We start from the raw sequence: 72,089 nt of genomic DNA on the forward strand, positions 1-72,089 counted from the left end.
CCGTGAATGTCCCACTGCATGCTGCTAAATTTCAATGTAAAAAATTAACCTAACCTTCATTTAAAACCTATCTCGACCTCACCTAAACCTCTAGCGTCTACCCCATTTTTTTTTTTTTTTTAACATAGTTCCCTGCCACTGAAATCTCAGGAAATTAGGTGGCAGGGCCTGCCAGAGTAAATAATTGTAATACTGGTATACCTGGTCTGCCTCCACGGGGCCAAGTGTGGGCAACGGTGGGCCTCAGTAGGGGTCCAGCGGCTAAATGACCAGATGAACAACGGTACACGACAGTACACAGGTACAAAATCCATACACTTTTAAATTTCTGGCCTCAACAGTGTTCTGTTTCACATGACAATGTATACTACGCTGAGATGGGGGAAAACCCCTGGTGCCGTTTGACACGAATACACTTTACACTTTACTTTACACTTTACACTTGTTCTGCTCTCACATACACACCTATTGTGTATTTTCTTATTAATAAAATAAAAAAAAATAAAAAAATAAATAAAAAGTACGTTTTGACGGCTTGCGATTTAATTCTGTTGAAAATATCGAATCTAGTCATGATTCAATCCTTTGTGTAACGGTTGTGTTTAATTAATGCCAATCTTTCCGGAGTTTGTTGGTCGTGACCTAGACTAATCATCATCCTTGTAATCTGGACCTTGTAAAAACGCCATATAATCTGGACCAGCTTTGCTGGGCCAGATTATATGGCGTTTTTCATCAGAGGCACCTCTTCCTCGGGGGACATGGAAGCCAGCGGTCAAGGGAACCTTTATTTTCACTGAGAAACTTTTCTCTAAGATGCAAGAGAAGGTTTTTCTTGAAATCGTAGATAATAGTTTGAGTGTTTTGTGAAGTCATCAATCCTGGGCTAGAAGAAATTAGCTGGCCATTCAGGCTGGAAAGGAAGCGCCAGGAGGGACAAGTGCCATTCAAGTGGTGTTTTTTCTCTGCATCAGTCTGGAAATGCACCAGATGTGGAGTCCTCGTAGGGTAGCACAGTTGGTAGAATCAGCGTCTTTCCCACACTGGGTGGAAAAGGCATGAGCTCGAATCCCGTCAAATACGAGAGGAATTTTTATGTGACTCTCTCACAAAGTGGATGAGTTAGTCGATTTCAGATGAGGGCAGCATGGTTTTTCTCCCGAAAATTCGTGTTTTTCGTCCAGCAAACATCAAATCGACCATAAAACACACCCAATTTATAGACATAAAATATAAGCACATTAGAAAATTAGGCGCCGCATAACCTATGTTGCTCATGTTCCTAAAACCCTACACAACCAAGCCAGCTGTGGACGTTTCGAGGCAGGAAGAGATGCTGTGGTTAGAGTTTTAACATCGTGAAGATCAGATGAAATTTTAGGCGAGTATAGTGTTGAACTAGGGATACTTATAGCAAAATTTTCCTGAACTGTATTAAAGAGGCGCACTATTATCAACACCATTTGTGGGTAAGGATTGCACTTGCAATTTTGAGAACATTGTAAATGATAATAAACACAATACTGCTGTTAATGGGTTATTGTCTTCGTTGTCCGGTGTATTCTTATTAGGGGTCGCGGTGCTCCCTTTTCATTTTTTCCAGAAGAACGGTATCTTGAAGCTAATGCTAATTTTGAATTATTTTGGGGAGGACGGTGATTATAACCACTGTGCTACCCTTGAAGACTGTGCAGGAAAGATAGGAATGATGATATCAGACCTCTTAATTAATTCTATGTTTGAGAAACTGGAAAATATTCTTCTGGGTCACTTCGTGTTTCTTTTTTGAAAATTGTGTTTTACTAAATTTATTATTATTTTTTTTGTACAAAGCTTTTTTTTTGGGCGGAGTGTATTTTTATCAGCCGGTTCGTTTTAGCTGTCAAAAGAAATTTATTTTATTGAAATAGGATATATTAGATGAAGTGCAAGGGTCTTTTCCTATGTCATTGAGGATATGTTAAAGGTTCAGGGGGAACTGTTATTGGGGCAAAGTAGGAGAGAAGTGGACATGCAATTGGTTATTAGTATGAATCAATGTCATATTTGAACATTCTTGAAGGTTCAAATGAGCGGTTGCTACAATCCAAAGGGCTAGGAATGATCACCCATGATATGAGCACGTCTCATCATCTGATCACCATCAGATAAATGAAAGGATGGGATTGAAGCAATATACAACAGGTTAGAGATGATGACGTAACACTCTTTAATAATTATAAAGATTGTATTACGTTGTATGAGAAGACTAGCGATGATGAATAACAAGAAAATAAAAAACTTAAACTGTTTATTTTCTTATAGTAATGTTCCGAGTGTTGTTAATAAATTGGTTGAATTTGTGCTCTGTTAAATCGTACCTTGACTCACAACAATTTCCGAAAGAGAGCTACTCAGTGAAGTAGGAAGTTTGTTTGTTATTTGGTTTTTAGGAGCATTAGCAACTAAGGCCATATTGCTCGGGGAATATGCGGTGGTCATTCCCTGACCTTTCCGCATCCTCCGTATTTGGTGGTGACGGGCTCGAACCCCGGTCTAATCAAGAAGCGTGTCCTACGCACTGCTGCTCCTTCCCATCTGGCTACGGAGGCGCCTGAAGTAGGAAGTGCCACAGGAAGCTGGTCCATATTGATTCAATTGCTTCCCACAATTGTTGCAAAATGGATGGTTGCTTATCTCTACTTCGAAGAGCTCTTTCACCTCATTCCATAATTCCTCATTGCTCAATCCAGTTGAGATCTGGTGAGTGGAGAGGCCACCACAATAGGTTGAATTCATTTTGATGTTCCTGGCACCAGTTCTGTACAATTCTAGCCTTGTGACATGGTGCATTGTCCTATTGGGGAAAACCCATTTGAAGATGTGCACACTACAGCCATAAAAGGATGCGCCTAGTCGGAAAGAATTTACAGATGACTTGAGACATTTAATTGTTGCTCCACTAGTATCAAGGTGGCCAGTGTGTACCGTGGAATTGCCACCGTTGACATTTGGCAGAAAACTGGTCCTCCCCATCAGCCTAAAGTACAGGAACTGGGATTCGTCGGATTAGGCAACGTTTTTCTAGTCTTTTGCTGTCCACTGTTGGTGTTGACCGTACTGTAACCTTATTTTCTCGTTTTTTTTTGCTGATAGGAATGGAAGCCGGTTCGGTTGTCGGTTGCGATACTGCATCCTTGACAAGGTGTGACAAGTTGTGAGGTCTGAAATGCATCTTTCTTTTGTCATTGTTGTAATGATTGTTATTTGACCGACTATCTCTTCTGTTACCATGCACAAGTTTGTAAGCATCCGTTGGCCTTTCGCATCAACGAGATATTTTCGATCACATGTTCACTGTTCGCTCACTGTTTGTTGGACCACTAACCGAATAGACTTGAGGCAGTCATGCGTGATAACCCCAGCGAAGTAACAGTTTTTGAGACTCTGATAACGGCGCTTCTAGAATCGACTACCATTCAAACTCGTTAAATCTGTAGTATTGGCCGTTCTCTAACAAAATTGCACACATACGTCATCCCTACATATTTTTCCTCCTACTTTACATTGTACAGTACAAACAAGTGATGCTGTCACTGAAGGAGTGCCTCATTTCTTGAAAAGGACGGGTGTATTGACTTGTGTAAACTCTGAGTGACTAGACGAAATGACCACTCCGTGTGTACTCAAGGTGTGTAGAGTTCATTGTGCATTGCCTGAGAGGAAAAATTTTTCCTTTCTCCACAAGTACATTCGAGTTTTCAAAGTTCCGCAGGTGCGCTAATCTTTGGTTGTGTCATCGAATGCTCTGTCGATTTGGCCACTGCTTCCTCGATTGCTTAGCGAGGAAGCAGTGGCCAAATTTCTCATATCATCCTTTGAGAAAATAGCCCTTCCATTGATTGTTCTGGCTCTCTTTGACCATGATATTTTGCACACATTTTAAATGTGAACAGATGTTTTCTGTAAGTATTTGTTACTTCTCGCCGAAGGCAACCAAACAATGTTTTGTAGCAGGAAAAGAGGGAATAAAACTGAATTAAAAAATGGCGCATTTGAAGGTGGAAGAATATCCAAATATCCTCGTAGTATGAAATTTCCGTGAAAACTGCTTCGGCTGAAGGAACATTTACAAGAAAAGGTAATTCCGATGTTGAAAAATACGAGGTTAAATAGGGATTCATTAACATGACAGGCAGAAAGGTTCACTTCCATCAATGAGACATTTGGGATTGATGGATGAAGCTAATGAAAATGCGTAGGTGATGGCTGGGATGGAAGCAGGAGACGTTGTTCTGATGTATCCAGGAGACCTTAGGAGAGGAAACGTAATGAAGTGTTGCACTGAATAACTTAAACGACGCTGTATTTATAGCATCCTAAATGATTCTGCAAATACGGTCATCATCTAATCCAATTAATTAGGAGAAGCTAAACGTCAGTAAGCTCTGTATAGCCTGGTAATAGCAGGAAAGTGAAACACCGAATTTACAATTCTCCGGAGAGAATCTTTAAGTTAGTAAACTTCTGTTTTTAGTTGGATTAATGGATTTTTTTGCACTCTTTAAATCGATTCCATCTGCTCTACTCAGTGTAATACTTCAGTTTGATCTCATTAGGCAGGACAGGATCACATTAAGGATTCGCTGCAAAGGGCTTGTAGCTGTTCTTTGTTTTCTTTCTGTGCGATGGGTGCGTCAGGTTCTCTGTTTATCCACCGAACAAAGGGCGCTTTCATGGCGATCTCTGACATGGAAAGTTGCTGACCCTTATAGTATTTTAGGACTATGGATGAGTCAGAGTCGACGGGAAGAAACTAGAGGCAAGTTGGTAGACAAATTGAATGTAGGGAGATGGAGGATGGTTGACTACACGTTTTTATAGATTCAAATGGAAATACTGTAGTTTTTAGCATCAGTTTTAAACGTGTTCATAAAAGTTGCTCTGTTCTTATTTATTTATTTTTTTTGCAATTTCGCAAATTTCAAACACGGCTAAATAGAGTTATTATTATTATCTTTATTTCTCCTAGAAGGCATCCGGTTACAGCTATTGGCCAGGGGATGAAACTGCATATTTTCTTATGCTACAGAGTATAATAATTTTAAAATACACATAATACTCGTCTGATTTATACAATACGTGTAAAACTTGATATCTGGAGTATACAATGCTTGAAATACTTATCTGCTTAAGGCTTATCACTTAATTAATTCAAACGGTTAACAACTTAATACTGCTACATTTTAAGCATAACTTCTGAGTTGATCCACAGTAGTGGGAGATTCATCTTATTTACAAAACCACAAATATTTAAAGCAGGACAGCGTACAACGTGTAATCTGCAACGAAACTTCAGGTTTCACAATGATACAATAAAAAAAAAACAACATAAAAACATGAAAGTTCATTTTTCTGTTTCTAGCAGTCTGTTTCTTCTGTGGGAGTAGAGTGTGGTAGATTGGACATACGGTATCTTGACATCTGTTTCCTGCTGTGGTTGAGATTCCTAAAGCTCGCCGGCTCGTGTCTGGAAGACAAGGACGTTGTATACGTTTCCTTACATCTGTATCTGCAGGTAGCAGTTTTCAAGAACTTATTTTCTATATGGTTTGCTTGTGCGCAGTTTTTCAGGATTGATATTTAGAGGTTGTTCAATAATTGTATGGTGTACGCTGGAAAGAATCTTTCCAGACTGTCCAACTGTGTAAATGCCACCCGAGTTGCGGTTCCTTATCTGTAATTCGTCTTTGTTTTTCTACTGGAGTTATTATCCACTCTCGGGTTTTCGATGAATCCATCCATCCCGTTAAGGGCTGAGAAAACGTCGTCACATTTCTTGTGGTGATTATTTGTCTCCTGGGTTGTAACCTCTAGACTGGAGTACAGTGGCGGACAAAAAAACTGCGTCACTTGTGAATTTTGCAAATAATGTGTTTTGCGCTGCATTGTGGGTTGCAGAAATGTTCGAAATGCATTTGTTGGATGGAATATATATATATATATATATACCTCTGTGAATACCTCTCCACCTGATAGCACTAATTGCCATAAATATCTTCCCAAAGGGTAAAATGAGTAATTAATGGAAATATGAGAAAGCATGCAAATGGAAATCATGACAGCCAAACATACATTTTATTGCATTTACGTGTACAAAGTGAAATTCCAAGTTAACATAATGGTATTATGTACTGTAAATAAGCAAAATAAGTCCTCATTATTTGTTGCTCCTCCTCGAGTTGCAATTACAGCCTTGCAACGATCTGGCATAGAGTTGTTCAACAGTTGCAAGTGTTGAATTGTAAATATATGATTTGTATAATGTATGTACACAATCATTAATGTGTAAATACTGTATTAAATATAAAATGTGTATATAATATTTGGAGACGAGACTACGGGTCTCGATGATCCACTGCCCACCCTTACAATGCAGCTGAATCTTACTTGTTGGCTTCTTCTGAGCAATTTTAGAAGACATTATGTACCAGCAATTTTCAACAGGGTTCAAATGTGGACTGTTTCCGGGCCAGTCCAACATTGTAATGCCAGCATTTCTGAGGTATGACTGAACCTTAGGGGAGAAAAACGAGGGAATACATTGGTGTAAGTATGTTTTAAGCCTTGTGAGACAACAAGACAAATTCATCATTAAAACTGAATAGCATAAAACTTACATACAATTTTGCTGTGTGGCAAGGTGCTGAGTCCTGTTGAAAAATGCAGTTTTGGACGTCGGTATGGTGATCCCTAATAACGGGCGGGTTTCAGGCACTCCTCCAAGATAGTAGTGTAGGTTTCTGCACTCACCGTTCCGTTAATAAACTTAATTCGCCCCACCCCTTTGCTTGTTATGCATCCCCAGACCATCTGACCGGCGGGTGGGGAACTTCACAGTCGGTGTTATGCAGTAAGGATGATATGTCTCCAATTTTCGTCTTCTGACATATCGCTTCCCATCCGACCCATGCAGGTTGAATTTCGATTCGTCAGAAAAGATGACGGTGTCCCATTGCTCTTTTGTCCATGAAAGATGCGTTTTAGCCCACGCATGTCGCTTCTTCCTCATTTGTTGGGTCAATAAAGGCTTCCAGGTCAATCCAGGTCTTCTCTTCACATCACCGGTTTCACGCTTTAATTTCAGCACTCGGAATGAATACTGGTGGCAGTCTATTTTATCAGCGATAGCCAGCGTAGAAAACCCTTCCTGGGACAGAGCAACAACTACACTATTTTTTCTTGGTGTCAACTGAACATATGAGCCATGCTTACACCTCCGCAAAGCAGGATACTAATGAGCGTGTATACCCTTCTACGTATTTATAGAAACGGCTGATGCAATACCTTACTGTCTGATTTAATAGAAGCGTTATCTGACGCAACACGTTTGCTTTGCGACAAACAAAAAGACTGTAATCAAACAATATCTTATACGTTTCACTACAAATGTTACTTTTTTTTAAGGTGATGCAGTTTTTTTGTCTGCCACTGTATAATATAGCTCTTGAGATGGTAAAAGGCTTAGTAGAAATTTCGTTTAGCCTTCTCAAGAGCCGATATTCAAGACCAAGGAAAGCCTTAATACTAAATGTGCAGCAGGGCGGAAAGGATTTTGCAAAGTTTCAGTAGCCCGCAATTTGTTGCTCCCCTTAGGGAATGAACGACCTTAAAAGCAAAAGACCACCCAAGTCCGGCTTACAAACAATGGAAAAACTGGATTAGAATGGAAAAATGGAGTAACTGAACAAATATGTAGTTTATGCCAAAAAGTAAACAAGCACACTATCAAATGCCCAGGATGTAAGGCAGTTATTGGGAGATGTTGTTCCTCAGTTGACAAATCTAGACTGAACCGAAGTAGAAAGAAGAAATTTCTTTATTTATTGTGTAAAGCCAAGAGAGAGAGAGAATGGGGGAGTGAACCAGGAAAAAAGACGTCTAACGAAGAGCCTGGGGAAGGCGAGTCTGGCGATGACATCGGCAGCGATCGCGAGCCTACGGACTTTTCTCAGGGACTTTTGCTCTGGAATACCCGGAGAGCTAAATAAGTTGGAGTCTTAACTTTTGTTTCTGAATATTATACGAAGTAAATTAACGAAAGTTCAGCGTATTTAATGAAAGGATGCCACCATAATGGTGGCACCTTTCATTACAACTCATATTGTAAATATCTTCATTTTGTATTATATCTTTATCTCTCATATTGTGGAGTTAATTTCAAAACTGGGTTCTTAGCTGTTGTATACCATCAGGGTACTTATCCATCCACCCATCGATGAAGTACCAAATAGCCCTAAAACGGCCGTCTGGATGGTGATGTCCACTCTGGATACGCAACCATTGCATTCTGCTTATTCGAATTATAACCGGATAGGAAACGTGGGTTTAATATGAGAATCCTTGTGGTTAGCAGAGTTGGTAGAATCGCCGTACTCCCCACACCGGGTGGAAAAAACCTGAGTTCGAACCCCATCGATGACTGAAGAATTTTTATGGGCCTTTTTCAGAACGTGGCTGAGGTAGTCAGTCTCAAGCGAGGGTAGCATGGTTTTTCTCCCGGAAACCCGAGTTTTTCGTCCAGCAAACAGAAAATCGGCCACAGAACACATGTAATTTACAGACAGTATACACGGAGCAACGTGGTCTTAGTTGCCGATGCTCCCAAAACCCAGCAACAACAACTGCATATAGACATGATGCATTTGCACTGACTTATTTGTCTGTAATTTTACCACAGTCTGAGGCTTTTGTTCTGAATTTTTATTAAGTTCTTCAGATAAATAAAATGGTATGATGAATAAAAAATCATCCTCGCTTAAATATTTAATTATTTTCGATTTTGAATCTTTTCGGATATTGCGATCAGGAAAAGTTAGACTGCGCTAAACTGAATATTATGAAAAGTGAACTCAAGTGAAGACATTAAGAAATTTTGATAAGTTGCGTTAAAGGAGCAGCGGTGGAGCTTTGAGGAGAGGTTCGATATTCTCAGGTCAGCTGCGTCTTTGAAGCTAACATTTAGTCATGAATATTAACTTCAGTATTAGTTAATAGCACACTTTAAAAGGTTGTTGGTGAGCAAACTATCAGCGATGACAAATGTGTGTCATCTAACAGAAAATGGCTTTTCTGTTAGGATTGCCAAGTTGGAAAATGATGAAGATGGCAATTAGATTTGATGGAGCGCACTGAGGAGATTTTGAGAGCATGCATCCATGAGAAGACAGCATGGGTTAAAAGGTCTTTGACAAGGAAAATCAGAACAGACGAACCACCTTTAAAATAGAAGTCAGATGAGTGGTGATTGAGTGAAAAAGAGTGCATTGATTCATATTTATTAAGTGGAGTTGAGACGTTTATAGTTGGAAATGGGATTCCTTAAGGTTAGAAACGAGTCAACCTGTAGGCTTGTTTGTGAAGAGAATTGGAGAAAATTCTAACTCTAGTCGATTTTGAACTTTGGCATGGCCAACTGCCTCGCCCTTGCGTGCACTGTTTCAGACGGAATTCAATGAAGTGGTAAGAAACCAGAGATCCGTCATACTTCTGTGCCCTCTACAATATTATATATTATGCTTAATCAACAGCAACTGTATGAAATCTGCTTGTTCATTAATACCTTATTACTTTTGTTAAGATAATATATACGAACGTACATCAAATATAATAAAACAACACGACTCCGACCAACGGCCCGAGCTTCAAAACTCTCGACACGCAAAAACTTCTAAAGAAACCTCAAAGACTGCTTCATTATGGTAACAAGGTTATATAATCTTGTCCCCCCTCTCAACTTGAAGAAAACGTTGTTGAGGTGTGGGAAAAAAACATTAGGATTACTTTCTGATATTCTTTTCAGCAGCGTATGAATTAAGAACGGATGTCGCTGTGATTGCAAAGTGGCGAAGTAATAAAGGACAAAGTCTGCAGATGCGCAGTTCTCTTCATCATTAAGTCTTCATTTCCGACGAGCTCTAAAGTTGAGCAAAAAGGTGGAAAGTTGCGTTGATGAACCCAGTTGTGACAAAAGAAGGTCACTGCGCATGACTAATAGAAAAGTGGCAGACGAATACGCACAATTAACACCCAGTCTTCTTCCGTCCATGGGACCCGTTCCAGTAATTAGGGCAACGACCATCTTCGAGTAAAGAGGGCAACAAGGCAGCGCCGCGTAGTGCTTGGAGTGCCATTAAAATTGCATCGGGCACCGATTATGTGTTTTGTTGTGTCTGAGATTTCCTTTTTAAAACGCCTAAGTTCTGCGTGCGTCTGGCACACACCTCGATGTCATTTTCCCGAAATATATACATCAAAGTTCAAAATCGATAGCAAATTTCAAACTATTTCTTAACAAAAAAGTACAAAAAAGATCGATCGCCGGTTCTCCAATTTCATGACATCTCCATTGCGTCCGTAATACTGGGATCAATGCTATTGAATTGCACGCTGTTTTAAGAAGTCAGCACATTTCTCTGGAAAAATAATCGTAAATTTAGCTATTTATAAAAGTAGATATTGATCGAAGCGGCAACCTTTCTTCGCGCATCGAGAAGCAAACCGTTTCTCGGACAGATTGGTGTCGTTGCGAGTAGAAAAGCATTTCTTCAACCTCAGGAGTTGGCCCGAACAATGACGCACTCGGTCCCACAATTAACAAACTGCAGAGAAGCAGAGCGTGTTCAGTTATTTCCACAGGAATGGACTGCCCCCGCGAAGAATTGGGAATGTAATAACACGCGCATGAATATGTTGCCGGAATTGGTTTGTTAAATGTCGCAGAAACAAGAAAAGGAAACAAAAAGCGAAGAAAAGCTGTCAGATTGTCTCTTCTTGTGAATTCGCCGCTTTCAAATGGAAATTAAATTGATTTCTTTGTCTGGCGTTACCTGTCAAGCATTTGTTGACTGCATAATACCTGCGGGTCTATTGAGATGTTTCTCTGACGCTGTAACTTACCCTGGTTTGATCGCAGCGTGAAATTCTCTCATGACAAACCCCACGAAATGTACTACTGCACCAAGCACATTGAGGGACGGTGCTGCTATATAATACGCCTGTATTTCAGTTTGCATTAAGGACACTAAGTCATCACGAGGAGTCAGTTTTTGTGTCTAAAAACTCGTGTCTAAGGTCTGATCAAAAAGTTCAAAGTCTTTCTTTTCTAAAAAGACTTTGAACTCTCTTTCAAAAGTAGTTCCCCCCCCCCCCGGTGATATGCTGCAAGTGTCCCAACGTTCCTGCCATTTCTGAAATTATTGCTGGAAGTCTTCAGGTGTGGACTGGAATGCTATCGAATCTTCCTCTTTTAAGCTTCACTTTAACCTCGGGGAAGAAAAAAAATCATTTTGGGGAAAGGTGAGGTAAACATGGAGGGGAGTGCTACGAGAATTATTTTGAGCCAAAAATTCTTGAATGGAGAGAGAAGTTGTGCAGGAGCATTGTTATGGCGAAGAAACCATCCACCATTTTCAATCAACTGGTGGTGTTTTCCTCCAACTTTTTCTCAATCGAATCAGGTGCTCGTGGTAGCGCATTTGGTGTAATTACAGTCCTCCCCACACTAAGTGGAAAAGACCCGAGTTCGAATCCCGTCATTGACGCCGGGAAATTTTACGGGTGGGTATTTTTCACAACGTGGTTCAGTTAGTGTGTTCTATTACGTTGCATGCGCTGTTTGCTGATCAAAGTAGCCAAAAAATTCTAAGTAGAACTAATGGAGTGTACTCTCCACTTCTTTCACTGTGCTCCATTTCTATTTTAAGAGGACAAATCGAACAACAAAATCTGGAAATGAAACAACCCAATTAGAATGCCACAGTTTCCTCTATATGGTGTGCCTTTAATTCGAAATAACACCAAGTTACTGGAGCGGTGGAAGAGATTAGACATGGTGATCCACTTTTCGTTTTTGGAGGACAGGCAAGAATTGTGGAAAGTATTGATATATTTTCATATCTTATATTTGTAGTTTTGTTGATGAAGTCGTCATTATTTTTACACAAATAATGAAAGGATAAACAAGAAGTTCTTTTCGTACCTGAATGAAAAAACAGAAAAGAGAATGACTCAAACGACCCCTTTACTCTGGATCGAACTGGAAAAATCATAGAAAACCCAGACGAGTTCAATATGCACTTTGTAACGATCTTTACAGTTGAGAGACGAATAGAACCACAAGGCATTAGTGACAAGGAGTTAGACTGATGTAAATTAAGTGAGATATATCCTTCTTGGAGAAGTTTTTATCGCGAAAATAAGTAAATAAATAATCTTTATTCCACCACGGAAAGTTTCCAGGGATTAACAAAGTAAATGGATATCTTATACACTAACTGGTAGAGGAAGAAAAAATATCACATAAGAAAAACAACGACAAAATGATATATCCTCTGAAGACAGGAGGGTACCATAATGAATTTGAGCACAGTAGAAGACTTAATAGTCCTACGGAGCACTGTCGCAGATGCAGGTAATTAAGCTGGAGATTATGATGGGCTGTCCAAGTATTAAGTGGTTCAGTCCCCACAGTTATGATGACGAGTCATCACTGAAGCTTTTCATGAGGAGTACATGGCACCTATAAGTTGCGTTGCAGGCAAAAAGGTGGAGGTCGGCATCGAGTTCTTGGATTCGGCGAATCAACTGATTTGGTAGAATTGGAATACACAGTTAAAGTTGGCTTTGATCTTAGACATTCGGGGGGGGGGTAAACCCATGAACATATGTCCTATATATATATATTGGGCTTCAGTATCGTGCTTGTGACTATTTTAGTAGTTAATACAAGTCTCCTGTCTTCAACAAGATTTGGAAATCTCCTCAGCCCTAGTTCTTGTGCCGTTGCTGTTCATTGTGCAAGGAGAAGATATAATTTTTGGGCGATCCATTTTACCACCACTATTCCCTGGCAAAAATGCGCTTCACGTCAGTATGGGCACTCCAAGTCTAGATTTCAGCTCCATACACGATTCCATCATAGAGGAAAGTAAAGAGGATAGTAGGCCGCCGTAGCCTAGTGGTCAGGCGCGCGGGTGCATAAGTACACGTGCCTTGAGTGACCGGGGTTCAAGCCCGTGACTACTGAATACGGTGCTGTTTCTTGTATTCTGTCTATTTTGTGAACTCCTCTGACCGTTTGGTCGTCCCGGAGTATAAACAGATTATTTATTTATTTATTTATTAAAGCTGAGTGAAGGCAAAGCACTAGGATTGATGGTATACATTCTGTTATACTGTAAAAGGCTGCATGTGAGTGTATCATTACTTTCAGAATATGACGTTATTATTAGCCTTCGGGGAATCTTCCTGGACTGGAGAAACGGTAACGCCTCTCAAGTCCACAAAGTAGGAGCTAAAGACGTGATGGGTAGCTTTAGACCAGTGAGTTTGACTTCTCTGTTGAGCAAGATCATGGAGTCTCTGATTAAGGATACAATTCAATTGACCATTTCAACAGGAATGATATTCTTAAAGGATCACAGCATGAGTTTGTGCAGGAGAAGTGTGGTCTAGCAAACGTAGTTAATTATTATGATGACGTCAGTCATAAAACAATGAATGCAAGAAACTCCACCAGCTATACTGACCAACCTCAGGGTTGGTCAGTATAGCTAGTAGAGTTTCTCAGGGATCAGTGTTGGACCACTTCTGTTCCTTATCTTCCTTAACGACAGTCGAAAGACCACGCGACCATATAAGCGGGAGTGCAGGAAAATTGTCAGAGTTTGCTGATGATTTAAAGGTAGGACAAGAACAAGGCAAATGACTTCGAAATGACTTAGATCAGCTGCACAAATGATCGTAAAATTTGGCAACTGAATTTAATGCGTCTTAATATAAGGTTCTGCCTGTAGGGAACAGAATCCTGGAGTTACCTATACGCTAGGGAAGAGGAGTTAAAAGTGATTTAGGATTGAAAAGAGTTGGGAGTAATGGTACAACCAGATGTGAAATTTAGCGTGCAGTGGTTTCATTTGTTGGTTTTGTATTAAACATTAATCATTAGGAATTTAAAAAATATACTGTACACAAGAAAATAGCAATACAAGATGGGCATAGCTGTATGACATATGAAATCTTTTAAATGCAGGATTTCTATCTCTGACTGCACAATGACAACACTCCAGACCATGATAGCTAACCCCATACTGGCGTTGGATTACACAATCTGACTCAGCCACACTGAGTGGGAAACAGACCTCGGCCTAGTTGGCTCTCTACCAGAGAACCACTCGCTAACCCTTAGAGGGTAGGATATCAATCCCTCCGGGGACCCACCATTAGGTGGACTTGCTGACCCCTTTCCGGAGTGGGATTGACTCACTCTCCATCACTACAATTTGTATTCTTTCATTACTGTCATCACTTAGTTTTCTAGGAAATGCCTTCTCCCATTCCCAACTTACTGTCCTCTTATCCCTTCCCCCACCCGAACTTCTCCCACTATCGCCAGATCCTTTCACTTACTGCTTGGAGCCCACCAGCTACCCTGGGACCCCAGTAAAGAGTCATCGATAGTTGAACCTGGCGTGCCTCCACGCGGCTAGGGATGTGGGGGGGGAGTCAAGGGGCGCTAGACCTGGTGTCTGGTGCACCCTGGCTGCTATACGCCTGTTGGGTTTGGCCAACAGCAGAACATGTTCTATTGTTGGCCGGAACTAACCGCTTGGGTTATGCTCAGTACTGAGGACTCAGCAGAGAATGGGGGAACCTTGGAGCCCGCAGAAATGATACTAGACATCTGAATCTACACAATGACAACAAAACTGATGCATTTCAATACATAAGCTTCAAGCTTTCGTGTTACAGTTGAACAGTGCTAAAATTAAACGAAAAATGCAACAACACTGGAAGAGATTAAAAATCTGGACTTTCTAGTTTAAAATGATTGCTTCCTTCTTTTGACATGCTCTTACAACAAGAGAAATGGAACAGGTTTCCTTCACTCAATTGTTTAGCAGAGTCTGAGCTGGTAAAGAGTCCGCTGCAATGAATACGTATGGTCCACCCATCGCGAAATAAGGTGTATCCACTGAAGGACCGTTGCATCTAGTTGTGCCCAGTATAGTAGAAAGGTCACTTATCAGAGTAACTTATAGCGGAAAGTTGATAAGCACTGAATTGTAATGAACTGGTTGTGAAAAACTGCATTTGAATGTAAATTGGTGTGAATGCTGCTAATTTGTTGCGAGTTAGCAAGAAGAGGAAATCAGTGAAACATTTTTAAGGGATAACCAGTGAGCTGAAGAAAGAGCAACGTGGATGTAGACTATCAACAATGTAGACTGCCGACTACTGATTTATAGGACATTCTCTAAACTAAATCAAGAATGTTGTATTCAGGGGGTCACACCTGAAAACAGGCATAATCGATGTCCATATGAAAGGTTATTATGAAGGTGCGAACTCTAAAGCTTGGCAACTTGACATCTTACGCAGGACCTGATTGAGGTATTTAAGTCTTGGCACGGTGCAAGGCTTAAAGAACCTGAATTATGGATCAATGGAAGTCGGTCCTCTGGAGCTGGAAGAGTCAGTACGCGCTTCCGTTGTTTCTTGGACGTGTTCAAGTACGGATGATGCTTGGAGAACGTTCAGTATATGATTGTTGTTCTAGCTGCGAAATGGGATTACCATAAGAACCGATATTTCTCATGGTAGGGCTACATGCACTGGTCGCAATGCATGGAACTATGAATTATTGTGTCCTACGCAGATGTTTTAGGTAATTAAGTGTGCTGTGCATTGTGGCAATTTATGGAATTGACCCTTACATCTTCCAACAAGAAACGCTCCATGTCACGAAACTAGGAAGAGTTGAAGAGAATAACACTGCTTTTGCCAGCGCAGAATGGATGAAATGGAACACAGAAATTAGGCTACAATGACTATCTTCGTTATCAGAGTTCGCAAATGCTTCCAATGTGGTGGACTGAATACAGTCCATCTTTATACCAGAAATTAGTATAAATTATTTCACGACATACTGAAGGCCATTACAGTGAAATATGAGGAAATCGCTCTTAATTTCTTTGAATAAATACGCTTGTTTTTCATAACTAAATGCGTCCAATATCTTTTGGTAGGAGCGTGTAGCTGTAGTCCTAAGCAGCAAAAAAAATTCACAGAAAAGTTTTCTAAATCAGGAGAAGAGCGCAGTTTGAAGGTTGAAGCTTCGTTCGGTTCTCGCGTGCTTTATGAATGTCGGTGCTTTATGCGTAACGTAAACGTGTGAGAAGAGAATTCGATGAGAGCAAAACCTTTGAAAGCACCAGTGGATCACCGGGGCTGCAGTGCGTAGTCCATAAATATATAACTAAGCGGGGTATTCTGATGGAGTTTGCGTTTATCTCTGGGCAAGAAAAAATTCCAGCACGAAATTATTCATGGTTCTTCTAATGATACGACATTGCAAAATGCAGTTCGAGATTAATTGCCATGGAACTTGACGCGAGACGTGCATAAAAAGAGTAAACATATCGCGAAGGAAGATTGAGTTGATAGAGACAAAAGAAAACGTCCTCATAATTACGGACTGATGACGTATTTCCTTTTTGCAGCGCACCACATCCGCCAGGTAGACGGCGATCGCATCTTTTCGTCCCACCGAAATAATGAGATCCGCTTCTTGCTTACATTAACGAATGCTGACTACGCGCAGTCGGACGTTTAAATCTCAAACGACGTTACCAATTGCAGAAGCAAGGAAGAGCACAAATGGATGCGTAATGCAGAAACCACGAAGATGATTGAGCGGCGGTTGTCCGAGTTATGAAGTTCCAAGAATACGATCGCATTATATCTCGTTCCTTTTGGATGACAGAACACGGTGGATAATTACGAATGGCTTAATGGCACATCTTTTCGGGGGGAGGGACATTACTTCGTTTTTTCTTTTTTGCACTCGCTGCGCTAGGACAACGTTCTTTCTTTCAGCAGAAGCGATGAAAACATATCAAAAATGCACGCACTGTTTAGAAATCGAAGTACCAAAATGTATTCATTCCAACGATTTTCAGCTTCTGTTGAAGCAAGAAAAAAATCTCACATAATTCATACGAAGAATCATGCATACTACTTTCGACACAAAATTTTAATGCAAAATTTTAAGAATGGTATTTCTTATTGTCAGACTGACTGGCAACCAGTTCTTATTTTGTGGATCACACTATATTTCAACTGCTTTGATTTGTAAAGTGTACTCCTTTCCAAAATTTCGGCAATGCGCCTACCTTGTAACGTATTTTCCATTTTCCATTGAACGGATACATATTCAGGAAATTGCGCGGATGTCATATACCTCATCCAAATTAGCGTGTCCCGAAACCATGACATCTACGTCTGACTTTGCCTATCCAGCAACCGGGCTTAACCTGGTTTAGTGAACCCATCAGTTGCGGCAGGTTTGTGAATGTGGTAAGACCATCTATAACGAACCATTTGCCCGAATGTTTGCGCTGGGGAACCACTAGAAGGTTTGAGGTCGATCAATCTCAAAGATGTAAACACATTAATTGACGTGGATCATACGGTTCGCTACAGACATTGCCGAAATTTTCAGAAGTTATAGTGTTAGCGGAAGAACTAGTAGAGACAGACTTACGTTATAAATAAAGACAGATGTCTTCGATTGTTGGCACGAACACACAGAATTACTCTATTTCTTCGGACCTCTTTTCTATCTCCAGAAATGGAAATGTTTGCGTCTGTCTGTACCATACGAAGAGGTGCCGAAAGGCACCTTTTCGTGTAATAGGCCTGGATTCGAGTCTCATCAAGACGGGAAGAATTTTTATGGGTTTTGGTTTCGTGGCTAAATTAGTCGTGTTCGTGGCGGGGTTACAAGGCCCTCAGACATTGGCTTTACTTCCAGTAAACCAGCCAACCATTGAACGTGCAGTTTACAGGCACAACGAACTGACGTTGTTGTTTTGGTGCAAAAATACAAGTGTTCCTTCTATGGAAGAAGACAAATGGCATGTGTTCCCCTCGCCCAAAATCACGAGAAAGAATGTGCATTGGAGTAGCGTGTTGCATTGATCCCGGGTCAATAGTACCGTGTTGGTGAACTAAACTTACATTCTTATTAGGAGGAAGCCACACTCTCTACTTTTTTCGATAAAATCTTCAAAAGGACACCTGTTGGGGTGGGAACAGGGTGCTGGCTTCTTTTATGCTTTTAGGTTCATGTACTGACCAGCACGTACCTTCAGAATTATTATTATTGTTATTATTATCATCTGTTTATTAACAGAAGGCACTATGATTGTACTGAACAACAACGATGGCATCCTGGAACCCTTTGTGAGACTATATGGAGGTGTAGTGGAGGGGGGGGGGGTAATTTTATTATAGTGCGACAATGCTAGACCATGTCACGTCGAATTGGTTGATCGGCAGTATATCGGCTGAGTATGGCATGGTCAGTGAGATCTTGTGATGACCACAATCCCATACAGCATTTTTGGGATACATTTGAGAGGGATTTGCTATCCTCATAAGTCCCTTTAAGAGCTTAGAATGCTCTGTAGGTCAATGGCCATAGTTTCCACGGGAACTTCTTCATGGCCTCGTCATTATTGTGAGTTTGTCAGATTGCTGCCTTGGAGAGACCAAACTTCCTTATTAAGCATTATTTGCAATCCAGCTACGGCTTACATTCTTTTATCAGCATGTCGTCCTACATAGTTCTTTTTATTATTATTATTATTATTTTTTTATTATATTATGGTTACCTGTAATTCAATACATAACCCGTATATGTATCTGTAAATTGCGTGTGTTCTCAGGTCGATTTGCCTGTTTTGCTGGACGAAAAAACCCCAGTTACTGGGGAGAAAAACCTTGCTATCTACGCCTGAAACCGACTAACTCAGCCACGGAGTGAAAAAAGCCCATTAAAGTTCCTTGCGTCATCGACGGAATTCGAACCCAGGCCTTTTCCACCCGGTGTGTGGAGTACGGTGACGATACCACTGTGCTACCCGCGCAGACCCTTCATAGGTAGAGTGTAGAGTGTGTTTAGTGTCAAATGGCACCAAGGGTTTCCCCCATCTCCGCGTGCTATACATTGTGGGTGTGAAACAGAACACTGTCAATGCCAGAGGTTTAAAAGTGTATGGATTTTGTACATGTGTAGTGTCGTGTACCGTTGTTCCTCTGGTCATTTAGCCGCTGGGCCCCTAATGGGACCCAACGTTGTCCACACTCTGCCTCGTGGAGGCAGACCAGGTACACCACTATTATAGTTATTTACTCTGGCAGGTCCTGCCACCTAATTTCCTTAGATTTCAGTGGCTAGGACCTTAAAAAAAAAAAAAAACCGTTATAGTTATGGGTCAGCCAAAAAGAAGTACTATTTATGCAAATAAATGTTAAGTTTTTGGGTGTAGGGCTCAAGCAATTTAACAATGGTTCAGACACTAGTAATTATAATTAAAAGAGAGAGAGAGAGAGAGAGAGAGAGAGAGAGAGAGAGAGAGAGAGAGAGAGAGAGAGAGGGGTGGGGAGACTGAAGGCTGGGGAGAAAAGACAGAAATATGGGGTCCATAGAGAAGATGACCCCCAAATCAGTGGAGCAGGCCCATGCCCCACCAGAGGGAAGAGAGGGCGTTGAGTCCAAGGATGGTTAGTTTAGTCGTGGTGCCTGTTCTTGATCCCTGGAGATAGCAATAAGTGTCCTCCTTCGGGTGAACAGTCCCTGGGCGAATTTTGTAAACTCCTTATACTCCTTTTGCGAGTCCAACAGGTTTGATTCCCTGTCGCGAGGGAAGTAAGTCAGCTTTGTCATCAGGAGGCAGCGGAGATCCTCATAGTTTTCACAGTTGTACATTATGTGAGACCATGTCTCCACTTCCCTACAGACACAGCGGGGATCGTTTACTAATTTAAAACTGTTTAGTTTGGCATTCAAGGCCCCATGACCTGTTAAAAGATACGTAGTGTACAGTCCAGGGTGAAACCATGATGGTGCTTTCGGGTATAATCTTCCGACATCAGGCAGAAATTTCCTCGTTATTTCCCCTTTTGTGGATTCTGACCACCTAACCTGCCAGACCTGCTGCAGGTGGGTGGCGAGTTTTGTTTTCTCTCTTTTCAGGTTTCCTGTAGGGTCAATGGAGTGGCCCAGGAAGGTGCAGGGAAGCCCTTTTGCGAGATGCTGCACCATGGCACAACGCACCACCTCGAGGTCAAGGGGGCAGTGAACCCGCCAGAACCTGCAGAGCATGTGTATTCACAGTGCAGCAGGCCCGTGTAATAGAGAGGATTATTGTCCGTTGGATGGAATCGAGTGTCCTTCTGTTAACTGCAGTAGTTGCTTTCTGGAACCAGATGGGTGACCCGTAAGTTATGGCTGGTATAAATGTCGTTTTATAATACAGTCCCAAGGTGTGCCTCTTGAGTCCCCAATCCCTTTTAGCTATTCTTGAGACGAGGGCAGAATATCTCCTGATTTTCTCTCGGATATGTTTCAAGTGTGAGTTGAAAGATTGGTTCCTGTCCAGTATGATTCCTAGATATTTCATCTCACTGAGTCGTTTGATAGTTGTATTTTCTACTTTAATTTACGGTGGTCTACGGAGATTTAATGTTCCTTTCAGTAGCATTGAGTAGGTTTTTCCCGGTGAGATCTTAAGAAAATGGACCTTCATCCAGTCTTGTAGAATTTGAATTGCTCGATTTGCCTGGGTTTCCAGTTGAAGTCGATTGTCTGCGGCAACAGTCAGTATCAGGTCATCTGCAAATGCCTGTGAGTGGACCTCCCCCAGGTCGAAGGACAGAAACTCATCCAATACCATACTCCAGAGGAGCGGTCCCAGTACCGAGCCCTGGGGCAGCCCCTGTAAACAGGCCTGGTCAGTTTCTTGTACGGAGTCACTATTTGCATTTTTCTCTTGGATAAATATGACTTCATTATTTTGTAAAGGTTGATGGGTGTTTTTGCCTTCCGCAGTCTGGCCAGGACGCTCGGCCACCAGATGGTGTCGAACGCCCCAGCAAAATCGACCGAAATAACCAAGAAGTACTTCCTATCACAGGCAGCAGCCAAACTTAGGAGGCTGTTGAGAGCATCCACTGTTGAGGTTCCGGGTTTGAACCCAAACTGTGTGGGCATCACGAGATTTGCAGCTTCATAGTGGTGCAGGAGTCGCTTGTGAAGCATCTTTTCAAGGAGTTTACTAGCAACTGGGAGCAGGGAAATTGGCCGGTATGATTCGGGTTGTTCGGGTGGCTTCATTGGATTTTTTAGAATTAATTTGATGTTGGGCATTTTCCAGTTTAGTCAATTTTCATATTACCGCGAATTATCATTAATGAGATAAAGTTTTGTTGTCTGTACCAATCTATATCACTCGCTGAAGAACTAATCGGAATAATTCTACGAGATCCCATGATATGTTCCGTTTTGTGAATTAAATTTTTGAATCCAGTGTATGTCGTTTCATTGCAGGTTAAAAATTGTCCTCTTTTCCGTTAAAGTTATATTTAGTTTGAAATAAAATCCAAGGAATTCATGACAGTTTCCTTTATAGAATAGAGCACAGAATCAGTATTAATAAAAAAATAACACTAATTTAAGTTTTCGGTATCAATTTATTTTTTGTTAGAACTGTAACAACCCAGAAATTATCATAATCGAATTTGCATCTTGCTGTAGACGTGAACTCAGCTAGGATGGTGTGATGCTGATTTATATGTAACTAGTTGACTTATATACTCGTATAATTCCCTTATGTTGCATAAAAAACGTTACATAGAATTAGCTTCATCAGAATGAGTGATGCTCGTGGCTTGGAAACAGGAAAAGCCACGCACTCGAAGCTTAATTTTATGCTTTTTTTTTTTTTTTTTTTTTGGCCCCGGGTGCCAAGCGTTCCGTGGCGAGCTATCTAAAGAGCTTTTGCCATTATATATTCTGTTTATTTCTGAATACTGTTTTCCTCATTTTATATTTCAGTAGCTCTTTCGTTCTACAAGAAGTAGGCAAAGGCCCAGAAAGGAAAGAAACCTTTCTGTTTCTTTTTTCTTTATTACTAATACAGCTAATAGCCGCTTGGTCACCTCGTGGGACTGCTCCTGCCTCCCCGTGGCGGGGCCGGTAACCTGGGAGGTAAAGACAAACCCCCAAGGCCAAAAGGAGCCAACATGGATATAAGTAACTATCCATCTTTAGAGCCCTCGAGCTCAAGATCAGAAATTCTTGACATCGACCATGACTCCAGTCGTCCGAAGCGACTACGGACGGAAAATCAGAATAAAGACGTGCCAGCATTTCTTATAATGCACTCATTATCCACGCAACCTGTTGGCAAACTATCGCCTTTTCTTATACAGAAACGTTTAGAGTCGGTTTGTGGATCTCCTAAAATGGTTAAACGTCTCCAATCTGAAGAACTTCCAATTGAAACTTCTAAGACAACTCATTCAGAGAAGCTGTTAAAATTAACATCATTTAACAGTATTCCAGTGTCAGTTACGCCCCGCAACACTCTGAACACCTCTAGAGGCGTTATCAGCGAATGGGACTTGCTATCCGTGTCCGAAGAAGAGATAATACAAGACCTCAGGGAACAAAAAGTGACTCATGCGCGGAGAATAATGACCAAAAAAGATGGCAACCTACTACCAACCAGGTCCATCATTTTGACATTTAGTTCTCCGACTCTTCCATCTTCTGTTAAAGCTGGTTATTTAAACTGCAAGATTCGGCCCTACATCCCAAATCCTATTCGCTGCTTTAAGTGCCAGAAGTATGGCCATTCTCAGACGGCATGCCGAGGCAACGCTGTGTGGCCTATTTGCGGCTCTAAGGAGCATTCCCAAGGAGACTGTACAGCTTCCACTCCTACTTGCCCTAACTGTAAAGGAAGCCATCCTGCATTTTCTAAAGCATGTGACCTTTGGAAAACAGGCAAACAAATCCAGAAATACAAAGTGGAGCATAAAGTCACATACCCTGAAGCAAGGAAGCAAATCTGTTAACCATGCCTAGCCGATCATACGCTTTGGTCGCTAAAAACAGCCGATCAACTGCAATTCAAACAGATGTCTCCAAAGAACCAAACATTTCCTTTGCCTCCTGGGCCAAAACTATGCTAACGTGCAATAAAAAATCTGCAGTTAATGAAACCACCAATACGCCAATCAGTGTCCCAACTGATGCCATCTCAACCTCGCCCGAAACAAAATATGTTAGTGTTGAAAACCAGAAGAATGTGAAACCACGCTACAGCAACATGGAAATGGAGGCTCAGTCAGAGGACGAAGACACAATACTAGAATTACATGCCAATGATACCATGGACACAGGACGCCCAACCTTTCCCAGAAATGAAAAATCAAAACAAAACAGACAGAAACCTCAGAAAAAACAGTCAGATCAATCTACCTCAAATAAATCCAATCAATGGACAATTTCCTACAATGGAACTGCAGAGGATTATGTAGTAATATAGATGACCTGAATAATTTACTCATACAAACTAACACAGTAGGAGTATGCTTACAAGAAACATTTTTATCACCAAAAGTTTCACTCAAATTCAAAAACTATACTCTGTTTAGGCGAGACAGGGATTGTGACTCTTCTCCTCGTGGAGGGGTAGGTATTCTTGTCGAAACTACCATACCATCAAGACATCTCCAACTATAAACCTCCCTAGAAGTTGTAGCAGTTCGGATGGCAATGGGAATATCGTTAATCCTTGCATCTGTTTATATACCACTTAATTATCCTTGTTCCCAGACTCAACTCGACAACCTTTTAACACAACTTCCACCTCCTGTCTGTTTACTCGGTGATTTCAACGGTCACCATCCATTGTGGGGATCTTCCACTATGGATAGGAGAGGCCAATTAATTGAAACATTCCTAGATAACCATAATCTGACTGTATTAAACACTGGCTCTCCAACTCATCTGCCATAGACTTATCCATCTGTTCAGCATCTCTTTTTCCAAGCATGGAATGGTTGGTGTTGAATGGTCCTTTCCATAGTGACCACTTTCCCATCATCAGCTCAATTCAAACACAGGTCATATCATGCCCTAAAGCCCGTACATCTTGGAATTTCCACAAAGCAGACTGGAAAAACTACTCTACTTGTGTCCTACTCAACAAACAGTATGTACAGCAACAACATATTGATGACGTAACCAAACACATTACCAGCCATATATTATCGGCAGCCGAAATTTCCATTCCAAAACCCGATCAGCGCAAACGGGTACACCAAAACCAGTGGTGGAATGAAGATTGCTCAAAAGCTAAAAGAGAAAAAAAAACCGTGTTTGGAACCAGTTTCGCAAATTTCCAACTACCACCAACCTAATTGTTTTCAAAAAACTCAGAGTCAGAGCTAGACAAATTAAGAAAAAAGCAAAACATGACTCCTGGATTAATTTTGTCTCAACTATTAACAAAAATACAGACACTCGGATAATCTGGAAAAAATTACAAGCACTTAATGGCAAATTTCTACCGTTATAGTCTCCAATAATAGAATGGAATGGGCAGGACTTATCCGCTCCTAATGATATTGCAAATGCTTTAGCAGAATCTTTCTATAATATTTCTGCCTCCTCCTCTTATGTGACCACCTTTCAACGCATTAAAACCAATGAAGAACGTATTAAATTGAATTTTTCAACTAGTCGCTCACTTCCGTATAACCAACCGTTTACCCTAGCTGAGCTGGAAGAATCCCTGAGAAAATCTCCATCTAGAGCAGCTGGACCAGACGGCATTCACTACAGTATACTCAAGCACCTATGTAAACCTGACCTATACATACTACTGCTCTTTTACAACCGGATCCTTTCAGAAAATACATATCCTCTCTCTTGGCGTCATTCCTATATTTGCGCTATACCAAAACCCGGCAAAGATCCTTCTCAAATTCAGAATTATAGACCGATATCGTTGACAAGCTGTTTGGGCAAAATATTTGAGAGGATGGTGCATAAGAGGCTCACCTGGATTCTAGACTCCCAAAATCTACTCTCTGATCATCAGTATGGCTTCCGTAAAAACAGGTCCACCCTAGATTTATTTGTAAAAATTGAATCCGACATTCGTAACGCATTCGTCAAGAGGCAACATCTAGTGATGGTCAACCAGGATATTCATAAAGCATTTGACACTACATGGCGTCATGGTATCATGAAAGATATTCATCGGTTAGGACTGAGAGGCTACCTCTCTTTAATAATTCAGAACTTTCTAAAATTACGCACATTTCAAGTCCGATATCGAAACATGCTGTCAGCATCTCACATTCAAGAAGAGGGTGCACTCCAGGGTTCGATATTGAGTCCAACCTTATTTGCTATCAGGGTCAACAATATATTGGAAGACCTTCCAAAAACGATTGAAGTATACATGTATGCTGACCACCTCACCATATCCTGCCAATCGCAAAATATGAATACCATCGAAAGACAGCTTCATAAAATTCAATCCTGGACTTTACGCAATGGATACCAACTCGCTGAACAGAAATCTACCACCACCCATTTCTGCAAACTCCGGTCACTTCATCCTGATCCAGAGCTAACGATAAATAACGTGCCAGTTCGTCTGGTTCACACCGTTCGTTTCCTTGGCCTGATGCTAGATCGGAAACTGAACTTTCAAGCACACGTGGCCTATCTTCGAACCATCTGCTTGAAGAAATTGGAAATCCTCCGGTGTGTGTCATCCATGTCATGGGGCTCTGATCGACATACTCTCATCCATCTTTATAGAGCTCTCATCAGGTCTCGCTTGGACTATGGTTCTCCAGTGTATGACTCCGCTAGAAAAAGTAGTTTAGAGCGATTAAACACCATCCAGCACAGTGCTCTGAGAATCGCTTTAGGAGCTTTCAGAACCTCCCCGGTTCATACATCGAAGCCCATGAACCTCCCTTACATCTTTGCAGAAAAACATTACTTCTGATGTATGCCACAAAAATCCGCAGTCTTCCCTCTCACCCTACTTGGAGATGTCTGTACAATACCGAATGGAAGACATTTTACAACAGTAAACCAAATGAAAACCGACCTACTCCCCTTAGATTTAAAGAACTGGCTCAATCATGGAATATAGAAATCAGCAATATATTTCAGGACATGACACCACCAGATCCACCCTGGACAAATATCTGTGCAATATATGATGGCTATTTTCAACGGTGGGGAAAGAACACCCTGTCTCCTTCCAATATCACGCAGTTACATGCAACTTATTCTCTTTCTCATTCACAGGACTGTGAAATCTATACAGATAGATCAAAAACTGAGACCCAAGTAGGTGCTGCGGTAATATTCCCATCATTCACCACTTCTGTTTCATTACCAGTAGAATGCAGTATCTTCACTGCTGAGCTTTATGCTATAAACTTAGCTCTGGATCACATTATTGAACTTCTAATTCCGTCTGCTTTAATAGACACCGACTCGTTCAGTGCTGTCTCTGCCATAAGCAGTAATATCAACTCCTCTCATCCTGTAATAAAAGAAATACATTCTAAATTATTGGTCATAATTTGTTTTCGCAATAAGCTTTAACACCTTATTGGGAAAAACCTTCTTTAAAAAATCTTTTTTAATCTTTGTTTTAGTATGGGGTACTAAAATTAAAATGCATATTAGCACTGATATGGACTTCCACCATATCAGTGCTAACCAATTTCCATCCAGAAAACCTTTCCTTTCCTGGTGTAGTCAAATGATGGCTATAAGTCTAACCTAATAGGGATTTGTGATCGAATAGTAGATGTGTTCTTTAATGTTTTTTGCTCCTCTTATTTTTAAAGTCTCAGAAACTTGGTGTGGGCTAGATAAGATGCTCTTTAACTTGGAAATGCGATTGAAGCTGTTCAAGCTCTATTATCAATGTTTTTTTCTTATCACAATGTCTTTGTCTCTTGTAATCAGAATATTATTATTCAATCTTTTTTGTTTAATTTCGCCGAATAGTTGAATATTCATTTTTTGATTAATGATGTGTCCAGATTTTCGGAAAATGCATTCACCCCGGAATATTCACTCAGTCAATCTCTATTCTACTTCGCTAATGCGCTTTGGTGGAAGTTTTTTTTTCTCGGTTGGATCACATAATCTTAAAACGAGCCTTCTTTTGAGATATCGTGGTGGAAAATGAGGTGGGGGGTTGATAATGAGCTGATTAATATATACCCTGGCATCGTTTTCAGATAAGAGCTCTTAATTGTTATTATGGTCCTCTTGGATAGGTGGTCTCCTCTGAACTTCATCATTTACATCAGCTCTTTTGGCTACATTAATGCAACTTCGGAGCTTTAAAGTTTTTAATTTTTAAAATTGAAGTATTTGCGATTAAAATTCGTAAATATTTAACCATGGCTTTACGTGCATCAGGAGAAAGTGCCTAAAAACAAGACTAAAAAGTCAATCTCATTTCGTCAATCTCTTGTAGATATCACTGTCGTATTTGTTCTCAAAACGGGTGTACCCTTACATTTTAAGCTACATGAAACTGGATAATGTAAAAACATTCTGCTGCTGTGAAGTTCAACTTTAAAAACGGATTCTTTCACTGCAAAAGTAAAGCGTCATGTTAGGGCCACCCCAGAACTAACTACTAACTCATATACATAAGAAGCGCGTGTTCAGGAAGTGAGTAGAAAAAAGGGTTGCTGTTACCAAGAAAGCTCTTCAGAAGAAAGGCTAAAGTTCTGCAAATTGCACCGTTTGGAGACTTCCAGACCTGTATGCAGTACGCAAGGTATTGCCTGACCATTGCCTTATTCAATGGAATAATCATCTCCTTATCCCTGCTAGCAAAATTCCTATGTATCATTGACAATACCCCAAGATCCACTCTTGCAGCCCGTCTGCATTTCTTAGAAAACTTCATATCTGACTGCACAATTACCCCCAGATATTTTTCATTCTCCACTGTCCTGAGTGTAGTACCACACAGTTGGTATGTTACTCTGGGGTTATTGCTACCCGTATGCAGCACTTTGCATTTGTCAATGTTAAACTTCAGTTGCCACCTCTCAGCCCATCTCCCCAACTTTTACAGATCCTGTTGTAGTACCTTGCCGTCCTTACTGTCATTAACAACCCTGCCTACCTTCGTCTCGTCTGCAAACTTGGACATTAAGCCTGATATACCTTCATCGATATCATTGATGAATACACAAAACAACAATGGGCCCAACACGGACGTCTGGGGGACACCACTAATGACATTTGTCCACAAAGAGCAGTGTCCATTGATTACCACTCTCTGTCTTCTACCACTCAACCATCCCTTTATCCATAGCAGCAACTTACCCTTAATGCCATAGTACAGTAGTCTTCCATTTGCAACAGTATCAAAAGCCTTTCTAGAGATCCAAATATATGAAATCGAAATTATTGTTTGCATCCAGTTCTTTTGTGACCACATCGTACTATCCAATCAAATTGGACAGACAAGACTTCCCTTAACAAATCCATGCTGTGTCTGAATTATTTTTATTTTATTTTTCTTGTAGTTTATTATTATTATTTGTTTTATGGGATAGACTGTGTTGGAATTATATTAGGTAAGACAACTTAATAAGAATCAAATGTAAAACCCTGGTAATCCTGGCGCACTGTGGCCATAGTTGCCGATGCGCCTAATAAATCCCCAAACAAACAAACCTGGTAATCCTGCTGAGAAGAGTACATTGTACATCCCAATAAAGATTACATAATTGCGAGTAACCCCCCCCCTCCAAACAGTTTGTATTTGTTGTGGCATGGACTCAACGAAGTGTCGAAAGCGCCCCACAAATACTCTCAATTGCATGATCAGTTGACTGGAGAGAGACCACCACCATAGACTGAATTCACTCTCATGTTCCTGAACCAGTTCTGTACAGTTCAGATTGTGTAACATGGAGAATAATCCTCTTGGGAGAACCCATTTAATGGAGTCCCACAGGGTTCGGTGTTGGGTCCTCTGTTCTTTTGTATATTTATCAATGATATTGACAAAGGTATATCAGGCTTAGTGTCGAAGTTTGCAGATGATACAAAGGTTGGCAGGGTTGTTAATGACAGTAATGGCAGTGTGCTACTGCAACAGGATCTAGATAATTTGGGCAGATGGGCTAAGAAGTGGCAACTGAAGTTTAACCTTGACAAATGCAAAGTACTGCATTTGTAGAAGTAACCCCAGAGAAACGTACCAACTGTGTGGTACTACACTTAAGGTTGTAGAAAACGAAAAAGACCTGGGAGTAATTGTGCAGTCAGATATGAAGTTTTCTGAGAAATGCAGACAGGCTGCCATGGCAGGTCATGGGGTTTTGTCAATGATATATAGGAATTGTGCTAGCAGGGAAAAGGAGGTGATTGTCCCTCTGTATAAGGCAATGGTCAGGCCACGCCTTGAGTACTGCGTACAGGTGTGGAGGCTTCATTTAAGGAAGGATGTAGATTTGCTTGAGCGTGTACAGAGAAGGGCAACAAGATTGGTGAGGGGAATGAAGGGATCCTCTAACCAAGAAAGGATTAAGTTCCGCAAATTGCAGTGGCTGGAGACGAGGCACCTGCGCGGTGATCTGATTGAGGTGTATAAGGCCTTGAATGGGTTGAGCACGCTGAATTCTGATGGGATCCTTCCACTTGTTCAGATTACGAACCTAATGGAGCTAAATTCAAATTAAGAAAACAGAGATGTAGAATAAATGTGCGGAAATTTGCCTTTAGCCAGCGAGTGGTTAATTGCTGGAACAAACTTCCATCTGTCGTTGTGGAAGTTTATAGGTTAAATAAATTTAAGGAGGAACTGGACAGGCATTTGGAGGGAATGATGTGATTTTTTTTTTTTTTGGCTGATTCTGCATAAGCTCATACACTTGCTTTTGTTGCATCACATGCCACCACTACTACTACTACATGGTCTCTCGATGGACATAAATACTGCTTTCGTATTAAGCAATATTTGTGCCCAACGTGATGTATGGAGCCAGTCTGTGGTTCAGGAAAACCAACATCCATGTCTTTCACTGACATGTTGAGCAAATGCAACGATAGATTCTTTTCATGACTTGGGACCTAATGAACCACTTCAACAGCGGCCCTGCAAGTCCTAACTGGGAGGGTTCCGCTTGATCTTCAGTCTGTGTAGCACGGTCTTCTGCAAGCCACATCGTTATCGTATTTGGATTGCTACTACTGCCAATTGCGAACGCAAACGCATTTTGAATGCTCTTGTGAAAGTGTGGTAACCCCGATACACCAACTCCGCCAAATGCTAAGTCACCACGAATTTAATTCCTGACGTCACCTTTCTCAACAAATCCACATTAAAATGTTTTCAAATGAACTTGGGAATTCACTAAACTTCTCACTGGATACGGCCATATCAAAGCAAAGCTGCACAGTCTAGGTGCACACTCCAGGTCGAGCCTGACACTAGGTGTGTCTGCGGCGAAGAGGAGGCCTGGCAGCATCTACTATACTCCTGCACTGTATACCTCCACCGTAGAACCAGGCTAATGACAGAACTGAATCTCTCAGATCTGCAACCCGTCCAGCAATTAATAAGCATTCCTGACTCATTCAGAGCGGTTTCAACCTTGCTATCTCTGTCTTCAAATCCAGACATCTTTTGCTATCCAGATCACTTCAGGATGTACTCCCACAGAAACCAGGATCCTGCTTAACCTAAGGGATTCTTCAGACACCTCAACGCGACGCTACCGGACTGGGCTCCTCATCTTCCGGTACTCACAACAAATTTGACCGACTGACATCTATGGTTCGGTCGTTACATTCGCATCGTAGTACATCTTTTCATGAAAGCCTTTCCTCATCTGTGGACTTATTTCTGCAGGACCATCCTATCTTTTCCGGCGACACATCTTTCATGCCTCGGGATCACTTCACGAAGGTCCTTTCCCGTGAAGCTGCTCCATCAACGTCCCCTTTTTTAGGCTCCGCTACCATCTTCCCAAACTCCAGCCTACAGTGGAACTCTGTACGCACTGGGTGTGTCCTGAAGCGGAACTGTGCCATGCACATGCGATGCAGCCATTTTCATTGCGATCGTCACTCACGAATTTGTACTGTCTCTCACTTTCCACTCCACCCCACTCCGCTTACTCTTCTTTTGGGCCCCCAGTCTTCTGTCGGCCTCAAAACTCTCCTTTTCTTTTGGGTAGTCATTTCTTACCTTTCTTCCAGTGATCCTTGTCTCTATTGTGGCTCTGCGGGGTGTGGGGTCGTACTGCAAAGTCGCTACTGTCTAAGCCTGGCTCTCCGCGCCTATGGTTGGATACTGGAAGTTCCAATCCATGGTGAGAGGGTTTTTCAGTAACTAAGTGGAGACTGCATTCACAACACAAATACTATTCGCGGTTTTTATGGGCAACTACTTACAAGAATACAAATACAGTAAAATACAATCCGTGGCATCCAAATGTTGCTGTATTCATTTGCAGCAAAGGACCTAATGTGCGCCACGAAAACACTCTCCACACCACGCACATTGCATCGCTACCACTAGCTTGTCTTATTGTCAGGATGTGACTCATCAGCCTGCCTTGCTGGCAGGATGTGTCCATGGACTCCCGATGTTTTACGCCATATTTTTGGTCCTCCAGCAGCGTTAAACAGCAGCGATGGTGGTTCTTCAGACTGAGCAGAATGTTTCAATCCAGTGTTGATGTTCCTGAGCTCACTGTAATCGTACCGTCTTGGTGTTTTCTGATTGGATTAGACCCGGTTCGGTCGTCGGCTGCAATACTCCATCCGTGACTAGGTACACGGCGTTGAGCATTCAAAAATACATCCGCTGTAGCGGGTTATTAAATTACTGACTGTACCGTTCTGTTATCCTGCACGGCTTTTCTGTGGTCTGTTATCTTGATGATAGAGTCCTCTTTTGGCCACTCGAAAACCTACCACTCGGCGGACGTACCACTGCGTCTCCAGTGCTTCGAGACGCAGTGGTACGTGAAAATCCTAGCAGAGTTGCAGTTTACTAATTACTGTACTGATATTGGCCTTCGATGGACCAATGGTGCCGACTACCGTACCACGCTCAAAGTCACTTAAATCTTTCCTATGCCCATTCTCTCACCGAATCGTATACAAAAATACATATTTTCCAGCTTGCTTTATATCTCTTGATATGAACATATAATAATGGTGTTACCGAAGGAGCACTCCATTTCATGAAATCGGTAGGTGTACCTAATAAAGTGAACACCCAGTGCAACAAACTTCACTCTGTAGGATTTCATACACCTATTTGGATTTCTTCAATGTCTAGTCGACTAATTTTGTGATCCTCTAGAGTTTTTTGGAGAGTTTTACAGAGTTTTAATTGGAGATCGATACACTTCTTACAATGTAGGAGTCTACCGATCTTCAATTAAAACGGTGCAGTACTAGAAGAATTTGAGTCACTGAAGGAACGGGCTCGCCCTAGAGACAAATGTAACTGGGAGCTTGTCAGGGACTCAAGTATTTCTGATACTGCTCTGGTTGAAAAAATTGTTTTATTCGGAGACTGTTGTCAGGGGAGCGGGTGACATTTTTTGTAATTGAGATAGGTGGATCAGAACCATGGTGTGGTTGCAGGGGAAAATTGAGAGACTTTAAGGAAGTGTAAAGTGTGCATTATTATTAAAAACAAGATCAAACAAGTTTAAATAACTTAAAGGAGTGTGTCAGGGTAGCAAATTATAGAAGAATACTTAGGCATGACTGTGTCTTCAGTAATGTCAGGAGCGTTGTCGATAAAATTATTCGTTTTTCAAACTCCTGGTTAGGACATCTAATGCTGACATAATAGCACTAACAGAAACGTGGCTACCCGGAAATTGGGCATAACGAGTTCCATTATGGCTGGTATAATGTATTTAGTAAGGATAGGGAACATGGAAGGGGTGACTGGGTTATGTTTCTTTTCAAAAGCAGCCTGAACACGAAAAGACCTTTTGCTGAGTCTGAAGTTACGTTTGCCACAGAGAGTTGTGGTATGAGTTGGAAGGAAAAATTAACCGAGAGCAACGTGCAGACCAGAAGATTGCAAAGAGCATGACGAGTCTCTACACGCTGGTGGAACGGGCGAGCAAGTGCCAATGTCTTACGGGTGACTGCAATCTGTACTTAATTTATTGGAAAAAGTGAGAGGGAAAGTCTCGACGGGGGAACAACATTTTTTGAGTCATCTGGATGATTGTTATTTGTATCAGCATGTGAGAGAAGGTGTTAGGGGAAAAGTTTCGTATGTTCTCGAAGTTTCAAATAAATGGAAGATGACACGATCGCGCACTCCCCTTCTAAGATGAGGCGATCTTAGTCTGTGGGAGGTTTCCACTGGACGTCGGACGAAGCTTTGATTAAACGCAGTCGCTTTGTTCCACGCGATATTTCCGAGACATCGTGCATGTCGACTTCGGACTCGAATGGTCACTCGTTACTTTGGCTCGTGAGAGAAATGGTCGGATGAACGGGTCTGTGTTCGAGGATGCGTAGCTGTGGAGGGGGGGGGAGAGCTGTTATGTTATTTAGTTTTTAGGAGCATTAGCAACTTAAGGCCATATTGCTCCGGGATATGCGGTGGTCATTCCCTGACCTTTCCGCATCCTCCGTATTTGGTGGTGACGGGCTCGAACCCCGGTCTAATCAAGAAGCATGTGCTACGCACTGCTGCTCCTTCCCACCTGGCTACGGAGGCGCCGGGGAGAGCTGAACGACACGCGTGCCACTCCCTCTCTCGTTTCCTCCGTTTTTCTCATTGTCATTCACCACGAGACCTCGAGCTGCCATTTATCACTACTTCTACCGCGTAGCCATGTGGCCGACATATCAGTGGCCTGCATCTTCGCCCGGATCGATTAAGCGCGAGGTTGTTCACCTCCCTCCACTGTATGTAGCGGGAAGGGTTCCGTGGAGAGTGTGTACGGATTCCCTTAAATGGAGTGCAGCATTGCTCTCGAGTGGGACGGAGTGTATACAGCGTTCAATTAGCTACGGCAGTAAACAACAGTAAATCACGGCCAATAACTCCGACTTGAGGCTTGGCCGTCGTGGCTTCGGCCCAGTGGTCCACCCCTTGTTACGCTCCGATAACATATTTATCGAAGTGTGTGTGTGTGTACTTTAAGGGACAGAGAAGACTCGGGCAATTATAACTACGAACTACGATACGAAGCAGCGAGGAACGTTTACACGACATATGTACTCTGTCTCTCTCTCTCTCCCCCCCCCTTCCTCCATCTCTCTGTCTGCAAGCATTGCTGAGTCGGTTTGTTGGCCTGTGGGGATCGCTGCTTCAGTAACCTCCGTGTCACTGATATTTGTACCACAGACTCGCTATTCTTTACACTCCAATCAGATTCTAATCAAACTCATAAACAAATGTGATCCGCTTTGACGTCAGCTTTAGGCTTCAGCAGATTCGATCTGCTTTAGAGAGCGTGGAATGCTGGCATCGAAGCTGACACGGATTTAGCCTTCAGTCAGACTGGTGCTTTCTACAAGAGTTGAGTGTGTATGTGGGGGAGGGCAATCTCTACATTAAAATTTGCAAGAGTTTAGCTACCCATCCACGTGCGTGTGGTTTCTGTTTATTCGAAGCTATTTCCAGTTAGCCCAACCAGACACACCTGAAAGATGATTTTTCATCCAACGTTTCAATATGTTCTGAATTAGTTGCGCCTTAAGCGACAAAGCATTTCAGGCTATAAAGCGTCAATATTTTGAATCCATATTCTTCGGTCAGTTTTCTGGACAAAAAACCTGAATTTACTTAAAACTCCATACGATCCTTACATCTATACCTTGCAACTTTGCCTGCCACCTACTAACAGCACACACTGTGAAAAAAGCCAAAAAGATTTCTAGGGTCATCGACTGCATTTGAACTGAGGCTTTTTCGATGCAGTGGAAGGTGATTATAACCACTTGGCTATAAGCGAAGGGCACTTTAAAATGTTAGCCTCCACTTGCTCTTTTGATTGCACGAAAAGGGAAGATTTTCACTCTTGGACAGTCCAAGCAAGAACATCGGATTTAATTGGATTGTCGTTTTTTTTTTTTCTTCAGACGCCTTAGCATATGTACGAGGGCTGTTCAATTAAGAAAGATCGTAATGTTTTTTTTTTTGGACGTACCAATCATCCATATTTTGATGGTCTTTTTCAAAGTAATCCCAATTTGATGAAATGCACTTACTCCAACGTTTCTGACTATTTTCCAAAACGTGGTAGAAGCAATTTTTTGACATGCGTTTGAAAATCGCCTTCGATGTCTTTACAACTTCTTCTGACGGTTGCAAACGTTTTCCTCGCTGCTCCTTCTTTAAATTTGGAAATAAAAAAAAAAATAGCAGGGAGCAATGTCAGGGCTACATTGCTGGCTAAGTACACGACGAAACTGAACAGGCATTAAATTGACCGACTGGCAAGATCACAGCGTGCACATTTAACCAAAGCACTGGATATTATGAGTGGCATTTGAAAAGTTCGTGGCCTGAATATGAAGGACTATTTGAGAAGTCCAGAAACATCTTACTTTTCAACATTGGAATCAATACACTTTTTGCCAACGATGCTGCAATGCTTTGATTCCTACTTCGAAGAACGTTCCCCTTGGGCCTCAAGGAATGTATCCATTGCAGCAATGACGTAAGTGTCGGCGCGGAAATGGATGCCAGCCTGGTATTTTGTGAAATTAGGAAATAGGTGAAAGTTCGATGATGCTAGATCTGGTGTCTGTGAGGGATGATTCAAGGTTTGAAAACCTCATTCATGCAGTGCAGCCATGGAAGTGGTGGACTGTGAGCAGATGCGCTGTCCTGGGTGAACAAGACTACTTTGTTGAGTTTTACTCGGCATTTGTCTTCATGTTTTCATGAAAACGCTTCACAAGGTTTGTGTAATAATCCACTAGCAATACTCCATCAGCATCCCAAAAAATCGATGCCTTCGCTGCCAGCAGAAGGAAGCCATTCGGCTTTCTTTGGAGGGGACGAAGAGCTGTGTTCCACTGTTCATACTACTTCTTTGTCTCTCGCTGAGAGTGATGGACCCACGCGTCATCCGTGGTCATCAACCTTTCAAGGAAATTTGCTAATTCTGCTTGAAAACGATGTAAGTGTTCATTTGGCTTGACAACTGTTGTGTGTTTTTGATCTGCTGTTAAAATCTCTGGGACCCATCGTGTGCTGACACTTTTTTCATAGTGAAAACGTCTGTTTATGCTGTACAGGCATTCACATGTAGTAACAGAAGTAGGGTTTTAGGATCATTAGCAACTAAAGCCATATTGCTCCTTATATACTGTCTATATACTGCGTGTGTTTTGTAGTGGATTTTCTGTTTTCTTGGCGAAAAATTCGTTTTTCTCGAAGGAAAAAAAACATGTTACTCTCGCTGAAGGCCGACTAACTCAGCTACATTGTGAAAAAGGGCCATAAAAATTCCTCCCGTCACCAACGGGACTCAAACTCGGGTCTTTTCCATCTGGTGTGGACAGGGCGGTGATTCTACCAACTACGCTACCCACGAGGGCCACATTCAGTTAAGATACCCAAGATGGTAGCAACGTGCCGAACTATCACTGGTCGATCACTCATCACCAGATCATGCGTACTGTGAACAACTTCTGGAGTGATGGATGTTGTAGGTGTTCCACAGTGGGCGTCATTTTCCAGTCTCTCCCTCTCTCGTTTAAAATTCTGCTTCCCACTTCTTAACCGTGGAACAGTCCTTTGAAGTCCTTTGTGAAGACCGATTTTGTCCATCTCTCCTCATTCACACAACTCTATTCACTTGAAGACCTGTAATTAAAAAAAAGACGTTATTGAAACTGAATGAAACTTGGTGAGTGGGTCTATTTTTGAAGCGTTACCACGCAGAACTTTTTAACGCTGTAGTACTACTCTTTTACACTCAGGCCACGAAGTTTTCAAACGACCCTCGTATGTTTGTTGCCTCGTGCAGAATGGAAGAATCAATGTGCAAAGTGGTGAATGCAATTAAACGAAATATTCTTGGTTAGAGCATAAAATTCGTTGCTTTTTTTGCTCTTTTTTTGTTATAAATCACGAATTGTTACTACTGTATTCGCTAACGCCCCTGAAATGTGAAGCACAGTGTACATGAACGAACTTGTTTATTTTTCTGTGTCAATTCAGTTTTTCAATTCGATTTTTATTTTTAAACACCCGCGTAGAAATTGTTCGCTAAGACTTATAAAAACAGGTTTTTATATTCTGGAGGTAGGTTGTTTGTATTATTAATAATGTAAAAAACAAATACGAAACTCTATGTATGCTAAAATTACTCGCTCGTTTCAATTTTAAAATGCTAATAAAGTGAACTCAGAGCCGATAAGCTAATTTTTATTCCAATGCTGATTTATTGCCGTGTTTTTACTTCTTGTAATTCAGTTTTGTAATTTACCATAAGAATTATCTGTGGCAAAGGAAACCTCATTTGCACGAGGATATAGGGCAACGTTTGGAATCGCGTTTGAGCAGCTGCGGCAAGGATGTCTTAGAAGAAAAGAGTACAGAAAAATAATCGAAAAAAAAAAATTTTAAAAAGTAAGAACTACACGAGAAGGTAAGGTGACGAGCTGCGATGCCAAGAAACGAAACACGAAGAACCTGTGGAGTGAAAGAAGTCTCGCAAAAGTGGATGTTATGAAAGTCTTAAAGAAGGAATTGGTTTCGAAAGCAAAGGAGTTGTGATCGAGAACTGGCTTCATTTTGTTTATTCCATTCAAAGAATCTCCAGTGAAGTGACAGAATGCCTCTACAAAACACAGACACAGTGCCCTTGCAGTATTTTAGTATTTTATACTCCGACCTGATTTAAAGGTCACTTTACTGGTTTGCCCTGGACCAGAACTTGTCTGGAGACAACTGGATGGAGGGAAGCAGTTTTAAATCTGTTGGGCATCTCGAAGGAAATCTTTCTTGGCTTTTCCATTCATTGAGTTTGTTGCTTTAAAACTGTAGTCTTGTTTTGACGCGGACACCTCGGTTTTCGTGTTATCAGTAAACAAACTGATCATGCAGCATGCGCAATTTGAAACAACCATACCGTATGCTGCTCTTGGGTTCTGTTACTTCTAAGTCGCTCTTCTGGTGCGCAGGTAAATACAATTCATCTGATGTTATAAGGAATTAGGGCACTTCAGCCGGCTTCGAGTGAGAAGTAAGAGTTCAAAACCAGTGTCAGTAGTTTGCTGGATGTCAGCCCCGATGTTCCACATTACGATTCGCCATGCACTGATTTGTGAATGTGTCCACTTTTGGTGTGAAGATATTTTAAGTCTGTGTTATCATTATGTTCCTAAGAAAATTGTCTTTACTTGAAGCGGATATAACCGCCGTCCTCCAACACCGTATGAAAAATGCCAGAGTTTGAATCCCGTCAATAGCGAGGAATTTTTATGGGATTTTTCAACCGTGGCCGAGTTAGTCGGTCTCAGGCAAGGATTCGAGACTAACAAACCGATCCTTAGTTGCTTCCAAGGAAATCGTGAACATTTAGGTCTTTAGCTATTAAAATGATTTATTTTAGTTACAAATCTAATAAGATCGTAGAGATTTTTAACCATCTATAAAAAGTGACTGACACGTAGACGTGTATAGTATCTTATGTAGGACGGCACCTGCACGTCAGTTCATCTCCGCCTTTGTACACTGTGATGATTACAGAAAGCACTATAACAGGCCAGAAATGTGTGTAATATTATGTTCGTACAGTGTATGTATGTTTATTTGTTTCTAGTTGTTTTTAAAAGGTTCTGTCGAAGATCTGGGTATTGATGGAAGTGGTATAAAATATGTTCCCAGTCTTCTGTGGCATCACAAGAACAGAGAGGTGATTCAGTAAGGTCGAAATTTGCAAGTAAGGGAGCCATGACCAGAGAGTAAGTAGAGAGTGTACAGACCAGGATGAAACCATTTCTGAGTGGACTCTAATGTGGCAAAGGTGACGTTAGGGATGAACTTTAAAGTAACAAGACCCTTAGAGGTAGCGGACCATCTATATTGCCAGCTCTGCATCAAAATATTCCAACAGCGTCTTTTCTCTGCCTTGGGATCTGCAGTGACATCGATGGTAATGCCAAGAAAGGTGACAGGGACAGCGTGCTTATGTAGAAGCACAGGCCTCGGTACATAAGACAGAGATCGAGGGGCAGACAGCCGTTAAGGACCTGCAAAGCAGGAGTAGACACAGTCCTACAGGCCCTGCACGTTGCTAAAACCATTTTACGTTCAATGCTATGAAGTTTAGTCTGGACTGAAACCTTCTTAACATGCCAGAACCTGGCGGCCGCACCATAGGAACAAATTGGTAGAAACACAGCTTTGTAAAATAACCGTAGAGAGCGAAAATTAATACCCCAAGATTGTTTAGAGAGACGCACAAGTGAGAAGGTAAGTTTTTGACTTTCTCTGAGAGATCTTCGAAGTGTTTAGTAAACGTAAGTTTACTATCAATGATCAGACCAAGAAATTTTAGAGAAGAAATCATGGAAAGTGATTTGTTTTGAAGTTTTACAACAGGTGGCTGTGAAATATTAAGCGAACCCTGAACCAGCATCATTTTAGTTTTCGTGGAGGATATGGATAATTTATTTATAGAGGACCATTGAGAGAGATCTGACATGATTAAGTTGGCAGTACTTTCAAGAGAGGCACGGGAATTGCTCTGGATCAGCACGGTGAGATCGTCCTGCATAAGCCAGTTTGGAAGTATAAGGAATAGTTTTAAGGAGCCATTCGTCAAGAACGATGTTCCAGACGAATGGTCCAAGAAAAGAGCCCTGGGGGCAGCCCCTAGTGATACAACGGGAGACGGAGTTAGAAATAACAGAAACTGTATGATTTTCAAAATAACTTCACATAGTTTATGGCCGCCATTCAGTGTAGCCACGTGTTCTGGAGCTCCTGAATGTTGAGTTATTTTAATGTGTTTAAAGTGTTTTCTTCCACCAGAAAAGTGTTCCAGCTCAAAGAACTTCACAAGAGGATTACTTGGGTGAGAAAATTTTGTTATTACGAGGGTTATCTTGTCTGTACTCTCTCGTCATCTACCTAATCCCTTTAGGCTTAGCATTCTACTAATGCTTTGCTGTAGTCACACACGCATTGCTGACAGTTAGGCCTAGTGGATATTGCTGGGAATACGTCCATAAAGTTTTGAATTGGAGCAAGTGCGTGCGCGTATAGTGTGTGGCAGCCTGCGAATGACCTCCGTTTTTCCGCCCTGGTAGGGTAACTACTAAAATCATTACTGTCGCTTTCCGTCATACTGCAATGCCGTCCAGGAACACCAAAAATCAACTGAAGACGACTACTGTCGTTTGCAGACGCTGCAACAAAGAAGTCAGTGAAGCGGTCTCGTGTAAATTATGTTTCGCCTTGCTTTGCGAATCATGTTCGGGCCTAAAATCCGTACATAAATTAAATGCCCCGCGTCGCAAGAATTTCACGTGCGTTCCTTGCAAGAACAACCAGCCGAAAAAATTTAGGTCCTGCGAGCAGTTTACCAGTTGCACAGATAATCAAGTTGGTGAAGCGATCGCAGTTCCATTAGCAGATGATAATGATACATCACCCACTTCCAGCACCTCAGCTGCTGATACATTTCATCCAACTGACTGCTTCCCAGATATAAGGGCCGGATCCATGGAACGGCTTATTTCCCATTGTGATATCACTAACGCCGCAACCTGTTCGGTTGACCCTGATGATGAAGACTCTAGCTTCTCTAACTTAACAGACGCAAAGGATAGGTCCCACCATCGCAGTGTCGCCACTGTAGAAACTCAAACAGAAGACTTCGCCAATATCCCGCATGCACAGCCAACAATGCATGCAGATCCCCAAAGAAGGAACTCCCCACCTTCTATCATGTTTACTAATGTGTCTACACAAACTGATTTTTCGCTTGCTGAATCTTTGTTTCCTAGCCACTCCACGTGCCTCTTCAAGAACCGTAAATCACTTGAAATTATTATAACATCAATACTTGAAGATATCAAACATCGGATGCTCTGCACTACTAATAACTACGTTTCCTCCATAGCTGATAACTTTTCTCAAGATCCACGTTTGTGTACATGTAATGATGGTGGTCCAGCTATTAAATGCGCTACGACTCAGACCTGCGCTACTAATCAGGATTACAATAACTTATCCTACAGCACTAATGTACTGAATTCAGGCCAAACACTAAATTGCCCCGAGATCCAGATAGCCGAAGAACTTCCTTGCCAGGAAAACCAGACCAGAAATCCTGCCAATCCTACGGAAGAATCAGCTAATCCGATAATCCACTTAGTGTCCCACTCCACAGATCACAGAAGCCATCTACTACATTGCAATGGAAACCCAATCCTGAAACTATCGTCGAGCCTTACTCGTACTCAAGTCGAGTGTATCAACCTACAATGCCGAAGAAACGTGAAATCCACAATTGCGGCCCCCCACTGCTAACATTACAACCATCCTGGGCGAAAGTTGTAGCTGCACCTCCTCCTACACTTGTGGCTCAGAGTTACTGCAGTAAGCCTCGCCACCCTGAAGAGGGTAAAATGGAACCCCAAGTGTACTAAAGAGAAGGCAATCATTTAAAATGGGCACCTCGCCACCACCAGGCTGAATCCACCAACTGTCCGTCTTCGACGAAGTCTATTCGTTTCCCGACTGGCCCCAAATACAACTCCAGATGATATCGAGTCATATCTAATGCATGAGCTGCACTTTACTGTGTCCGTCACACTTCTTAAGAAAACACCCCTGCATACATCGTTCAAAGTTGAGTGCGATGCACAGAATTTCAGCTCCATATCAGCGACTGCTCTCTGGCCGTCTGGATCACTACTCAGGCCATACTATGAACCCAAATCCAATATCACCCCACGCCTAGTCATGGCTAATGCGCTATCCCACCAAGACTGCTCCCAAGCGTGACGGTTTGATAGACATTCCTATTCTCAGAAGCCCCAAATCCAGGAATCAGGGTCACACGATGATGAGCCCTATACATACCCCGATGACAATACCTCTGATCAATCTCTGCAATACCACAGCTACAATGAAATCCACCCTCAGCTTATACCAACTATTGTAACCAACCGTGCTAAAAAGCCAACAAAGAAAATAAATAATGTCCTCGAATCAGCACTCGTGAAGGTCTCGTGTCACCTTACACTCAAGATTTTTTATCAAAATGTTCGTAGTATTCGGAATAAGCTCGAGACACTTGAGCAGATGCTTCTGTCCCAAATGGCTGATGTCATTTGCATGTCTGAAACTTGGCTGGAACCACAACAAGAATCAATTGCCTCCGCCCAAGCTGCTGGTTACAAATCTTTCTTCACCTCCCGCTCTCATACCTGTGGTGGCGGCGTTGCTGTTATCATAAATGCCAGTAGACTTGAGTTTGTACGTGTAGTCTCCAGCAAATCCAATCTATTCGAAGCATTGATAGTAACGGTCAAGATCAACTCTTGCTTATTAGATCCCGGTGCAATATATACACCCCCAACCCCCGATGCTCAGACAATCAATGATATTGCATCCTGGCTAATAAATACGCTTCATACATCTGCTGTCCACCTCATCTGTGGAGATTTTAACTTACCACCAAATCTCCAACATCTTCATGAGTCACTTATGGCTAAGATTGCACCTAGTGGCCTCAGGATCATAAATGAAGGCCCAACTAGAGGTCTTCATCGCCTGGATCTCATATTATCGTCTGGTTCCTGTAGCGTCGACATTAAACCCGAAACTCACTTTGAATCCGATCATGAACCCATCGTAGTCCTATTGCAGCTCCCAACGCCAAACATTAATGTCTCCCACTATGTCAAAAGGAAGATCATCATCTCTCCCACCTTCCTATAACCGAACAGATGCCTTTATGCAACAAGATTAATTCCCTGGGAAGTTCTCGAATCAGGAGATCCGGAACTGGCTCTAAACATATTAACTAGATGGTTGCACACTGTTACTATGTTCTCAGCAGCTAAACAGGTCAGTATCTCCGCTACAACTAATGCTTGGTGGTCTTCGGAGCTAAATTACAGTTTCAAGCGCAAACAGTCCCTCCATAAACAATGGAAACAGTCTGGTATAGCATATGACCGAACTCGGTACTCCAAAGCTAGAGCATTGTTTAACAGACTGAAATCGCAAGCCATTAAAGAATATACTGACAAGACCTTATCCAAAGGCAAAGTGCCATATACCCGTAACTCTGAACCAGATTCCAATTTCAATCCAGTTGAATGGATCAACTATGTAGCCAGATTCCAAGACAACATCACACAACCATATGATTACCAACCAGACCCCATTTCTAGTCCACATGATGAGCTGTTTTCCATTCAAATCGATCGACAGCAGCTTCGTCAAGCCATCACTCACTCATCGTAAGCTCTGCTATACCTCACTTATACCTCACTCATCGTAAGCTCTGCTATACCCGATCCATCAATGCTGGTGTGCCGCAAGGTGGCGTTTTATCGGGGTTACTTTTTACCGCCCTCCTTATTCCGTTTGTGTGTAACAGAGATGATGTCATTACCTACGCCGACGATATAAAGTTCTTAACGGAAAAAGCACCATCAGCCGACAGGGGAGTGATCACATCGGAAATCCGTAATAAGATCACAGCTTTCTCTAGCCAACTCAACTATTTCGGTCTCAAACTGAACCCCCAAAAATCCGTTATTATGATTTTTTCTCTGAAGAAGTGTCCCACATCCATACAACCCTCACTGCAGGGTGCAGTTATTCCAAGTGTTACTAAACACAAAGATCTCGGTGTAACCTTCGACCCAAACCTTAGGTTCAACTGTCACATTGAATGTGTTCTACGCAAGATCAACCGAATGCGCTGGATTGCCCGTCAACATCTTCTTCATAACACAGACGCAAGAACCACAATCAGATATCTGGAAACCATTGTGTATCCTACCTTTCTGTATGCCTCTGAAATATGGGCATCCGCAGTACCTTCTCTCATGAAGCCCATCTTCGCCAGTGAATACTGGATATTGAAGTGGGCAACCCACAAACATCGACTCCCCCCTCAGCAGAGGACCACCAGCATGGCCGACCAACTCCAAATCCCACGGCTGCCTCAAATAATCAGCATGAGGAGAACTGTGACCACAGTCAAAATGCTGGTTGGCAGAATCAACTCCCCTGACTTCTGGGATATATGCCAGTGGCATGTTCCACTTCCGTCCTTACGAGCCACCCCTCTTCTTCAGCTACAACGGAACAGGCTGAAGATCAGTGACAGATTCCTACCTGGACAAGTACTTCCTACAGTACAAGCCCTGCTAATGATCGGAGTTGACCTGTAGAAATTCGCTTCTGATCGCAATTACAGGCGCTCGTCGGCCGAACTTGTTCCCCTTTTGTTTGGCCCCTGATGTCGACTCATACTGATATCTCCACCTACTATCTCCTATGAGGCGCATAACGGCACGTCGCAGGCAAATCGACGAACTGTCTCACAAGAAAATGCAATACCGAACATCAATTTGGCACTGTGAAATATTCTGACTTGTGTGAATATGCTTAAATATGTGCTTTGTACATATGAACGTGCACATACCTTGGTGCACTGTCTGCCTCACAACTATGTACATACTCATATCTATTGAATGGTTAATGCTACGTTTTTAATTGTTATGTAATCTTTTATACTGCACAAATTTTTATACTGTACATATTTTTATATTACCCTATATCATTGTCACACCCCTGGCCTCCTGGCTGTGGCGGGCACATTATTGCATCTGTATCTTTACTGTACAATAAAGATTTTCTTCATACTTTACGATTCTGTTTACTGTGAAACTGCTTCAGCATTTGTATTATCATTACTTCTTGTAGATCTTTTACTTTTTTGAAACCTATTATGCAAATTGGATTTTCTTATTTTACGTGTCCTTGAATCGGGAATAAAAGGGCCATAAATTGAATTGGTTCTGATATTTGTTGGGATCTTTTCCTACTAATTTGATTGTTTTCATGAGTTTCGCTGCATCTGTCAGTTACTACTAAGAAATTGTTCTTTAAACTATTTTCTTGCATTTCGATATTTATTGTAATCCGAATTACATTTTTTATATTAAGTAATTTAAAAAATTACTTTAATTTCTTTCCTTTTATTTTTAAAGCTAATGTAGGTAGAATGTTTCTTTTCTTAAAGTTCTTTGTACATATTTAATGCATGCACTTATCTATAAGTTTCGTGTGTAATCCATACACATTTTGAACACCTTCCTAGATTATAAGTATTGTGCCCTCTTCTGAAGCTCTCGTGGGTAGCACAGTCGGTAGGATCGCCGTCCTCTCCACACCCGCTTCGAAAAAATCAGAGTTCAAATCCCATCGATGACGTAAGAAATCTTTATGGGCTTTTTCACAACGTGGATTGAGTTAGTCGGTCGCAGACGAGGGTAGTATGGTTTTTTCTCTGGTCACCCAGGTTTTTCGTCCAGCAAACGGAAAATGAACCACAGAACAGACGCATTTTACAGACAGTGTACACAGAACAATATGGCCTTAGTCACTGATACTCCTAAAAGCCTACAACAACAACCTCTTCTGAATGTGTCTCCATACCCAGGGATGCTATTTAAGAGCTACGGGAATCTTTATTTTATGGTTGCACTATGGACGGGATGTTAAAGAACAGCGATGATTTATTTCGAGAACAATCTGTTTTGTTATCAAACCGTCCTCGTGCTCTTCTTGTGCATTCTAAAAGTTCTAAAATGTATACGAACAGTCAGAAAATATTATGTATTCCATAAGGTAAAATGATCATTTCATTTCACTCCGGAAATTTCAGCTACACCCTTGTTGGGATTCCAGAATTTTATTATAATTTTTAAATTTAATTTAAAGGACTGTGAAGTTGTTGGAATTCTGCTTGGTAGCTTATAGTGAAATTACTGGAATTCTCTCTTCTGTTTTGTCCACTGTCCAATGCCCTCGTGTGTAGCACAGTTGGTTCGAGAACCATCCTCCCTACCCTGAATGGAAAAGACCCGAGTTCGAGTCCCGTCGATGGCGTCATGAATTTTTATGGACCGTTTTCACACCGTCAAGAGTAGCATGGGTTTTTCGTTCAGCAAACAGAAAGTCGCCTTCAGAATGTACGCAATTCACAGACAATATATAAGGAGCAATATAGCCTTAGTCGCCAATGTTCCTAAAACCCTACTACAACAACTATTTAGTTGTTGTTTTATCTGAACAATAAAAATACTGTTAATATTTTCAAAAAAACAAAAAGAATTTTGGAAATACAAAAATAAAAAAACATGAAGTCTGCACCTTATTAGAACATTTTTTTTTTTTGTCATTAGTGGTGATGAATGATGCAAGAAAGCAAGCTTATACAGCATCAGAAAAAAAATAAAATAAATAAAATAAAAAAAACAAATAAAAAAATAAATAATAACCCATATTACCTGTACATTCCTTGTAATAGTTTGTCTGGTTGTTCCTTGGATTTATTCAACTATTGACTTCAACAACACTAGATGGAAGTTTGTTCAAACACTCAACTATTCCATGAGCATTGAGATTACTCAATCCATTGAAAGGCCGAAATGCCTCAATCAGGGCTCCTCGCAGGCGCCTTGACTGCAGAATGACTTTATTTCTGCTATTTGCACTATTATTCTTAAATTCGCAGAATTAAGGATTAACGGTAGCAGCAGGCAGAGGCGAAATTCATTGTTGCATTGCTTCTATTGAAATGAGCAACAGCCTAGAGATCAAGTTGCTAGGGATTTCAAGAGCTGCTGGGAGTCATCATGGAAAAAATAAATACATGGGTTGTGTGTGTGTGTGTGTGTGTGAGAGAGAGAGAGAGAGAGAGAGAGAGAGAGAGAGAGAGAGAGAATCTTTAATGCCCTTCATTGCCATAAAGCCAGGGGTTTACAGCCTTCCGAAACGGGAAAAATCGAACAATTGTTTACAATAAAAAGGTACAAACGAAAACATATTTTAATACAAAGGAGAGAATTCCTCACGACAGTGAAGCCTGATTGAGCTGGTTTAACATCGAGATAAGAGCACCAGCTCAATCAGACAGGAACAGATGCGAGGTACACATCAGTCATTGCTGATGTGTCCCTTGCAACGAAGTGCCTGGATTTGCTTGAGCATCTGCTGATGGAGGAACCTGTCCGAGAGATGGAGTCGTGTTGAATGCGAGTAGAGCTCGGGATTGGCACTAAGGGCAACAGGGGCAATGCTCCAGTAACACATATCCCAGAATGAAGGTGTTGCAATTATGCCTGGTATCATCTTGACTGTTGCTTGGAGGCGTTGGTCGTCGATTAAGGTGGGAAGCCGTGGAATCCCGAGAGAGTCGGCAAGTTGCGTGGTGCGAATCAGAGCTGGAAGATGGTTCTTCCTGTTGGCCCACTTTAGGAGCCACAATTCTGCGGCAAACAGTGGTTTGAGGAGAGAGGAAAGAAAGCATAGTATGTTCCCTGTGATCTGGAAGTGGCATTCCAGGAGAGTGGGAAGTTGGTTTTCTTGGACGGCATCAAATGCAGCCTTAATGTCTAAGTAAGTAACAGCTAGTTCTTGCCTTTTGACAAATGCTGACAAGATAGTATTCGTGGTCGCTACCAGATTGGTGATCGTTTGGAAAGGAGTAGTGAATTTGGGCTGGATTACTGGGCAAGATCTGATTAGTGAGGACGGGGAGCAAGGCTTTCTCCAGGATCTTCAGCAGGCTGGAAGAGTTGGAAATGGGTCGGTAGTATTTAGGTTGCGATGGCGACTGAACTTTAGCTAAAGGTTTGATGAGATAGTTTTTCTACTGCTGTGGGAAAGTCTGGTTCGAGAGTAACTGGTTGAATACAATTAAAAGTGGCTGAATAATGTACGGACTTAGGCATTTGAGTATGAATTGGGGAACTCCATGATCACCGGTGGTTGACGAGGCAGGTAGAGAATTGATGGCTACGATCAGCTGTTGTTTTGTGATCTGAATGATATTCAACACTTATCCAAAAATTATGCCGGAAGTAGAATTTTCTGCATAGAGTCAAACTTGTTCCTAAGACTACACACATTCTGATAAAATATGGTGCAAGCTAGTACTCTAGGTACTTTGATGTGGATGGGTGATTTCTTACATGGCATTACCCGATTCAGCAGGGTGTCTAGGATTCACAAGCACAGGGATCAGCATATTAGTGTTCTGTGTCTGTGGTTCGGGTTTCGGTGACGAGATCTGGAATTTCTATGAATCAGGGTAGGGTACGATTGGTGGAAGTCTTTTCCATTACTTCTATATCGCTGTCGATTTTGAATAGTGTTTCAAAATCTGCAGCAGCTACATCGATCTTAATGGAGGCGTAGTTGGGATATTTCGTGGATAGCATGGTGACTCTACCATTCATTTTGAATGCAGCAAGAAGGGTTTCCACATCATCAGCTGTGGTACCAGGGGACAGCCTACTAATGAATACATTATGCGTCCGCTTGTCCATCGTTCCAGTGTTCGCAATTTGCATCTGGTGAAGTGCAGATTTGTTTCAATAACTTTAAGATTGGAACTCAATTCCATAAGAGTTGGATTACGGGTCAGTGTTCTTTGTTCCTTGGCTTGCAATCATTGCAGACGTTGTAGTCTCTATGGGTCTTTACATTAGATACAATCGTAGCCCCCGTGTAATAGTTTCCTCTCACGTTGTTTGAGTTGGAGCCACAATTGCGAAGTACTTCAGCAGCCAAAGCATTATCCGGTTTCGAGAGCGAAGACCCCATATCTGAGTTTTGTGATCGCGAATAGGTGCAATTTGACAGGTTCTGCTCCTGATGACTTCTTTGGATCTTCTTGGAGGCAGTATTTCATGAGTATCTGTTGGCATCTGCTGTGATTTCAGTATATACAGGTCTAGGGCACACAAATTCAGACCCACATATTGTAAGAATGGGGGATGGAGAGGGGTCATGTGGTAATAAAGATGGGGTGGTTTTGGTACGAGCTCTCGGTTTCGCATCTCGGTTTCGCATGAAAGTGTCCGTCAGAAGGATGCTGCTCATGATGGTTAGTTTGAACAGCAAGATCACAAACAGATTGCTTCAGGTCATCAAAGTTTTTCCCCAACACCGCCAATGTTTTGTGTATTCATTCATTGTGTTCTCATAGTCGCTTGTTTTCAAGCAGGAGGTCTGCGAGGACGTTATGAATTGGGGATAGCTTCATACATAGAGGTGTCTCGATATTTGTGAGGAGCGAGGCAAAGAGCGGACTGTGTTCAAGTGATGCTCGATTAACTATTGCGGAAATCTCTGTTGAAAAGATGTTATCCTGTTGGCAGCTACTAGATTTTTGAATGATGAGTTCGGAAAGGCAGTTTGGTTCTGCCAGTAATGAGTCTGGGGTCAATTCCTCATGTGAGTCTGGCGATCTCAGTTTTTCCGTGTCTACCTCAGGTTCGGGTTGAGTCCTGTGCTCAGGTGAATCCGAAATTTGGTTAACGTCGTTGTTAAAAGTTTCACCAGTTATTCCGAGTGAATGCATATAATTTTCTCCCCTACAGGGAGGGGGGACACCGCCATACTTTCCGTCGCTGCTTCCGGAGCCTCTTTAGATCCAAAGCGAGATATTCGCTTCCGTATGACTTGAGACAGGAAGTACATTTTATAGATACGTCCGGAACAATTCCACAAATTACACAGCTTTCATTATTTGGGTGATCTGACTTTAAAGGCAATTTCAGATTTTAGGCACAGATAAAAGGATTACGAGTGGGCTGGAAAAGAGTTTACAACAATGGATATCCTCTTGTTCAGCGTCAATTTAGGAATACACCAATATCAAAATCGTCATATCAACCTAAGCATAATTCTGTTAATTTAACTGATTAACCGGAGCTGCAAAGACACAAGGCCGTACAACAGAAGAGCAGAGCGTACCTCCTGTAAGGGTAATTAAGAGTAGGAACAGGTGCATGTATACTTGCATTTACACAATGCTAGGAGAATAGTTAATGAATATGAAGTGCTGGTCAAGACATCAAAAGCGAATAGTGTTGGGCTATCAGAGACATGGTGTCACAAAGATATAAGCAGTGCAGATTTGGAATTTAGAGAGTACAATGTGTACAGAAAGGATATTAAGGTGGGAGTATGCTCTTGGTTAAGAAACATAAAATCTAAGAAAGGGTATCCAGTTGACATTGGTGGACAGAGCAATGTAGTCCTGTTTTGTGTGAAATAAGCACTGGGAAAGGAAAAATGAGAGTAGGTGTGTGTAGGCCTAATGACTCTGATCAGTATAATGAACAATTCTGTGGAGAAATAGTGGGCCAGAAAACCAGAATGTCTTGTAATGGGAGATTTTAACTTTCTAGATATTGACTGGAATTTGTGGATTGGTCACTCGCACGCTAGCGAGACGAGATTTTTCTGGATTTATTGGAGGATTGTTTTCAACAGAAACATGTCCGAGGTACAACCAGGGGATTAATACTCTTGATCTGATTATCAGAAGTGATTATTCATGCATTAAGAATTTGCCGATAAAGGAACCACTAGGTGAGAGTGATCACAGTGTACTAATTTGGGATTTGCTTAAAGATGAAACTATCATCAAGGGTTTTTGCTTTGGTGAGGGGGGCTTTTAATTTCCATACTGTGGGATCAACTGATGTTACCAACGGTGAATTCTAAATGGGAAGCCTTCGAGGATTTAATCTCGGAGACTACTAGGCGTTTCATACCAACTAAGAAGCATTCTTCAAGGTTCAACCCTAAATGGATGTCAGATGAATTAATGAGGCTTGTGGAAGAGAAGGAAAAATGCATGGGATGCATATAAATTATCAGGCTACACAGAAGCGTACGGCAGATATAAGCGTACGGTAGCTAGTCTATAAGGAAGTCACAGAAGAGCTTTGGCAGGTAAAGGCAGATTACGAGAAATATTTGCCAAAGGAAGCGAACAGTTTTTTACTTATGTAAAATGTAGAATGACGGAGATGAATCAGATTGGTCCACTTATCAGAGATGGTTCGACTATTGATGATCCTGCTCAAGTAGCTGATAAACTGAATGATTAATTTAGCATCTACATTCACACACGAGTAGTTACTCAAGGAGGGGAATGACGGAAGTTTATCAAACTCTAACAAGGAACTAATGATTGTGTAATAACTGAGAGCAAAGTAGAGCAGAAATTGTTGAAATTAAGCATAGAAAAGGTACCTGCGGTGGGATGTTGTTGTTATTTGGTTTTTAGAAGCATTAACAGCTAAGGCCATATTGCTCCGGGCATATGCGGTGGTCAATCCCTCACCTTTCCCTGCGGTGGACGAAGTCTATCCTGTTATACAGAAGGAGCAGCGAGGGAAGTTAGCAAAACGTTAGCCATAATTATGAGAGCATCCTTAGATTCAGGGGAGGTCCCACAAGGAAGTGGTAATAAATGGACACTGCTCTAAGTGGACTAATGTTATTAGTGGGGTCCCCCAGGTTTCGGTGCAGGGCCCATTGTTGTTTTGTTAAATTATCAGTGATATCGGTGGAGGTATATCAGGCTTAATATCAAAGTTTGCAGATTATACAATGGTTGGTACGGTTGTTAATGACAGCAGTGGCAGTGCGCTACTACAACAAGACTTAGAAAAGTTGGATAGATAGACTGAGAAGTGGTAACTGAAGTTTAACATTGACAAATGCAAAATACTGCATATGGGTAGCAGTGACCCAAGAGAAACGTTCCAACTGTGTAGAACTATATTCAGGGAGGTGAAGAATGAAAAAGACCTGAGAGTAATTGTGCACTCAGATATGAAGTTCCGTGAGCAATTGAGGGGTAGTCAGTTGGACTGCCACAGCAGGTTATGGAGTTTTGTCCATGAGAAATAGGAATTTTGCTAGTAGAGACAAGGAGGTGACTATCCCTTTGTATAAGGAATGGTGAAACCACACCTTGACAAATGCATAATGGTCCGGAAGCCTCATTTTAGGAAGAATGTAGAGTTGCTAGAACGAGTACAGGGAAGGGAAACAAGATTGGCGAGAGGAACAGAGGGGTGTGCTTACGAAGAAAGGCTTAAGTTCTGCAAGTTGCAGCATCTGGAGACTAGGCATCTGAGAGGTCTTGTGAGCGAGGTGTATAAGGCCTTGAATGGTTTGAGTAGGCACAATGCTGACGTGATACTTCCGCTGGCCGAGAATAAGAATCTGAGAGAGAAAAATTTAAATTGAGGAAAGGCAGTTGTAGAATATCTGTGCGGAAATTTTCTTTAGCCAGCGGGTATTGATTGCGGGAACAGACTTACATCTGTTGTTGTGGAAGTTGATAGTTTATATAAATTTAAAGCTGAACTAGATAAGAAATTGGAGTGACCGGATGGGAGAAATGGGAAGGGTTTTTTTTTTTTTTTTCCCTCTTTGGCTGGTGCTGTTTACGCTTACTTTCTGGCATCATATGCTCAAACGAATGAAATGCTAATGCGCTCTAAATGGGAGAGAAAAGGATGAAGAACGAGAAAAAAGAAAAGGAAATCGATCCTGACGGCAGAAATGTTTAAGAATCTGTCTAGAAGGACCATAAAGAGAATATACCGCATAATTAAACATTTCATATAAAGGTTACATGAGAGAATAAAACTCACACACGCATGTGTATTAAAACCATAAATTCCGTCGTTCTCTGGCCGGTTTGCTTGTTTTGTAATGGAATACCATTAAATCGTTAGTCAACTGGCCTATAGATGCACATGCAGAGAGCAAAGGGACAATAGAAAGAGAGAGAGAGAGAAAGATCCACGATCTCCTTCTCGTTTACATTTTGTGCAAAAATTGTTTAAAGGTACAACTCGTGGCTTTTAGCCTGAAATAAAGGTATGCAACCGTAACAGGCCCCTCAGCGTGTTATAGCGGCTACTCCCTTTTGAAAATGTTTAGGCTTAGTTCCTGTTGCGAAACTATTGACCGCATTGAATGGTGAAGAAATAGGCGCTTTATAGATGTATCCTAAACAGCACTTTAAAAAAATAATAAATTACCTTGAACCGATGGAAGCATGTTCCCGTGTGCATCTAGTGTCCAGGTGAGCTCTTCACCACTTTAGGATATACATATAAAGCGTGTAATGGATTCACTATGTCCATCCGAATTAACAATCAAAAATAAGGGGTGACAATACAACCCACACTTGCAATGTGACGCAACAACAAGAACAAACAAGCAACACAGAATATTTGAAGCTGCACACATCCGAACAGGAAACATCCAATTTAAACACTGTGACGTCACGCTCTCACATTTCTATATAATCGGTGACTTTCTCACAATATCTGAGAAATATCCATTTGTAAAATCGGTGATGAAGTTTCAAAGGTATTTCTCGTGGGTTCGCAACCTTTCTTTTAGACTAATAGGCAATCTATTTTTTAGATTAATGGCGCTATTGACAATATCTAAATTATTGTGGAGAATATTCGAATATTTCGAATAGAGAAAGCAAACCTGGAACCGGATTTGCTTGATTTAAATAATCACCACAAAAAGGTGCAACCACTGAGTCGGGCCATTCTCTGGGCATAGGGTGGTCCGCCTCATAGGACCTTCTTTACGGTGATGTGGGAAGTGTCGGTTTGCCACCGTGTTCGGTGGTGACGGGAGGGCAAAACCCCTGACCTCTCAGATGAGGGGGGGTTTTCCGTGCTGATGATTCGGTGATGAAACTCAGCACGGTGGGCGGTTTTTCGGTGCTGTTGATTCGGTGATGAAACTCAGCACGGTGGGCGGGTTTTCCGTGCTGATGATTCGGTGATGAAACTCAGCACGGTGGGGGGCCATCTTTGTGGCCATCACTCGCTGCATCCGGTATTACTAGAATCTAGTTTGTAGATGTAGACTTAAATTCACACGGGAATATTCCCATCGGTTAAAAATAATTTAGAATTTTTTAATATTACTCTTTAAGCGTGGTGGGGTAAATTGGTGGGGTAAAAAGCGTGTATTGTCTTCGTGTCCGTCCGAGTTAATAACTCTGTTTGTAGTGGATGGATTTTTATAACATTTTGTTTTATGAAAATCCATCCATTTTGGACCGTAACAAATCATTTTTTTTTTTTTTATGTGAACCCCCAAACACGAGAGGTAATAGAACTTCTTAGTACCGTGCTTGGGTTGGAGGTTGAGAAGGCGAAAGAAGATATTTGTTGACATTGGACTTGACCTTCTGTAGACTGTAATTTTCAGGAAATACGAATGAAGGAAGGTTGTTCCAGAAAACGGCAGTTGAATGAATAAACGAGGAAGATGAAAAGTTGGTTCTGTGAGTTTGAAGTTGGACAGTAAATGGATGTTGGCTGGTCGGCGGCACGTGTTCGGACTGTTTTGAAAGAGAGGGCCGGAATTATAGAAGCCAATTCAGAAGAACAGTGCCCATGGAAGTATCTGTAGAAGAGGCATGCAGCAGAAACACTACATCTATGAGAAAGCGAGTGGAGAGACTCTGTTAGAGATGAATCCTTAATTAACCTAACTGCACTCTTCTGAATGGAATCAAGAAGCCAGAGAGAAGTTTTGGGGACTTCATCCCAGATGTGAGAACAATATTCCATGGCAGGGCGGATTTGCGATTTATACAGAGTGAGCAGCTGTTTGGAAAAAAGTAACGCCGAGAGCGAAAGAGAAAACCAAGTTTTTCAGATGCAGAGGAAGCAATATTTGGAATGTGCTTCCTCTGCATCTGCCAATTACGTTATGCAACATTCTTCTCTTGAACAGCCTTAGCACATTTATTGGAAAACCAAGGTTTAGATAAAGGACGAGATTTTAAAGTTGAGTGTGGGATAAAGGATTCCATTCCTGCAAGAATAATTTCACTGACACGATCTGAGCAAATGTTGACATCCAAAGTTTTGAAACAGTAATCCGACCAAGGAATAGAAGAAAAATCTCGCAGATCATCCCATTTTGCATTCTTGTAATACCAAACAACACGAGGTTGGGAATAGCCATGAGATAAAGGTTCCATTGGAGAAGAGACAATCACCAAGTTGTGATCTGAAGTGCCTAAAGGACCTCTCACTTCAACCTTGTACTTAGAAGGGTTGTTTGTGAGAAAAAGATCAATCAAGCGTATTGGCTGTATGATTAGGATTGTCCGGTATTCTTGTAGGTAAATGAACAATCTGTGCCAGGTTATCTCGACCAGCTGGGTCAGTGTGACTAGAAAACGGACGCAAGCTGGAAATCTACCAGAGAAGATCAAAGTGAGGAGATTCCAAATTTCCAAGACTCTGAATATCAGAACGGACATATGCACAAGTACCACCTTTGAGGCGAAAGGAATCATACAGCGAATAATTTGGACATCTCAGAGGAGCAGTAGTCGAATCAACCGATAACTGAGATTCTGTCAGAAAAAGTACATGGGGTTTGGCAGACTAAGTGAAATGGACATCGTTGAGATTAGAATTGAGACCACGTATATTTGTGAAATGAATTAGGAAGTGCTTGGGAGGTTGAGATCTTTTCGCAGATAAGCTTGCTCTATTAGTTTGACAGTTCATGGTGTATTCAATAGTAAGAAAAAGTTGGTGAGACATGCTGTATGAAGTAATGAAATTTTTGGACGAAATACCCAGATCCTTGACATAACGTGGCCTCGACAATGCTCCCCGCATAACACTACTCGGACTCCCTCCAGTCACTATTTGGCAGAGTGGAGGTAGCAAGATTATACACTAGCTGATCCGGAAGCCTCCTAGAGAGTCACCAATAGGTTCGGTCCGGTGTAGTAACTAACTAGCGACCGGCCTGCGAACAATTTTAGAGCTGTACCCTCGAAATGTAAGAAATATTGGATCTCGCCACAATGTTTGTCCTAAACTGAAAAGTCATCGATCATACTGCATGTTGGAGGAGATAGGTTAGAGTTGACCGGAATTTAGCTCTAGAGACTAAACATGGGTTCCACCACTTCAAGCTTCCAATAAGCAAAGTGGTGGTATTGCACCGGTTGATGAGAGTCATGTACCATCTAGTACTGCCTGGTAACACAGAGGGGCAGTGTTCCTACATGTGGTGTAGGCGCCACACTTCGACCCCTGATTACGATGGCTCACACGTGGGTGGTCACCCACCATGTACTTGTGCATGGAGGTTATAACCAGGATTACTAACAGTCCCACTATCGTGAAGGTGCAAACAGAGGATTTAGCTGTCATAGACCGTCCGGACTTCGCCGAAATTGTCCACTTGACTTGAGTGTCACCCGAATATCAGTTCCATCAGCGTTTTAGACTCCCAGGTAGCTTGTCAGGCATATCGGAGAGAGTCTGCGTCAACCTTAAGGACCAACCTCATTAAAATCGAACCAATAAAATCGAGAAATAATTATTTTTTAAAACTTTCCATATATCGTGTCCTCGTGGCCAAAAATGTGCATCACCATCATTCCGAGTAAGAATCCTCAAGGACCAACCTCAAGAACCAACCTCATTAAAATCGAACCATTAAAAATTGGGAAATTCCCAAAGGAGTATAATTTCAGATTAGTTTGACATTTAAAATTCAAAATTTCGCCACCCACCTTGGGAATTTCTCTTCATTCGTTTGTGATTTTTATAAGTTTTAAATTTCAGAACCGCGCTTTTTTTAGAAGTACAAGAAAGCAAAATTATTTTTAGTTAAAAAAATCTGAAAAAAAAAAACAGTTATTCTTGATGATTCAGTAAACATAACCAGAGGCATTAGAAATTCATGTATCTCGTACTGCCCAATCCATTCACTGAATCCTCGCATTGTTATATTTCTGTTCTTTATAAGGAAAGAAGACATTTCTTAAGCAACTTAATGCAATAATTAATATGGCAATGACTTTTTCCTAATTACATGTATTGGAATAGAAGATAGGAATAAGACAGTAACTCGCTGGCTACAAAAGAACTTCTTGCGATTTTGTCTCACCCGTGTGCTGATTAGTTTTGAATTTATGGCCCCCAGTCCTGGAATCATTTATAATAACGAAAACTATACCGTCGTTCATTTTATTTAATCCTCTCAGAACAAGCTTCAATGTGTGGACATGTAATGGTCTGCGACTATAGCATTTGTTCAACACCCCTCCGTGTCCGTGTGAAGAACAGAATCGCTGTAAAAGGGCTATAAATGATTAGTGTAATGTAAGTTTGTGTGAGTGGGGTGGGTACCCGTGGACTGGAAATGTGCAAATGTGACCCGAATTCACAAAGGAGGATCAAAGGGCGACTCAAGTAATTATAGACCTGTGAGTTTAACTTCTGTTCCAGGGAAATTACTGGTGGCACTGGTTAAAGAAGCACTGCAAGATCATCAACACAAGACTTTAGTTCTAGCTTGGACACAGCATGATTTTTTTAAGGGGGAAGTCTCGTCTGAACAATTTGATTGGATACTATGATTTGGTCGCAAAGGAACTGGTTGCAGCGAATAACTTTGATATCATATATTAGAACCTTAGAAAGGCATTTGATACTGTTGCAAATGGAAGACTGCTTCACAAATTGGAGCAGTGCAGCACTGGAGCCAAATTGCCGCTATGGATAAAGGGATGGTTGAGTGGGAGAAGATAGAGTGATAATCAATGGACACTGCTCTTCATGGACTAATGTTATTAGTGGCGTCCCTCAGGTTTCAATGTTGGGTCCATTGTTGTTGTCTCTATTTATAAATGATATTGGTGATGGTATATCAGGCGTAATACCCATGTTTGCAGACGATACCAAGGTTGGCAGCGTTGTTAATGACACTAATGACAGAACAGTGCTGCAACAGAATCTATAAAAGTTGAGCATATCGGCTGAGAGGTGGCAAATAAGTTTAACATTGACAAATGTTAAGTACTACATATGGAAAGCAGTAATTCCACAACAACATATGAACTCTGTGGTACTACACTGACAGTGGTAGAGAATGAAAAGGACCTGGGGGTAATTGTGCAGGCAGATATGAAGTTTTCTGAGCAGTGCATACGGTCTGCAAGAGTAACTCATGGTGTCTTGTCAATGATATACAGGAATTTTTCTAGCAGGGATAAAGGGGTGTTATCCCCTTGTATAAGGCATTAGTCAGGCCAAACATTGAGTACTGTATTCAGGTGTGGAGGCCTCATTTTAAGAAGGATGTAGAGCTGTTGGAACGAGTACAGAGAAGGGCAAAAAGATTAGTGAATGGAACAAAGGGGTGCTCTTACGTAGAAAGGCTTATGTTTTTCAAATTACAGTGTCTGGAGGCTAGGCACCGGCGAGGTGATCTGATTGAGTGTATAAAGCATTGAATGGTTTGAGCATGCCCAATGCCGATGGGATTCTACCTCTTGCTCAGAATAATCACCTGAGAGGGCATAAATTGAAATTGAGAAAAAACAGATGTGCGGAAATTTGCCTTTAGCCAGCGGGTAGTTAGTTGGTGGAAGTTGATAGCCTAAATAAATTTAAGGCTGAGCTGGACAGGAGAAGGGCTACAAGATTAGTGAATGGAACAAAGTGGTGCTCTTACGTAGAAAGGCTTAAGTTTTGCAAATTATAGTGCATGGGAGGCTAGGCACCTGCGAGGTGATCTGATAGAGGTGTATGAAGCCTTGAATGGTTTGAACATGCTAAATGCTGATAGGATACTTCCTCTTGCTCAGAATTATCACCTGAGAGGGGATAAATTCAAATTGAAGGAAGAAAGTGGTAGTATAGATGTGCGGAAATTTGCCTTTAGCCAGCGGGTAGTTTTTATTATTATTATTATTATTATCTGTTTATTTCTCTTTCGAGACACACATATACAGCACGTGGCTAGAGGGTGTGGTTACATTATAGTATTTACAAGCATGTTTACATGAACTTATTTACAAAATCTGGAAATGCAAAAACACAGAATATATGGTTAATGAATTAATTGTTAAGTTGGTTTAATTAATTGCAAATGGTTGTTAAATGCTAAATATTATTATATAAATTATTAAATTAGTCTTCTTATTATATTTATACTTGCCGATACACATTACCAAAGATTTCTGTCCTATACATTTTGTCTGTACATAGTTTCTCTGGATCTATATTTAAATTATTAAAATAATTCACAGTATTTGCTGGGAAAAATCTCCCCAGAGAGTCCAATTTTGTCAGTTGGCACTTGAGACTTGGTTCTTCCCTCTTTATTCTCGGTCGTATCATCCGAGGGCGAGTGATCACGTTTCCCACTTTCGGCGAATCTATTCTCTCCGTTAGTAGCTTTGCCAGAGTTAAGATGTTTCTGGTTGTGATGATATACTTCCAGGGTGTGATGTCCAGATTGGCAGACAAGACCGCTCTTGAGATGGTAAACGGTTTCCCGGCAATCTTGTTTAGCCATCTCAGGAGCCAGTATTCTACTCCTAAGAAGGCCTTGATGTTGCTCTCAGGGGCTGATGACCAGATAGTCGATGCGTACAACGGAATCGGTGTAACGCATTTAAGGATGTATTGAATCATGAGATGAGGGCTTCGGAGACCGGTGAGTTCTTGTCTAGTGCTCCACAGTGCTGCGTATGTCTTTTTCCTAATGTGTTGGAAGTGAGGTATGAAGTTTAATCCTTCATCCCACTTAAGGCCAAGGTCAACATGTGCGGGGGAATTTTGGATTCTGGTATTGTTCACAAAAATCGTAATTTCATTTTTCTTCTTTTTGTTGGTGAAGGTCATTTGGGCAGTTTTCTTTTCATTAAGTTTCAGGCCAATGTAGTGCAGATATTCTAGCTTCTTGATTGCCTTGTTTGCTTCCTCTGATAGATGGGGTGCAGTTTCTTGTTCTTTAGATGTTACAAAAAATTTCAAATCGTCAGCATACGTAATAAATTGTTCACAGTTTTGAGCTAAAAATGGGGCTAGTGCTATTGCAAAGAAGGTGGCGGACAATACGCCCCCTTGAGGTACTCCCCTGGAGATACAGTAAGATGCTGTTTGTTTCCCGTTTATTGCGATAATTTGTCTTTCTTGAAGGGTGTTAGTGAGAATACTTAAAGTGCTTCCTGAAATGAGGAAATACTCCTTGAGGATTACTGTTATAGCTGGGATTGAGACGTTGTCGAAGGCTGCTGCAACATCCAGAAAAACGATGTCCAACTGTTGTTTATTGTTTAAAGCTAGCTGTATTCGGAGTAAAGTCTCCATTAAATTAGTAATAGTCGACCTTCGAGGAAGCACAGAATGTAAGTATTCTGGCCTGTCCCCAAAGCAGTGCTGATTGATGGTGCACAGGATTGCTTTTTCAAATAATTTTTTGCAGAGAGCATCCGATTGCGATGGGCCTGAAATCTTTACTGGTTTGAGGATTGCTTATTTTTGGAACTGGTTTTACGTAATATCTCTTCCATTTTTCCGGGATAACCCCCTCACTTAGTATTCGCTGGAAGAGGTGGTGGAGCGGTTCGATTATGTAAGCGCTACATATTTTTATCATGAATAGCGGGAACTGGTCCGGCCCGATCGTTGCTTTATTGGGGAGCGAGTTAATAGCTTCCTTTAAGTTTTCCCTGCTGATATTAATTTCACGTAATATGTTTCTAGCTCTAGTTTGGTTAGTGCCAGTGGAATCCGTCAGTTTTTCAATCATTTTCTGCATCTCGCGGATGTTTTCCTCACAATTTTTCTGCTTTTCATTCAAAGGCTTTCCGAATGTGACTTCTGTCCACTCTCTAAACAGCTGGTCCGTCATTTCTTTTTTGTTGTTTTTCTTGCTAACTATTCTCTTTCCCTTTTTTAATTTTTCCTTCATAACCTCAAAGTATGCTTGTCTTTTCAGTCGAATGAACTGTGCCCTTTCGCGTTTGTACATAGTCCGATCAGTCGGGTGCCCAGTTCTTTTCCACTTTTTAAACATAACTTTTACTTGTGGAGTGAACCAAGAGTTCGCTCTGTCGGAGATCTTTAATACTTTTGCTGCTCCTAGACGGCCGATCTGCAAGAGTAACCTCGAAATCTCATCTATGGCTTCTTCAGTGGACATCTTATGTAGACTTTGAAAGTTATATTGCGCTAAGCATTGCAATATGACCTCGCATTTGATATATTTTGTGGAAAATATCAAATTTGATTCATTACTCTGATGTGTGTCGCAGTTCTGACCGGCAATCCGTCTTCGAAGAGCAACTTCCATTGAAAGCGCAGAGTGGTCGGAGGAAAACTGTAAGGAGTTGTCTATTAAGTTAACATCTTGCGCGTTGTAATAAATTAAATCCAAGCACTGTAATCCTCTTGTCGCAGGTGTTGTTAATTGTTTCATTCCGAGTGCTTCTACTGTGGCGTCTAGCTCTGCTTTTGCATCTTTATTCCTCGGTAACGGCATATTCAGATCTCCTAAGATGATTGTCTCAATATTTACGTCTAAGTTTGATACCAGCCAGGTAAAGAACTCATTTCTGATCTCCCTCGTATGTTCTGGTGGCATATAGATAAGACAAAGCTGTACCTTGCTGTTCTCACCAGAGAATGTGGCGATAACAGCTTCGAAGTTATCTGAATTACAGCTTTGTTCTTTCCCAATCTGGAAGTCGGTTTTATATAGCATCATTACTCCTCCGCCCCTTTTGATTTCTCTCCCTCTACCGATGCACTTGTAGCCTAAATTGTCTGCCAGAGCGTTCAGCTGCTTATTATTTTGGAGCCACGTTTCTGTCAGACAGATAAATGAGTGTTCTGCATTGATTAGAAGGCTCTGCAAGGTGTGGAGTTTATTGGATATGCTGCGAACATTTTGTAGGAAAATGGAGACTTTTGTATCTTCTTTGAAGACTGGCGAGGTGTTCGTTAATTGCTATTGTTTTGCCAGGGTGTTCACTGCACTAGTTGTGGGCCTTGTCGAATGCTCTCTGTATCTTTTAACGAGGGTGCCACTGGGTCATATGTTTCTGTTCAGTAGTTGGGCTTCACAATTAATGGGGCAAGAGATGGTGAAGGAGGAGTAGGCAGGGTGTCTAGTTCGTACTTGACGTACCTCAACATCGATACCAATTCCCTCAACACACATTTCTCTGATGACACCAGGAGTAATATTGGGGTTGATTCGCGACACAAATATTTTCCCTCTCGTTTGAACCGAAGTGATGTTGTACTTTTCGGCAAGACAAGGACGATAGCCTGTGGGTAACCTCGGCGAGGAAACAGGGATTTTATGCATAGGATCTCCGTTTGGTCGCGTTGCATCATGTTGCTGATTGGTAGGTAGTGGGTGGGGTTCTCTTTTAGTAGGACTTTGGTCAGCTGATTTTGATGGGAGAGTAACCATCTGTGCGTAGGTAGGTTGTTTCGGTGCATCTGGCTCTAAGTTGGAACAGCGATTCATATCTATGCAGGGTTGACTTGCGGGTAACGCAGTGCTAGCGACTGTTGTCACTGCTCTGTTTTCCGTTCTGCAGTCTAGATTTTTTCTGTTCGGGGAGTAGTTTTCAGTACTTTCTACAATTTCAGAGCGTATCTGTTCTCTGCGGGGAACAGCTTCGTGCAATACTGTTTTTATTTCGCCTGGGAGGGTAGTCCTGAGACGAGTATCATGCTCTTTATTTGATTCTTTAAGATGGGTAGCAGGGCCAGCTCGTAAGTTTTCAGCTGTCTGATTATGTCGTCTGTTAATATGTTGTAGCTGTGTTAGGACGGTGTCTAGTTTCTTATCCATTACTTTCTGACTGGCAATTAGTTTAATGTTTTGCTCTCTTAGTTCGTGATTTTCCTTTTGGATGTCCTGGAGAGTTTTTAAAATGGGGAGAAGGAGTTCTTCTAGTAAGTCTCCCTGCCTCTGTATGTCGTTGGCCAATTGGTTGTGCTTCGCTTCGTTTTTATCTTCTGTCTGAAATGCAATACAGCTCGCTTCTATAGTGTGGTCTAAAATGTTACAAATATCCTGGGGGTCGTCACTTTTTTTCTTGTGTTCACATTCTTCTGGGCATGTGTCACAGCCTAAGATTTGAGCTAAGGAGTGATTTAGCTTCCTAGCGGACTGTGAGGAGGGGTCTTCATTTTCTGAGTCACTAGTGTCTATGATACCTTGTGGCGCTTCACTTGTTTTATTCAGTTGTTCCGTTCTATCATTTTCATTTGTGGACTTACAACTTGTGCAAAGAAACTTCTTCCGTCGTTTCTGATTTAAACGCACTATATCCACTTGAGAACAGCAACTTCCAATTATGATGCTGCACCGTGAACATTTGATCGTGTAATTATTTGCTGTCATACAAACGCTGCACGTCAGTTCCGTTGAATCCGTTGGTTGTTTTTCCATGCTGAAGGGTAAATTGTAATAGCGAACTGAATTCTTTAATCCTCCAGGGAGGGTTGGCTGTTGTAGGAAAGCTCTTTAGGCGGTAGTGCCTAATTCTTTAGCGCAGCAGGGTGTGTGACCTTGAGGGACACTTGCAGGTGAACGAGGATGAAATAGCAAGTGATAAACATGCAGAAAATCATTAATAAAACTTTACCTGAGCATTAATTTCTTCTTCTGTTGGAATATTCAGATGGAGGGAGTCATATGCTTTCTATCGGTATTAATCATATCTAGTAAATGACTAATTGTTAAGTAAAAATTGACAAATAGACGGAGCACAAATATTACACTGCTGTCATCTCCGCCACCTAGCGGTTCTAGTATCTCCTAGCATCTCCGCCACCTAGTTGATTTGCGGAATAGACTTCCATCTTTTGTGGTGGAAGTTGATAGCCTAAACAAATTTAAAGTCGAACTGGACAGGTATTTGGAACGAAAGGAGGGGTGAAATGGGAGCGGGTTTTTTTTTTTTTTTTTTTTTTTTTCTGGCTGATACTGCATAAGCCTGCTCTCTTGTATCGTATGCCTTTACTAATGCCTAATACAATGCTAAATCTTTATAGCTAGAGCTTCAAACTACGAAGGCGCTTACTGATAAATGCGTTAGTACAACGCATCATTTTTATACGCAGTAAACTACCAAGATAGATTAATTGGCATCGTTTCATTTATATTTCATATTGTGAATACCTTCACAACGATTTGCCATGATATTGCACTAACTCGAATAAGTCAGCTTCATCAGTGAAGAAGACTAATGTTACTTATTCTCAGCGGATACCACCACCCAGACGGCACCGTTTCAAAGCTTTTTGGCCTTTCATCGGTCGGTGGGCGGGTTCCATGGTGCTGCAACAGTGACAACCCAGCTATAAAGTATAACTGAGAGCTGTCCACTCACCGATGAAAGGGCAAAAATCCTCGAACTTGTGCCGTTTGGAGGGTTGTATCGACCGAGAATAAGCAACAGTCTTCTCCATTGGTGAAGCGTTACTTATTCGAGTTAGTGCAGAATCATGGCAACTCGTTGTGAAGGTATTCACAATATGAAATATAATTAAAATGATGCCAATTCATCTACCTTGGTAGTTTACTGTCTTTAAAAATGATACGATTGCGCTAAACCGTATGTCAGCAAACAGTAATATTAAAGAAGTATTTCCAGCTACGCTTAACATCAAGGAACGACCTCATTGTCTGTAATTTTCTTGTATAAATAATTTGTGGTACTTAACTGTTTGCTCACCATTGGCAGGTGAATTGGTAAGCTCTGCCTTGGCTTGGGTATCGGCGAAGTAGTAGAAATAGTAATTGCATGTGATGCAAGAAAGCAAGTGTATGAGCTTATGCAGCATCAGCCTAAAAAAAAAAAAAAAAATATCACACCATTCCTTCCAAATGCCTGTCCAATTCCTCAAATTTATTTAACCTATCAACTTCCACAACGACAGATGGAAGTTTGTTCCAGCAATTAACCACCCGCTGGCTAAAGGCAAATTTCCGCACATCTATTCTACACCTGTCTTTCCTTAATTTGAATTTATGTGCCTTATTCAGGTCAGGTCCGCAATCCCATCACAATTCAGTGTGCTCAACCCATTCAAGGCCTTATACAACTCGATCAGATCACCGCGCAAGTGCCTAGTCTCCAGTCAATGGAAATTGCAGAATTTAAGCCTGTCGTGGTAAGAGGATCCCTTCATTCCCCTCACCAATCTTGTTGCCCTTCTTTGCAAACGCTCAAGGAAATCGACATCCTTCCTAAAATGAGGCCTCCAGACCTGTACGCTGTACTCAAGGCGTGGCCTGACCATTGCCTTATATAGAGGGATAATGACCTCCTGTTCCCTTCTAGCAAAATCCCTATATATCATTGACAAAACCCCATGACCTGCCCTGACAGCCTGTCTGCATTGCCCAGAAAACTTCATATCTGACTGCACAATTACTCCCAGGTCTTTTTCATTTCCTACCACATTAAGTGTAGTACCACACAGTTGGTACTTTTCTTTCAGGTTACTTCTACCCATATGCAGTACTTTGCATTTGTCAAGGTTAAACTTCAGTTGCCACTTCTTAGCCCATCTGCCCAAATCATCTAGATCCTGTTGCAGTAGCACACTGCCATTACTGTCATTAACTACCCTGCCAACCTTTGTATCATCTGGAAACTTCGACACTAAGCCTGATATACCTTCATCAATATCATTGATAAATATACAAAACAACAGTGCACCTAACACTGAACCCTGTGGGACTCCACTAATAACATTAGTCTACGAAGAGCAGCACCCATTGATTATCACCCTCTGTCTTCTCTCACTTAACCATCATTTATCCATTGTAGCAACTTACCCTTAATACCATTCTGCTCAAATTTGTACAATAGTCTTCCATGCGCAACAGTGTCAAAAGCTTTCCTGAAATCCAAATATATGCTATCATAATTATGTTTTGCATCCAGTTCCTTTGTAACCACATCATTATATTGTATCAAATTTGTCAGACAAGACTTTCCCTTAACAAACCCATGCTGTGTCTGAATTATTGCTGCAGTCTTGTCTAGATGATCCTGCAATGCATCTTTCACCATTGACTCCATTATTTTACCCGCAACAGAAGTTAAACTAATTGGTCTGTAATTACTCGTGTCACCCTTCGATCCCCCTTCGTGAACTGGGGATACATTTGCACAGCTCCAGTCCGTGGGCACCTCCCCCGAGTCCAAGGATGCTCTCATAATTATGGCTAAGGGTTTGCTTACTTCCTTTGACGCCTCCTTTAATATGACTGGATAGATCCCATCCACCCCAGGTGACTTTCTTATGTTTAACCTCAACAATTTCCCCTCAACTTTGCTTTCGGTTATTCCAAAATCATTAAGTATCCTGCTACAATTTGATAACCTTCTGCCATTTTCAAACATTAATAACTCCTCATGTGTGAATGTAGATGCAAAATACTCATTCAGTTTGTTTGCTATCTGAGCAGGATAATCAACAGTCGGACCATCGATATGAAGTGGACCAATCTGATTCATCCCCTTCCTTCTAGAGTTTATATAAGTAAAGAAATCCTTGCTGGTTTTGTTAGCACCCTTTGCCAAAGATTTTGTAAGAACAAAATTCTTACACTTATCCTAGCGAAGGTTATGTTATAAATATAATAACATAACAGGAAGAAAAAAATATATATATTAAATAATATTATTTACATAGGATGATTTTAAGCTCAGATTGCGATCGCTCTGTCTATACAGTCAAGCAGGGGAGGATTAACGTAACAACGGGGAGTAGCAGGACGGTACACAAGACAATGGGAGCACTGGAACACTAGTACAAAGGGAGCACCGCAAGGCCAGTTCATGGTCGCATAAACAGAAAGTGAGCAACTCTTTGGAAGAAGAAGAACAAGGGAACCGACTCCCCCTTGTGGAGAGAAAGTTTTTAAGAACTAAGAGGGTGAAGAAAACCCTGGATGCGATATACACTATGTAGAAATAGCTAGCCGCTAGATGAAACAGACCGACTCCTTGAGCACTTACTAATTTCAAGGAGCGGTAGAGAAGAAACAGAGGAGACTAATAGCGGTAAGTGAATCGGGAATGATCACAAGGAAATATATAGAAATTTCTAGACGCCCAGTAGTTCATCGAAGTTGCTGGAAATTTTGTAAACAGGAAGTTACCCCAGGAGAGGGAATGGCCAAGAAAAACGGAAGAAGTGGGAGAGAGCGAATGAGAATAATGAGATGATGGAGAACGAACGACGATTGGATCAAAATAGAATGAGCGCCTGAAAAAAAGAAGAGGTGCAAGACAGAAAAGACAGTGAGGAGTTTATTGGGAGAGTTAGGAGTTATTGGGAGAGTTGTGAGTTTTTGGGCAGTGTGGAAGTTTAGAGAGTTCCCGTGGAGATGCCTGAGTGATGTGCGGCTGGAAAGAAATCCCGAGAAGTGCCGGGAGAATCTCCAGAAGGTGGCGGACAGAGTAATGAGTTGTGGGAGTTGCTGTTTAAGAGTTGTTGGAATAGGAAGGAGATAACCGTTGAAAGATGGAAACACCTATGCTGGAGCTGAGAAAAAAAGGATCGAAAGCCTCGGTATAGCAAGATAAGGAAGAGCTACATAGCCAGGCTTCTTGATAAAGCAGTAAGAAGAGTCCTGATAATTCTATTATGCTTCCCAGTTTCCTCGAACTGATCAGACGCCCAAAAAGCAGGCCGCAGCAACTTATTTAATAGCCGTATGGAAAGAAGAGCGAGTTCCTGAACGTCGGAGAATCCCTGTAGATGAGCAGCAGTACTTTGCCGATGAAAAATTCCAGTTGGAGCCTGATGATGCCCTATGCTGTCGATGATGAGTCGCCCCTGAACTGAGAAAAGGTAGTGTAAGGAGTGATTCCCTAAGTTAATATGTAAGTACGAGATAATAATTTTAAGCTAGATTTGAAGAGAAGGACTTTAGAAAAATGTTTATTTAGTTGATAGTAGATTTGAAGAGGACTTTAGAAAAATGTTTATTTAGTTGATAGTAGATTTGGTATTAATTAGTATAAAAGGAAGAAAAGGGTTCATAGATGTATGTACTTCATCTCAAGGATAAGTTAAAGCAAGGAAGATTTAGATACATGTACTTGAGACTGGTATGTTCTAAGTTAAGAAGTAAAGGTGTTCTATGTACTTGAAACGTTACAAGATATTAAGATTGAATTATTTTGGAAGGGATAAATTAATGAAAGATTATAGCGGGGATTTATAAATCTAGGACAATATCCATAGACGTGTTAAGCCCACTGAGGTAATTCCAGTTGGGAAGTTTAACTGTTAGAAAGTAAAAAAAAATAATGTTATGACATGTAACCTAAACCAGAAGGAGAAAAAGCAGAAAGACACGAAGAGACATATTATATCATTTGCTATTAATTTTACATCTTAACACACATATAATGCCAGTTATTAACATTATACCAATTGATGTTGTATGATGCAATTCTTTAATGTATATACTGTGAAATAAACAAATTTGTATATGTTTATCATGTGTAGTATTGAGTCATTCTGAATACTCAGCCAGTCCAGAGGAGACATACACGAACTATTATTCCCCCAGAATCTGTGATCTTCTGTGCAATATACAAGTCAGGTGTTAACGTGGAGGGGAGGTAAATTAAGGGGGAAATTTAATTGAGAAATACAAAGTTAAAAGAGGTGGGTCTGGAAGGTAACGTGATTTATTATTAAAGAAATAAATAATAATAAAAGAAGAAAAAATATTATCCCCCCAGAATAATCTATCCTTCAACAAACAACCCCCCCACAATTTCTCGTAATCTGCCTTCGCCTGCCTAATCTCCTTTGTGACCTGATTACAGGCTACTTTATATCTGCCATAGGTTTCTTAGTTGCTTGATATGCATCGCATGCATTTTCCTTCTCTGTCACGAGTCTCATTAGTTCATTTGATAACCATTTAGGCCTAAACCTAGAACAATATTTCTTAATAGGTATGAAACTTTTAGTAGCATCCACGATTAATTCCTTGAATGCTTCCCATTTTTCCATGGCTTCTCTCTTTACATTAAAGACATATCGATCTGGTAGTTACGATATGCCAAATTAAACCCAGTTAAGAGCCTTTCAGTTTTTGGAGCGACAAAAAATATAATTTATATGGTCAATTAGCATAAAATTAAGATTGCCCCAATATTGGACTGTACCGCTATTAATCTTCTCATCAAGAATTCTTATCCATTTACATTAAGCTTTGGCAGCATCCACCGTAGTGATTAAATTTCTACAAAACAGATTTCAACTGAAAATTTAATCTGTTTGGCCATATTCACATTCACGGGCGTGCGCGTATAGTGTGTGGCAGCATGCGAATGAGCTCCGATTAAAGTTACTAATTTGTGCGGTTATACTGTCTTGATTTTCGTGAAAGATGTTCTAAAGAATTCCTCTGGTGATGATCTGTCCGGTAATGATGCCAAATCGCCTACATCTTCCTCAGGTAATGTTTTATTATATATTATTTCTTGACTGATTGTATCAATACGATACAGTACTTCCATTGTCCGACTATAGAACAAAAGCAGTTGGCTATTGAGAACCAGCGTTCGACGACCGTGAGTGCTCCCACCTCTTGCTATCTAGGTCATTGCCTCATGCTGTTTTAAAGACTTCGCCTGAAATAAACTAGGGAGTTGTGCTACCACAAACACCGCCTAATCCCTTTATAGCAATTGTCAAAAAGTGTTCTGCTTCGCCTTCGTTTTTCCGCCCTGGTAGGGTAACTACTAAAATCATTACTGTCGCTTTCCCTCATACTGCAATGCCGTCCAGGAACACCAAAAATCAACTGAAGACGACTACTGTCGTTTGCAGACGCTGCAACAAAGAAGTCAGTGAAGCGGTCTCGTGTAAATTATGTTTCGCCTTGCTTTGCGAATCATGTTCGGGCCTAAAATCCGTACATAAATTAAATGCCCCGCGTCGCAAGAATTTCACGTGCGTTCCTTGCAAGAACAACCAGCCGAAAAAATTTAGGTCCTGCGAGCAGTTTACCAGTTGCACAGATAATCAAGTTGGTGAAGCGATCGCAGTTCCATTAGCAGATGATAATGATACATCACCCACTTCGAGCACCTCAGCTGTTGATACATTTCATCCAACTGATATAAGGGCCGGATCCGCGGAACGGCTTATTTCTCATTGTGATATCACTAACGCCGCAACCTGTTCGGTTGACCCTGATGATGAAGACTCTAGCTTCTCTAACTTAACAGACACTACGGATAAGTCCCACCATCGCAATGTCGCCACTGTAGCAACTCAAACAGAAGACTTCGCCAATATCCCGCATGCACAGCCAACAATGCATGCAGATCCCCAAAGAAGGAACTCCCCACCTTCTATCATGTTCACTAATGTGTCTACACAAACTGATTTTTCGCTTGCTGAATCTTTGTTTCCTAGACACTCCACGTGCCTCTTCAAGAACCGTAAATCACTTGAAATTATTATAACATCAATACTTGAAGATATCAAACATCGGATGCTCTGCACTACTAATAACTACGTTTCCTCCATAGCTGATAACTTTTCTCAAGATCCAAGTTTGTGTACATGTAATGATGGTGGTCCAGCTATTAAATGCGCTACGACTCAGACCTGCGCTACTAATCAGGATTACAATAACTTATCCTACAGCACTAATATACTGAATTCAGGCCAAACACTAAATTGCCCCGAGATCCAGATAGCCGAAGAACTTCCTTGCCAGGAAAACCAGACCAGAAATCCTGCCAATCCTACGGAAGAATCAGCTAATCCAGATAATCCACTTAGTGTCCCACTCCACAGATCACAGAAGCCATGTACTACATTGCAATGGAAACCCAATCCTGAAACTATCGTCGAGCCTTACTCGTACTCAAGTCGAGTGTATCAACCTACAATGCCGAAGAAACCTGAAATCCACAATTCCGGCCCCCCACTGCGAACATTACAACCATCCTGGGCGAAAGTTGTAGCTGCACCTCCTCCTACACTTGTGGCTCAGAGTTACTGCAGTAAGCCTCGCCACCCTGAAGAGGGTAAAATGGGAACCCCAAGTGTACTAAAGAGAAGGCGATCATTTAAAATGGGCACCTCGGCCACCTCCAGGCTGCAGGCGATGAATCCACCAACTGTCCGTCTTCGACGAAGTCTATTCGTTTCCCGACTGGCCCCAAATACAACTCCAGATGATATCGAGTCATATCTAATGCATGAGCTGCACTTTACTGTGTCCGTCACACTTCTTAAGAAAACACCCCTGCATACATCGTTCAAAGTTGAGTGCGATGCACAGAATTTCAGCTCCATATCAGCGACTGCTCTCTGGCCGTCTGGATCACTACTCAGGCCATACTATGAACCCAAATCCAATATCACCCCACGCCTAGTCATGGCTAATGCGCTATCCCACCAAGACTGCTCCCAAGCGTGACGGTTTGATAGACATTCCTATTCTCAGAAGCCCCAAAACCAGGAATCAGGGTCACACGATGATGAGCCCTATACATACCCCGATGACAATACCTCTGATCAATCTCTGCAATACCACAGCTACAATGAAATCCACCCTCAGCTTATACCAACTATTGTAACCAACCGTGCTAAAAAGCCAACAAAGAAAATAAATAATGTCCTCGAATCAGCACTCGTGAAGGTCTCGTGTCACCTTACACTCAAGATTTTTTATCAAAATGTTCGTAGTATTCGGAATAAGCTCGAGACACTTGAGCAGATGCTTCTGTCCCAAATGGCTGATGTCATTTGCATGTCTGAAACTTGGCTGGAACCACAACAAGAATCAATTGCCTCCGCCCAAGCTGCTGGTTACAAATCTTTCTTCACCTCCCGCTCTCATACCTGTGGTGGCGGCGTTGCTGTTATCATAAATGCCAGTAGACTTGAGTTTGTACGTGTAGTCTCCAGCAAATCCAATCTATTCGAAGCATTGATAGTAACGGTCAAGATCAACTCTTGCTTATTAGATCTCGGTGCAATATATACACCCCCAACCCCCGATGCTCAGACAATCAATGATATTGCATCCTGGCTAATAAATACGCTTCATACATCTGCTGTCCACCTCATCTGTGGAGATTTTAACTTACCACCAAATCTCCAACATCTTCATGAGTCACTTATGGCTAAGATTGCACCTAGTGGCCTCAGGATCATAAATGAAGGCCCAACTAGAGGTCTTCATCGCCTGGATCTC

The sequence above is a fragment of the Mastigoproctus giganteus genome, chromosome 2, assembly GCF_048544385.1.
Source record: "Mastigoproctus giganteus isolate SK-2022 chromosome 2, ASM4854438v1, whole genome shotgun sequence".
Taxonomy (NCBI): Eukaryota; Metazoa; Arthropoda; class Arachnida; order Uropygi; family Thelyphonidae; genus Mastigoproctus; species Mastigoproctus giganteus.